The sequence below is a fragment of the Tympanuchus pallidicinctus genome, unplaced genomic scaffold, assembly GCF_026119805.1.
Source record: "Tympanuchus pallidicinctus isolate F22 unplaced genomic scaffold, pur_lepc_1.0 scaffold5, whole genome shotgun sequence".
Classification (NCBI taxonomy): domain Eukaryota; kingdom Metazoa; phylum Chordata; class Aves; order Galliformes; family Phasianidae; genus Tympanuchus; species Tympanuchus pallidicinctus.
This window is the reverse complement of record NW_026294769.1, coordinates 20,585,078-20,646,025: the sequence shown is the minus strand read 5'-3', so window position 1 is coordinate 20,646,025 and position 60,948 is coordinate 20,585,078. Positions and strand designations below refer to the sequence as shown.

Below are 60,948 nucleotides of genomic sequence, written 5' to 3'. Positions count from 1 at the left end.
TTCTGTAGGCTCATAATAAACACATGGACCATTTTTCACATACTTGGAGTCCAGAGAATTTTCGTCTAGCTACATGCCTCCAAATTCTTTCAGAAGCATTTGGAAAGAGAACAAACAGAACATATACAGGCAGTTGTATGAAGTTCTTATTCTATGAATGGAATAAATCATAGCTGTAGCTAAAATCTGAGGGATAATTTAGTATACATAACATTAGTACATTTATGCAATTCTTCATTCTCCCCAGTGAACTGAAACAGAAATCATTTTTGCACTAATCAGTATAATCTACATTATCCCAACTAATGATGATCAGTGCCACCTTACTCATTTTATGTGCAACTTTTTCTATTTTGTTAATTATCATAATTAAGAATTATAGACAGAAAAATCTTGTCACAAATAATAAATCTGCTCAGAAATCATAACTCCTAGAATTAGAACAGCAGTTTGAGACTAGAATTCTGCTTTGCACTGAATTGACAATGTTTTTTGCCTTGCTAAACAGGGAAAAGTCATCTTCAAGCAAACCTTCACTGCTGATACAAAGCAAGACATTTAACAAAAAAAAAAACAAAACACATCAAAGCTTTTGTAGGATTCAGAGCAATATGGGAGTGGGGCAATACTATTAGAACCATAAAGGATTTTTGAAAAATCATTCCCTCTTAAAAATGCTGAATAATCAACCCTCCTACATCAGGATGTCATAAGCCACCAACGAGGCAACAAAATGACAGATTATAACTACTTTTGAGAATACTCAGATGCCAGCAATATAGGCATTCTGGGCATGCTTTCCACCCATATATCCCAGAACACAGATAGACTGCAAAGAAAGAGTAAAACAAGATATTATCAACATTCAGTGCAAAATACAACAATATATCCACTATTCTCTTGGAGGTAACTTGCTAAATGAAGCTTCTTCAGAGCTAAAACCTTCCAAGAAGCAAAAACACAATATTTACTTAGGGCGGGGAAAAGATTATGAAGGATGCAGAGGAAGATACACTGCATTCACATACTGAAGAAAACAAAAATTGCACTAGTAACAGTCATTGTGATTAACAGCTGTTTATAAATATATATATATATTATATATATATATATACTCAAAACAGTTCTGTGCACTAAAGATATTCAACTGGGTCTACAAGGATGTTGTTCTACTTCCCCATGAAGAAATATCTACTACTGTGATCAATTCAAAGCCTTCAAATGCCACCAGCAGAAAAGAAAATGGAAAATTACAACTCAGCGTATATACCACAGACTCCAGTGCTTTTTCCAGCTTTGCATGTATAAAAAACAGCATTTGAAGCAAATCACATCACTCAAACACACGATTAAAAGCAACTCCATTAAGCATAGCAGACAGCGTACTATTTAGTGGTCAATCTACTTACAGCACACAGTAACCCCATGTTGTTACAGCCATACTGCTCTTTGAAACTGCCCAAGGATCTCAGAACGTCTTGTTTAATGCAGTTTCACTACCTATTTGAGACATCTTTTGTGTTCTGAAGCAACAGTGCACCACACAGTACTAAAAGGACTTAATTCAGACATCATTTTCCACTACACAATTAAAACACAGAAATGGTGAATAAAAGATAAAATACGCCTGTTGTGAAAAAGTAGAATGGAGTTATTCATGAGAAACCTCTAAATATAACTTTGCAAAGATTTTTAGATAGTCAAACACTGTCTTAGTTTCAGTTGGGATGGAATCGTTTCCTTCAGAGTGTCCGATATGATGCTATGTTTTAGTTCCAGGAGAAAAATAATGTTGATAATACCGATGTTGCTGCTCAGCAGTGCTGTACAGAGCCAAGGACATTTGCAGAAAAGGGCCTGAGGAGCTGGGAGGGAGCAGAATTAGGACAGCTGACTTGAACTGTCAAAGGGACAATCCATACTATATGGCATCATGTGGAAAGAGTTCTAAAGGGGGTGGGAGTTCATCTTTCCCTCTTTCGTTGCATGAGGGGCTAACTAGTTGGGCATCAGCAGGTAGTGAGCAATTGCTCGTGCAACACTTCGTATATACATTCATATATAAATATATGTATTTGTGATAATTAGTATCCTTTCCTTTTCTCTATCATAGAAAACGACTTTTTTCTTAACCCACAAGTTCAACTTTGTTGTTGGTTTTTTTTCATTCTCTCTCCCATCTCACTGGGAAGAGGGAAAGTGAGAGAACAACTGTGTGGTGCTGAGCCACCTGCCAAGTTAAATCACAACACACAGGCAGGAAACAGATCATTTGCATAAATAGAAACACTTACCCTGCAATATGGCATTCCTTAGGATGATGTTCTATCTTGCAAAGACCACTCTGGAGTATTTTTATTTTCTTTTACTAGTCCCAGCTTAAATAAAGGCAGATGAGGTAATAATATATTGATTTTTGTTTTCCGTCTTCGAAAGCTTGGTACTTGAGTAGCTCCAGACCATTACTTCATCATAAACAAAAGAAATGTGGTAGTTTTTTTCTAAAATGCTATTTGTAACGGTAGCCTTCTGCCTCTCTATAGGTGTGCCTGTTATATTTCCAATAGGAACCCCAAGTCAACATTTAGGTATAAGGGAAAGAAGGCCATCGCCTCCAAAACGAAGCACACAAAAAGCTGCTTTTACCTGGGATCTCTTTTAACAGCACCAATGTTAGTAAGATTTATGGCTTAGTTTTGCTGTTACAATTTTTGTTTATAGATACAATAAAGCAAAATCCATATTGAATACCACCCTTCATAAGGCAAAGCACAGCACACACTAACCTGCTTACATACATTTTGCCTTTGTACTTAAGCTTGTTTACCTCCACCAAATATTCCTGCTATGACTGTGATAAACCCATTCTCTTGAGATTGAAAAGGCAGCTGCCAGTTTTGAAGCAGCAATTCTTCACACTTAGCAACTAGGAAACCGTCCAAAGTCTCCTCTAATACACACAGTCACTTCTTTCCACATGAGATCTTAGCATATGCTGTATGTAGAGGGAGTTTTTGCTCATTGAGAGGATGCTAGCTAGGAACCCATTTCATGTGACTTTAAGGCCACATTTCAGCAGAGAACATGACAGCTAGTTTTAAACACATATTTCCCACCCAGAAATGGGCAATTCAGCACAAAACTCTAGCTCAAAATAACAGGTCGGAACAGTCTGTTATTTAAAATAACGGGCCAAACCAGCCTGTAAACCGTTGACACTTAAATAATGTATTTCAGACACTTTTTAAATCTTTTTGATTTGAAAGTCTTCAAGATTCATTCATGTCCTGCTCTTTAGCCTGCTTCCATCCCTACACAGGCACCTGGGGAAGTGGGATAAGGGAGGAAGAGCAGAAGCGAACAGCAACTTCAGATGCTGCAAGACACCATATGACAACACAGCCAGGTATTATTCCACCAAAGACTAATACAAACTATCTGATCTTCCAAGCCCTAGAATAAATAGATTGGTAGGATTACTTCCTAAGAACTTTGGGTCTTGAGGGTTTTGATTTGGTGAATTTTTTGGTAAAAAGAACACTTTCTGAATCTATCCAACTTTGTGCTGTACTAACAATTATGAGCAGTTCTATGGGAGCAACAGACAAAAACAGAATGATTGTAAATTGTTATGATGTCAAAGTCCAATCTGTACAAGCTGTTGAGTTTCAGCTTTTTGATCAAAGACCTGCTGGAATAAGAAACACTTAGAAGTAATCTGTTGCTTCAATTTACATGCATTACTATGTTTCAAGCACATAGATTAACTAAGAGAAGGTGAACCATAATCCAATTTTAATGCATACCTTAGCAGCAAAATCCAACTCTGACCCCACTTGACATTTCACAGCAGAACATCAGTGGCATTTCTATCCAAAGAAAGTAACTGTCTATACATTATAGAAATTTATGCTGCAAAATACAGAAAGGGGGGGGGGGGGAGGGGTGGACTGAGGCATAATGAAACATGGAGCCTGGAGCAGAATTCACCAGAGACTGGAACTGGTAGATGGCATCTAGAATGCTACTGAAAAAGTATTATTTAAAACACAATCTGCAGAAGCCCCAGGGTCACCAATGAGCGTGAGTTGGAACTGCACACACAGTAGCAAGATCTTCAATGCATGACTCCAGGGCAGTAATAAAAAAATTACATATAATCAAATAAATCTCAACCTACAAACTGAAGAGCGTTAATCTGCATAACCACACGTCGGGAGCAGTTAGTAGGAAGGGATATTTGCGTGACCATCCTTAGACTTACTGTCACAATTTCAAGATACGTTGGCTGGAAAGGGGAAAAAGGGATAGGACATGAACTTTATTCTGCACAGAAAGCCCAGTGGTACAGCTACTTTTAAAATTATTGTCAACGCTCTTAGTGGTTTGTCAGCCTTCATTCCTCAGTGCTTTTTGTTTGTTTGCTTTGATAGACATCACAAAATCTCATTTTCACAGCAACATCATTGTGGACACGCATTTTACCACATTACATGACTGCAGGAATAGTAATGCAGGAAAGACAAAGACTCTCCAGTGAGTACACTAGACAGGAATAAATCTTCTCATAAAGGCAGTGAGAAAAATGTGAATATAAAATGAGAAGCCTTAAGTTTTGTCACTTCAGAACTTACAACTATGTACTCCCATATTTAATCACTGTCACCCACACAAGATTTGTTGGGATCAATCCTTTTCCCACAGGTATGTTTTTATCAGTATTCTCACCACAAATAAACTGGGGCTATGACAGAAACAGGCAGTGACTTGATTCCCAAAAAACCAAACCAGATGTACACATAGACACATCAAATAGGATTCTGTAGCAGAAGGTACCATTCAAGCCACCAGTTAAAATTGAGTCAAAGAAATTAAACACAGCCTTCTTTCATTAAAAAGTAGTAAATGTTACCATATATATATCTCAAGGTGCCAGGGTACCCATTATCAGTCACATAACTGAGAAGCAGGTAATACAAACTGTTTGCATGTCAAAGCCCATTTCTCCCCACATTTAACTGAAGATTGTAACCAAGCTGCAGGTTTATGCTACTGCAGGAGTTTCTGAACAACGATGATGCCAAATTGCTGCATCATCTTTAGTGTCTCTAAAGGCAGCAAAGCTGAAAGGACATGACTGCTGAACTACTTGTGTATGTCTTGAGGCTTTTTTCCCAGGAGGAAGATGCTGACAAACTCTTTATGCCATCCATGCTGCACCATTCTTGATCTGCTCAGAACATTTCTCCCTAAAGGAAGCACTTAATTAAGTTAAATTAACTCAAAATGCAAACTAGGAAACGCACTGCCTATAATATCAACAGGAGGTTTCTAAAATCTAAATGAGTAAGATTTAACATTTTCAGTGCAAATTACAAAATTATTTTCAGTTTTAACTAACTCATTAAAATCCCTTACATGCTAACACTCTCCATGCGAAATGATTAATATGCAATTTCTTCAGTTAAATCCGTAAGCTGCAAAAAAGTTAAGCACAATATTTCCACAAAGGCATTTTCTTTTTTCCCCCTAATCTGTTTTACACCCAGAAAATTGTACTGACTAGGACAAATCTCAAATTTCTGCATGGCTTCTTCTTATTGCATATCACAAAGCTGCAAGAGCATGATGTGAAAATAAGCATTAGAGGAAGGGACAGGGAGAAATGCTGGCTTGTGATTTACATCCATTATAGAAAAGACAGCTGGAAAGTTCACCAAGTCCATGTTAGCAGCTCACATACATGTTAAAGACAAGCTTCAGTCCACATTTTCCTTGCAAATAGCTAAAACTTATTCTATATGCTGTCCTATTATGCCAGTAGAAAGCAAATGCTTCCTGAGAAACATATTCTGCATAAACATCACTCTTTGACAAGTTTACATTACAGCTGGATTCTTCTCTCCCTGTTGTTTTAGACACTGGAGTCAGTACAAGACAGCTACTGTTGTTTCCATCAAGGACATCAGGAACTGCCTCACACTGCTACAACTTATTCAGTTCTATGTTTCTGGAAAGAGATCAGACAAGATTTATTGCAAGCACTATGCAGCCAGATCATTCACCTGACACTAAGGAAGCTCTGAAAGGTTTGTGCAGCTCCCAGTAGCAAACCTGCCAAATATTCAGCTGATAAATGAGCAGAACGCATCCCCCAATCCCCTCACTTGATGCCATTTGGGATGGAAGAAGTCAGAGGCAGCCTCTGATGTAAGAACTGTGGGAAGAAACAGGTAAAGAAGAAAAAGCAATGGGAAGGGGAAAAAAAAGGCAGAGGTTGAAGCCTGAGGTATAGTACATTTTCTCACCCCTTCAGTTGCTCCCCTTGCTCATGTCATTATGTATAGAGGCCATTTTCTTGAAAACTTCTGCTGCACTTCCAAGAATTAGCTGCAGACATAATCAGTCACTGGCTACACTTGTGTTACCAACCTTCAGTTTTTCCCACAGCTCGTACAAACACCCTTATGAGAAATACATAGAGCAGGAAAAGAACAGATAAACAGAAGCAAGACAGATAGATTCCATGAAAACTGATTACAACGACAACCAGACTACCAGTTATATTGGTGCCTTGAGAAAAAGCAGCCTAAGAGCAGACAAAATGAATGCTTCACTGCAGGTGACCCTGCAGAGACTTCAGTTCCTACCCAGGTGAAGAACAGAGGGACCTATCATGGGCCATTCACTATAAACAAGATTTTGTGCAAAAGATTCTGTGCGATATTTTGTATATATGTATATCAGTATATATAACACTGAAATGGGATAGCTCTACATACGAGTGTCTGGAATGCCAAATGCACAAGGGTAGTAAAAGGTGGCGAGTGCTTCCATGGGACTAGGAAAAAAAGAAGGAAAAAAAAAAAAAACCCACAAAAAAACCCACACTCACTGCCTTTAAATCTTATTCTGAAACCTGGGTTCTTGGAATAAGATATAAGCTGCAGATTTAATGGAGGCAGCAGGTTATTCACAGCTAGAAAATGGATTGTGATTGGACGGAGCTATAAATAAGTTCACGCACCAAGATGGACACAGATTCTCTACCTGGGTAAGTATGCTCACATTACATTCTCATAAATGTAATTAAAACCCTGCAAACATCATTAATGAAGGACAAAAGGAGTAAATTGATAGCCTTATTCCTGTCTATGAAAGAGGAGAAATTACTGAATTTCAGAGGAACAAGTTGCTGCCAAATGGTATGCGCTATTTTCAGCAGATTAAGCAGGCAAATTTGGTACAGCCTGCTAATGCCTGAGAATACACATGGAAAACTAAAAAGAGCAAGAATCTAGGCTGCTTCTATGCCAATACCCAAGTTATCAGTTGTAAATGGAGTTATTTCCTTAAACTAGATTTTTAATAGTCAAGGAAAAAAAAGCTATCAACACAAATCAGGAAACAAATTTTTCTTTCTCTTACTGAATATAATCCTGGGCAGTTTCACTGCAAGATAATTCATTTCAGCAGAGATACAAGATTATAAAAGACATCTACACCAGAAACTCTTACTACTGAATTAATAGGAAAGCATAAAGAGCTGAGCTATCACACCAACTCCAATTTCAATAAATACTTGCATTAATGTGCTATGTAACTTTGACTTTCTATGTTTTATGTTGACTTTATATTTGTAGATGACTTTCTCTTTTCACCAAAATATTACTTTTACTCCAAACTTACCGCAGGTACAAGGCACAGTAGAAGTCTTAGAGTGCTCTGTGGCAGTAAATCAAAATTCCATATACAATTTTGTCCATCTTAATAATTTGAATGTAACACATTGAACCTAGTAAATGAGAGATCACGTTATATAGGTAAGTGTTATGTACTTAATCACTGTGGGGAGATGCCAGAAAACAAACCTTTGTGGCTCAAGAACTTTGTGGCACTGTTGAGTTTCCTTGTCTCCACGTTTTGTTTGCTGGGTAATAGGAGTTTTGGCAATACAATAGGAGTTGCTTAGGCAAGGTACAACTGCACTCAGCAGGAATCAATACATTTTTGCATTTGTGTTTTTGAGAAAGAATCCAATGTTTGCTGACTTTTAATGGAGTGGGCTACATAAAACAATGCAAACTTTTTCACATGGCACTAATGAAGAAAAGTTAACCAACTCTCCAATTCCTACGCAGAAGTCTCCAACTGCATAAAAATGGAGTCCAGGTTCTTAAGCTTTGGTCCTTTAGGAATACCAAATAAACTGGACCAAAGTCCCTGCAGTAACAAATTCCTAGAGATATGAAAAAGTTAGTGAAAAATGAAGTCCAAAACAGCTGCCTTCAGCTCATGCTTTATACATATCAAAGTCTGCTTATATTAATTTATCTGTGGAAAACTAACTACTGCTACGTCATTCCCCATCTTTTCCCTTATCTTGTTACATTTTCTTATACTATCTTAATCTCAAGCTTCACCCTCAGCGGTCTCAGACTAGTAACATGCATTATTTCCAATTGACTGAACCAACTATTTCGCATCAGATGAATCTTTACACTGCAAAGCATTTCAAATCATTTATTGGGCTTAGGACTGTGTGTATAATGTGTATAATTGGTTTGTTCTAGATAATATGGAGAAAAATGAAAGAGAAAATGGATTGTTAACACTGGAATGTCACCTGTTTAAGATCCACAGGGGGTAAAATTCAGATGTAAACGTGTTGATCCAAAAACAAAACACTGATCATATCCAGCATCTTAACAATATATCTGTGTAAGCACATCAGTTCCACCTTTTTTTTTTTTTTTTAAATGTATACATGACTTCAAACTGATATGCTGAGATTAAAAAAGATATGTCATTTGCTCCTACAGCTTACTAAAGATAATGTATTTTCAATTCAATATTCACCACATGTTCAACAGCATGTGAAAGCAGATTAAAAGTTTGAAATAAAAAATTTTTAAGTAATGGTATTATTGCATTTCTTATTCGTGAAATTTCTTTTTAGGATTGCACAAAATCAGTGTTACAGAGTATGAAGTTCCACTTTGCCTCACATGTGAACACACCACTCTTACAAAACTACTGTACAATGGTACTAAACCTGAAATTTTAGGATCCTTATATACTTGAAGAAAACTAGAATGAAACATGTTGGATATGTGGCGTAACTGCCATTGTTATTCTTCATTATAGCATCCTTTTACTTACTGCATCATACCAATACCAAACTTCGAAAAGAATAACTTAGTTTCAGAGTATGTTACCATCTTTCCTTTAAGGTTTAATTAAATATTTTCACTAGGTATATACAAACATGTCTTACTTTAAAAGAAACTAAAATCGCGGAAGCAGTAATTCAAGATGCTATAAAGAGATAACGAACAAAAAAACCCACCATGAATAATCATGAGACAGCACACCAAATTCACTCATTGCTCCTAGATTTTTCTGAAGAGCTTTGTTTATTTGTTTATTTTATCTTGGGTAGGAAGAAATATTGATGATACTGACACCTCTGATAAGATAAGCATTTGCTTCAGAGCTTCAAAGGTGTGGTGGTAATGGGGTTTCTGTTCAATAGTTAAATACTTCCTAATTTCTGAGGACTTAACTAACTTACGGTATTGCAGCGACTAAAAAGAACACTACACACCTACAGGACATTCTTCCCCATCTTGTTTATTTGTTTTGTTTTGTAAGATCTGACCAAGACAGCTGAATCTATCTTTGTGCATGACTAACACAGGATAGGAAAAATTAATAACTTGTATTGTAAGTGCCTGTATGTAGAAAAAAGTAATCTCTCCCACTAATACGTGTGATCAATATCTGACTCATAAGACCTTCAAAAGGTTCAGAGGACTAATACAGAGAACATGCTCCTAAGCAATAAACTTGAGCCTAGAAAGAGTAACTTTCCCATTTCTGTTTTCTTCAGAGTATTTTAAAGCCTTTCAATTTTCTAGGTTATAAAATTTCTACAACTTAAGTAGCATTAATACAGAGTGACGCTGCTCCTTTTTCACAGACATTCAAAAGAGACACAGCATGCAAATCCTATATATTTAAGCAAAATTTGACAGTAAAAACTGAGCAACTGATGCACTGGCAGTATCATAAACCTATCCTCTCCACATACAACTCACTAGTTATTCTTGTTGCCATCACACCCCATTTTGATTCATGGTGGATGAAAAAGGCAGGAGACAATGGAATTTAACTTTTCATAGTAATGTCTTTCCAATCCACCACACAGAGGAAGAGATTAAAACATGCTGTTCTCACTATAATTTGTAGAAACATTTATCTGTGCAGTTTCTAATACAGGCATATTTGAACTCAGATTCAGTTTCCACATCTTTGAGTGTCATTACATATTAGCTGAGCAGTACTAACATGTCAGACAGGCAGAAGATCAAATATTTTTCACCTAAATCTCACTCCACCTGTTTGTATGTGCTGAACTACCCGCTACGCTCATACAAGGTGAATTACTGCATAACTTGCTTGATTGTAACTCACTAAGATATGGTAACTTGATTACTTCTATAAATCCCTAATCTGAGCCAATATTCACCCAATTTAGCTCATGCTGAGCTCTACTCTACTTTTTCTCCTCTCTTAATATTATTTTTGTGTATGTGTTAATTATTCAACCACTAGCATCTGACAGGCATGTAATAGAATACAAAGAAATAGCCATTGTCTCAATGAAGTTGAGTGTTTGAGTTTCAATGAGAATGTGTTTCAATGAAATCGAGACCATACCATAAATAGCTAATGGATGAATTCTCATGAGACTCCATCTGGAGCATGGTGTTCAGCTCTGTGGCCTCCAGCACAAAGGAGGATGTGGACCTGTTGGAGTGGGTCCAGAGGAAGGCCAGAGTGGTGATCAGGGGGCTGGAGCACATCTCTATGAAGACAAGCTGAGCGTTGGGGTTTTTCAGTCTGGAGAAGGGAAGGCTCTGGAGGAGACCTCATTGCAGCCTTTCAGTACTAAAAAGGAGTCTACAGGAAAGCTGGAGAGGAACATTCCATCAAGGAATATAGTGACAGGATCAAGCACAATGATTTTAAACTAAAAAAGAGTAGATTTAGATTAGATACAAGGATGAAATTCTTCATTATGAGGGCAGTGAGGCGCTGGCACAGCTGCCCACAGAAGCTGTGGTACCCCATCCCTGGATGTGCTCAAGGCCAGATTGGATGGGGCCCTGGTCAGCTGAGCTGGTGGGGGGCAGCCCTGCCTACAGCACGGGGTGGGGCTGGGTGGGCTTTGGGGTCTCTTCCTGCCCAAACCGTTCTATGATTATATGAATGCAAATCAAAACCTTTCTGCTAAATAGAGAGAGACCAGGCAGGAAAAAATACGTATCTAGAGACTAGCCACCATACAGTTGTTTTATGTGCTAAAAAAACAAATGAGGAATAGGCATGTACTATGAAAGCAGAGCTGTTTTTTTCTAATAACGATTGCAAAAAGATGGGAAGAAAAAGCAAAACAACTGTAAGGCCAGTTTGAAGAAAAATACTGTAATAACTCCCCTTCTCCATAAATACCTGGGAAACATACAGTTGCTATTAGTTCCCCACTAGAGGAAAATGACCGCAGTAAAGGGCAACAACTCCAGAATGGCAGTGTTATAATTAAGGACAATTCTTCAGGTGATATAAAACAGCATAGTTGCAGCTTATATTAATGGAACATCATATAAAGTGCCCAGGAGTATTAATGAATTGTTCACTAAAAACACTTTCTATTACAAGTAATTCTTTCAAAAATAAAAAAAAATCAAGACCACAGAAGCGTTTCTGAATGCAGCAGATATCTGACAAAAGCAATGACAAACAGTAGGAATGACATTGTGATGTAGTTCTGTTAGGGAGAAAACTCCTCCACTCTTGAAGTAATCTCATAAAAACCCTTTCATTAAATCACTCTTTCATACTGATTCCTTTCCAATGCAATTTAAGCTCATTAACTTAAACGAGCACTATTACATATGCAATAAAATAAACACAAGCACTGTTTTTATGCTTCCCTACCAGGTAAATCACCCTCTTAAAGATATTATAGTTTTGTCTGTTGCGGAGTAGTTAAACACACACATTAAGAAGTTGATAGTGGTTGCCTTTTTTTTTTTTTATGTGAAGGGGTTGTTCTCTGTAGCACATGCAAACAAAATCTTCTAACTTTTTTCCCCTCACTTATGAGTACTTATACTTTCACAAAAATGGTCTTCAAATTTGGATAAATGACGCTAAAACAGCAAAATCCTGTCCTCACTATAAATCAACAAAATCATTAAAAGCAGCTGCAACAAATCCTGAAGCATTAGACAAAAATGTCACATTTCATACAGTGTGACCAGCAGCTGTATATTTGGATGATCCAATTTCAACTGATGCCCACCACTTCTCCTGTTTGAATAATTCTTTTATGGGATAAAAATGTTGCATTTGAGTAGGACATGCAATCTTTCTGCCATCTTTTGTTACATTTACATAAACTATTTTCTGAAAACCATTTTTGCATTTAACAAAATCTACCAAAACTTGTTACTTACCAGTAATGTTCCAATGAACAGGAAGAAAACAGCACACTAGTTATTTTACTAGTAGTAGGCTATATTATGCATAGGTGTCAAGGTTTTGGTAGCAGGGCTGGCTCTGTGAGCAGAACCCAGCTGTGGCCCGATGTCAGATCAAAGCCAGCCCCAGCTTGCTCCAAGAGGGCCCCATCACTGCCAGAACTGAGCTGGGTAATGCTGGGTGTGCTCTGGGAGAGCAGATGAAAGGAAGGGAAAACTGCTGAGCAAGACCAGCCAGGAGGAGAGAGGGAGTGAGAGAAAATGCAAGAGAGACATCCCTGCAACCACCAAGGTCATTGCAGAAGGACTGGAGGAGGTGCTGTGCAACAAAGCTCTTTTTTGCTTTTGCAATTTTATGTGTTCTTGCATAAGTTTTACTTACCATCTTTCTTTTCAACTTTGTTGAGACAGAAAAAAACATAGGAAAGCAATTCTAGTTCATCATCAGAATAGAGCAAGTGAAAAACAGAGCATTAATGATTTACCAGAATTCATTCTTTACATACTATCAGAGGTAAAACTGCTAGTATTCCTTTTTCATAGTAAAACAGGTGGTTAATCCCTTTTGACTTAGTCCACCTCTGGGACATCCAGTTCAAAATTTAGTATTTTGTACTAATCTCAGTTCAGAGAGCAGAAGGTCACAAAAGCAAACCCAAAATTAATTAAACAAAAAAAAGAACAGGATTCTTCATGTCGGGTTGTAATATAAATGTTGGTTGAAACCCTTCACTAGTACCAAAAATCATGGAGTCACAGAGAGCATCCAGAGAAGGGTTATGAAGATGGTGAAGGGTCTGGAGGACAAGATGTATGAGGAAAAGCTGATGTCCCTGTGTTGGCTCAGCACAGAGCAGAAGAGCTGAGGGGAGGCTTGATGACGGCTGCAGCTCTTCACAGGGAGCGGAGGAGCAGCGCTGAGCTCTGCTCTGTGTGACAGCGACAGCAAATGGCATGGAGCTGCGTCAGGGGAGGGCAGCTGGGGGTCAGGGAAAGGCTCTGCAGCACAGGGCGGCGGGCATGGAATGGGCTGCCCAAAGCAGTGGACACAGCACCAAGCATGCTGGGGCTCAGTTTGGACATTGCCCTCAGGCATAGGGTTTGAATTTTGGCTGGTGCTGTGTGGAGCCAGGAATTGGACTCAATGATCCTTTTGTGGGTCTCTTCCAACTTAGGATATTCCATGGTCCTGTGGTTCCAGGAGCACAGCCGAAACTCCCTGCCATTCAGGAGAGGCCCACAGTAGAGCAGGCTGTCCTCCTGCAGCCCACGGGCACTACTACACAAAGTAGATCTCCACAGGTAAGCCCATGGAGGAGCCCACAGTGTAGCAGTGAACAAGGCCTAAAGAAAGTAAAGCCCATGGAGAGCCTTCATTGGAACAGCACCAGGCCAGAGCTGCAGCCCATGGAGAAGAGCCCACAATGGGACAGGAGGACTAGGAAACTGCTGCCAACAGAGACCCATCTGAAACAGTGCTTGGAGAGCTGCAGCGTGGGGGAGGCCCATGCAGCATCAGTTCAGGAAGCATAGCATCCCATGGGATAGACCATACTTGGAGCAGGCATAGAGAGCAACCACAGAGGAGTGGCAGAGAAAGCACTACAGACTGACCACAGCCCCTCTTCTCTATTATCCTGTGTAGCATGAGGAGTAGAGGTAGAAGGAGCTGGTGTGGAGGGGGAAGGTGTTTTTAGTTTGCTTTTAGCTCTCACTGCTTTAGACTGCTAGTAGCGGAAAATAAATTACCCTCATCTCCCTATTCAGAGTCCTTTCTGCCCACAATAGTAACTGGTGAGTGATTTCTCTGTCCTTAACCCATGAGTTTCTTCAACAGAACGGGGGAAAAAAGAGGGAGTGAGAGAGTGGCATGGTGGAGCTTAACTGCCTATCAGTGTGAAACCACCGCGGAAGTTAACAGTGAATGCTCTCAAATCCCGTGCATCTTAAATAAGGTAGAGCTTCTTCACAGTATGGCTCTCACAAGAAGTAATTTATTAACTATACTCAAAGGTGTCTATAAAAAAAAATTATTCCTAAAAATATTTTTCAATGTGTACAGTACCAGCAACAGGCTAACAATGTGATGTTTAACAGGAAAAAAAAACCCACCATTTTATCAATGTCCCTCTTCAGTTTATCCAATGTCAATTAACAGATGTACACAATTTTACTTGTAAATGAAAAGTCAAAAGTGCAAAACTTGCAAATAGTATTACCCATTCACATTAAATTTTAAACATGAAATACACAGGGTTCACTTTATTATTATTATTTTAAAGCAAGGGAAGCAACAATATAATTATATCAGTACTTTGTTCCATACCAATTATTAACCTTTTCAGTGCTTATGTAAAGAACAAGACTGACTATGAAATACTCTTTGGTTTCTTCCAGCCACACCAACTCAGCACAGACTTTACCTTCTGAATCTGCATAGACTATGGTATAGATATGACCCATATAATCATAAAGGTCGGACACTTTGGAGGAGAGTTCCATGCAAACTGGGGCACTGAAACACCAGAAGGGTTTTTGAGTTTCATCCAAGACAGTAACATCCATCATGTAACAGTCCTACAAACAAAAGCAGAAGAGATTACTTTCCTACACCAAGGCACAGTAAACAGTTCTATCCCTGATTTTAGGGAGAAATAAAAGGTTTCAGTAGACAGCAAGTTTTGGAATGAAGGAAAAAAATTCAAAAATATAACTGATAATCTTTCATTGATTACCACAAACCAAGGTACTTACTTAGAGATTTCTTACAGAAATCAAATTTGCATCGTACAAGCATCAAAAAAACTCGAAGCATCAAAAAATTGCAAAACAGAAGGTAGCACTGCCACCCTAAAGCAGATGTTGTTTCTTGAAGACTTTTTAAGCCTTTAAAGTCTGAGGTTCAAAAAAAGAGATAATCCTTTCAATGTGAGAAATAAACTTAAGTTCAAACTAAAGTCTCAACTTCCATGAATGCAGCAATCCTTGCAAAAACACACGACAAAATCACCCTTCAGGCAGCCAACACAGACAGTTACTCTATTTGCCAGCTATAATGGAAAGGCGACTTTCTCTATGGCTGCAAGCATCAATTCCCAAAAAGGTATTATTTTAATACATTCTTCTGCCCTCCAAATAATTCCTCCTGTTAAAAATTTCTTGAAAAATATTTCCTTAGAACATTACACAGTTGCATCACTTTCTAAGGCAAAAATCAGGATGCCAATTCTGGGGCACTTGAAAAGTGAAGGTTTTATTTATGTGCCTGAAAAGCATGCAGCTTGCTTATTATTGTTACCATCAGTTGTTACCTATTCTCAGCAATTCTGAATCATTAAGTGAATCAGCCTGTCTTAATTACGTTGTAAATATGCATTATTTCCAGAAGCATCATTTGTTCCAAAAGCATAACCAACACAACATCGCACATTCCATGTCAAGAAATTATTTGGAATGCTTTATTTCTCAGTACTATATAGCTGTGTTTCTGTTGCTTTAACAATTTCTTCAGTGTTGTTGTACTTCAAACAAACAACACAGAGCAGATGGCAAAACCTTAAATGAGATACAGAGCTTCCTTAAGCTTGTTAATACAGACTACACTGAGAATATACAATTCAAACTAAATTTGATGATCATTTAATAACTTATATTAGGTATAATAACCACTTGACACACAGTAGTCTCAAGTGAATCCTAGGGAAAAATATGTACTGTAAGAGACCCACTCCCTACTGAGATGGTATCAGCGGCGTTCAAGTCACTGTCAGTGGACCGAGCTTCTGCTCTTACCTTTATAAAATCTGGTGGATATTTTACACAGTGGCTCTGTGTTTACAATTGCTACTGAGATAAAGGAGAAGGCTCAGAAGATGCAGTATATTCAGAGGACATGGCTTAGAGATGGGAATGGTAGGTCAGGTTGATCCTTGCACTTGATAATCTCAAAGGTTTTTTGCAACTGGATGGTTCTGCAATTCTAAGAATTACTATTTTCTAACCTGACACTTTACATTTCAAAGGCCAAATGTGAAAAGTAAAGCAGGGTGACCCTGACCATTGGTAGCTCTTCTTTCTCCATGTGTTCACGTAATTCAATAACTTGTTTTCAGAACAAATATCCAGAAATGACAAAGAAAGCTTTCTTTCTTTCTTAGAACATCAGATGAACTTCAAATAAATTCAAAATAGGGTCATACTCTGCTCTTGTCACTGATTTTATTTGGCCTTCACTTGTTTTAAGAATTTTAGAGTTTTATGTTAAAAGCTAAATTGAATTCTACCCACAGCTATGTGTCAACATGAGCAAGCTCTCAGCATAAAATGAGGTATTTAAAAAAAGACTGATATTTATTTTTTTCCTAAAAGCAAATATTCAGAATAACATATGTTGCAAATACAAAGGACAGAATTGTCTTAAGAAATATTTCCTTAGCTAGAATTCCTTCTACTATAACATACAGTATTCTTATTAACAGCAAGAGGAGAAGGATTTGTAGTTCTTTTGAAAACACCTAATTCAAAATAGTTTGGTACAAACTGAGGGAAAAATATGCAACTGAACATCACAGTCACCATGTAAACAAGGGAAAAAACTGCTACAAATAATTAGAAAGAAAAGACTGGATGGAAACTCTAATTCAAGCTCAATTCTAGTTAATCTTCTCAACAGATACACATTGGTTACTACATTTTAAGATAAAGTTTGTACTCTTCATTGCACAGGAAAGCTGCTTGACATAAACAGTGGTTTATGTTAATGCCTATGCACAAACCACTATGCTATCAAACAGTGCCTCATTCCACCTTTATGCAGGATTAGGAGAAGAGCAGTTTTATTAATTGCTTTACTCTTTTCAAAGTAAATGTCAAAACTGAAATAAAATGTTGAACAAAATTATTTTATAGTAGGACTCACAGGAATTTTGGTACTTCCGAGATTTCAAAGCAGCTGAAGTACATTTAGAAACATGCGCCTCCAGTGCTGCAAAGTCTACACAACTGCATTTGATCTTTCTTCAAAACCATGCTTTTAGGAATTTTATACAGGAAAACAAAAGAGAAGTCCTCTATAATACAGTTTTTTAATCCAGCTGATCCCCTTTGCATGACTCAAGAGCTAAATTCTGACTGAACGCAGGCTGTATTTTCTGACGGTGTGCACTGGTGTTTCAGTATTCTTCAGAAGTTTCTAACATTCATTGCACATACATGCTGCAACATAACAGTATTTCCCCAAGGTTCAAGATTTATTGCTTGCAAGGAGAAAGAAAGGCACTTGCACATCTGCAGAGCCTTGTTGGTCCAATGCTTCCAAGCAGTGCTAGTCAGACACAGCATGTTTGTTGTGTCAAAAGCATTGCAATCATCAGCAAACATGCATAAAGGGTCTATCATGCATTCTATTCTCTAAACCAAAATTTTTTTAATATCTTATTTAGAACATATATACATAATCCTATTTAGACATGAACGTTTCCAGAAATGAGAAGTATTTTTGACTGACCTTTACAATGCCTTTAAAGGCAGTTGTTTCCCAGGATAAGCCAACTGTCCCAATAAGAGGTATGTGCTTTGCGTTATCCTTTAAGCTTACAACTGTGAGCTTCAAATATCCATTTTCAATGTCACCTGAAAATATTAACACACATAACATTATACTTCCACAAATAAAACCAAATCAAACACACTGCAAATATTTTTTCTTCTCTCCCTACTTCCCTCTGTGTCTTTAGTTGCCACCTCCTCACCTATAAAGCAACTCAGACATACACCACCAGCTAACTACCCAGCACATCACAGAGAATTTAAGTCACAATTCAGAGCTTTGATGCCATGATCCAAAGCAGAAACAGCAGCTAAAAAAAATTTTGAGAATACAGATCTGATGGCTACCTAAAGGAGTTATGCAAGATGCAAGGAATACACTTCATGTTTAATGTCAGTCATGTGCAGCAAGTGCCTCCATCACTGCCTGCCCCAGAAGTCAAGGTTAACGTGTAATACATGAAATAAGTGATTAAATATCTTCCCTTCATTTTTGTTTACTATTATTATTTCTCTGCTTCCTGAAAAGCAGGAAACACGGCTACCAAACACAGCAGTCCATGTGTGGCCTCATTAGAGCAGAGAAGAGGGAAAGGGTCACTTCCCTCCACCTGCTGGCAGTGCTTTGATCAATGCAACCTAGGATACCATTAGCCTTCTTAGCAAGAAAGGCATATTGCTGCCTTATGTTCAGCTTGGTGCCCACAAGGACCCTCAGATTATTTTCTGCAAAACTGCTTGGTGGCATCCAGTAAGTACTGATGCCTGGAATCACGAGCAGAGCTTCACATGTCTTGAGTCTAAATGTCACGTGTTGAGGTTCTTCTGGATGGCAGCAAAACGATCTGTCACTCCGCCCTAGTTTTCTGCCATTAGCAAGCTTCTAAAGAAACACTAGATCATTTTTAAAGATATTAAATAAGACTGGAACCCATACTGATCACTGTGTTGCTCCACTACTGACTCCCAACTAGACTTTGTGCTGAGGACTACCATCCTGCGGGCCTGACTATTTAGCCAGCACATGTCTCCAGGCAAAATGCAGCACTCCTGGCAAGACACCCGTTATCCTTGTAGTGAAGTCCCATTAGAAAACCCAAAGAGGAAAAACAAGCAGAATTCCCATCCAGGTTCCAGTTCAAAATGGAAAAAAAAACCTGCTAAGTATACCTGGTACCTACCCAAGTGATTCAGTTCCCAACTTCAGTAAATCAAATCCAATGACAAGATTTCATTCAAGATAAATATTCAGGCTCTACAGAGTGAACATTAAAAGCCCGCACTTAAAGATGAGCTTTTATAAAGGAAATGTAAAGTAACATCAGTCAAAAAGCATTTGTTCAAAGGGCTATTCAGTTATCCACAATTCAGATTTGAACAGAAGCAGCCATTCTTCTCACTTATTCAAAACAAATGAAAATTTTAATGGAATAAAGACAGACTGAAAAAAATATACCACTAATAAATTAATGAAGCCCAGGATATCGCCACTGTTGCACAACATTTATAACCTGAAGTACTGCATAGGCCAATTGGTAAGGTGTAACTTAGTAATTCCCTGCTGCAGACACATCTCAACCACAAATCAAGATGGAAAGAGGCGGAACAGAACAGGAATCTGAAGGCTGACACAGATGGGTCATTTCATTCAATTTTATAACTTTTTTTTTTTTTTTTTAAGGTATAAAAGTTCCACCCCTATGCTCATAGCCATAAGAAAGCAAATGTACTATTAGAAGTTATCAAGTAGCCAAAGTGTTAAGTACATCACCTTCCTCATCCCAGTCAGATAAGAAAGGAAACAAAAGGCAGAGCAAGGAATATCAAACATATCCAGGGGAACATGGAGAAGATAAGTTGACAGCGCTCTCTTAAAACTGATCTATCATTTGTTTCATTGGCCCCCTCATAATAGTCATAGTTTAGTTTATGCAAGACAGGTATAGCAGCTGAGCAGTCTTTTAGTTAGTACAGGTTATAGGGCATAAGTATTTCCAAATCAAGGGAATACCAACATAGAGAACATGTGTCATGTAGTCAAACCTCAGGGAAAGAAAGAAATAACTCAATAGTTCATAGGCACTTATGAGTGCCTACGTGGCCAAGTAAGTTTGTTAAGCAGGTCTTAATTGTAAATGATGACTTAATGTTATTTTCATAGACAATGCTGTGTTTCACCAATTCTGGTGGCCACAACATGCCTTACAGTGCTGAAATAACTTAAATTCACAAATCAATCCTCAAGGTCAAGTGAAAAAATTCCAAACACACAACGCAATATTTTACAAACAAATCTTACAAGCATTCTAAACACACACACACAAAAAAAAAATCACCTTATTACATTTTCAAGGCACAACACATCAAGTGACAATGAGTATTAATAAACTACAAAACTGAAGCTTAGGCCACCATAGGGCTACAAAGCTATCCTTGAAGAGTTAAAGAGCTAGGTAAATACATTTCAAGAATGTTTATTTAAAAGCTAGATGCACTATTCATGATTTTTGCATCAGTCAGATGTAAAAATTTGTCACAGGTTTCTGAAAACAGGGAAAGTTTTCTAATACACTCAATTTGAAATCTTTTAGCATATTCCTCCTACAGTACCTGTCAACAGTAATGTGTTAGAGATTCTGTTTAAACATAAGGAAACAATATAAAACGGTAAACAACAGCCAAAACAGGGTGCTGAAAAAGCTAGCTACTGCAGCACAAGTATGAACTAAAAAAAAAAACAAAAAAAAAAAACTGAAATCACACTTAGTACATCCACATGGTTCATTGAAGTGCAATATAACTTTTTTAATTTAATGCTATGAACTTTGCAGAAAGAATTGAACACAGAGAAGCAAGAATGAACACAGCATTATTGGATACTAATGAAAAGCTGATAAATAAAGCAATTAGAACAAATAAAACTGTTATTCTGCAGTACCCAGAAGTTATTCTGCTGGTAACGCAGCAGTGTCTACAGCTTCACAATGTAAAAAAGGTAACTAAGTAAAACTTCAGACATCTGAAAAATGTTCTGTGCTTCAGGTTGTAAAAACTGCCTCTAGCACATCATATTCATAATTTTAAGATGTCTGGATGGGTAGAGAATTTTAAGATAACACAAGACTTCTCACTATGTTGGAATCCTCCATTCTTCAGAATCACTCCATGGAAATAGAAATGACTGTTGTTAAACAGAACCAAAAAACAAAGTTCAAACCATGAAATGCAGGCTTGGACTCACCTACACTTTCTGAAGCACCACCTTAACTAGAAAGAGCAAAAAGAAAGACAACAAATCACTGTGAAGCTATGTTACAGCAGAGAGCCATAAACTGCCTCACTACATTATTTTCAAACAGAAACTAAGGAGGAAACCAAGCATTTTCCAAAAGGAATTACTGTACAACTACAAGGAAGATGACAGATGAGCTTATTTGCCTGCAGAACCACAGCTTCAGCTGGCTGATATCCTCTGAGAGCAGAATGGAGTGACTTCCTCATGCATTTAAAGGACACAAAGTCAAAACAGACAAGAAAATACTAGTGATCATAAAACATTCTCTAACTATCAAAGTTAGACGGCATCAGAACTTCAGCTCCTTTCTTTATAGCTTCTTATAACTTCTAAGTAGCAAGAAAGTAATACCAATAAAGTAGATGTGCCACATATTGCTTTATTTTTTGCAGCTGGACAGCTAGGAGCCGCGGATTTTCATTTTAGACAATAAAACATGGCATTTACTTCAGAAACAAGCAGGGAAAAAAAAAAATAGAAAAACAGCCACCCACATTCCCTGGCCAATTCACACCAAAAAAAAAAAAAAAATCTTCTAAAGGTATAAAGAGGATTCCTGTAGCATCTCAGTAGAGATTTCTAATGCTACGTGGATAAAAATTCACTGAAGTTTAATCTCCCTCATGTTTCTTTATTTCAAGCTTGGACCTTTTAGGGAATCTGAAAATGTGTATGTTTCAAACGTTTCAAATTCAAAGGACTACAACAGTGCATGCTACACAAAAGCCTGCAGTCTACATTTGTGTTCTTCCAACACTGCAGAACAGTCAAGCCTGATAACAGTGCCCTCTGCTGTCTTCTTTAAACACAGTATTTTCAGAAATCAACAGAAGGCATGTTGGTATCCTTATTAGAAAAACAGTAAGAAGTAATAATTAATTCATGGTGTCTTATTCTTTAAGATCTGAGATTTATGAAAAACGATTTCAAGCTTGACTAAGTAATTATCTTCTGCATTTTAAACCAATACATTTGCTTTGTGGACTACGGAAAGGATGAGATTAGGCAGGACCTTCTATTTAAAAAGAAAAAAATGGCAGAAAAACAGAATTTTGTGCAACAAACGAGCGAGTATTTATATTTTCTGCAGTTTCACTGTTCATGCATTTGTCAATGGAGACTTCAGTGGGCATATTAAATTGTTAATGCTTAGCTTTAACAAGTTACAGTATTTACTTACAAACATGCATCTATAAAAATACTCAGTAGTAACTGTCTCCAAGAAAAACACATCTCTGGCCAGCTTCACAGAATCTGTTGGCATAGTTGTAAGTGAATAATATGCAGGATGAAAAAATAAACAGAAAGGGTTCTGTCACCAGATTAACTTATATTGTGAATGAAAGATGCCAGCAGAAGAGATCTTTGCTGATAAAGCTTACTCAGGAATGTAACAGTCACTCCAGGAGGATTCTTAGAGAACCACTTGTTCCCAGAGACTCCTGCTGCTGTCAAACAGTTGTGCAGCTGTAGGCAGGGCAGTGTTAAAGCCAAGCCAAAAGAAAGATTATCCATGTGGTTTTGCAAAACCTTAGTGAATTATTAATTTGGGTTGAATATAAACAACCCTATTAAAAGAAAAAAAAAAGAATTAAAAAATACAATATAGTTAAAAATAATCAAGGAAATTTTTTAATACACACACACACACACAAAAAAAAAGAATGGCAGAATGGGCAACCTTAAACTGACCTACATAAAAGCTGTAAATCTTTAAGTCTGAAGAATATCTTATAAATACATTTACATATGCATCCTTCCATGTACCTACAGTTTGCTTGAGAAGAATTCTACAGAAGCATGTCTCCAGACTGTCTGAGAAGAACCTCACTGTCACAGAATCACAGAATCATAGGGGTGCTCCAGAGATCGAGTCCAACCCCCGCTGCCAAAGCAGGTTCCCTACACCAGGTTGCACAAGTAGGTCCCTTATATTATAAGAGTAGGCAAGAACATCAACCTGAGCAAAAAGCTGTGCCACTGCACTGAACCAAATGAAAGCATCCTGATCATCTACAGAACGTACAGCTCAGGCCCAACATATGTTAATGTAATAGCAGACAGACTTCACACAGAGCAAGCTTACAAAACCTTATGAAACACCATGCAAATATAAAGAAATAATGCAACAAAAAATTACAGTTTGCTCTAAAAATTAATATCAGTTTCTTCCCTCACCAGAGATAAACTGAATATAAGAGGGAAAACATAGCAGTAGAGATAATTTTATAAACAGACATTACTGTTCTGTGAATTCAACCTTTTCTGCAGAAGAGACTCCTGAATGTTCCACACATATAAGTATGCTTTCCACCGTGCATATCAAGATGTAGGTCGTAGTCATGCAGTCCATATTCCGGGTCAATATCATCCAGCACAGGTTTATCAGGTTGAAGAACGTACTGACTTTTAAGTCATAAAAAAAAAAAAAAAAGCAACTGAGTTAAGCAACAGGGAAGAATTTAATACAAAGAGATACAATATATAGCCTACACTGAGAGGATAATTTTGGAGAAGTTATGAGAAAAAAAAAATTTGGAAGATACCCTATTCGCTTTTTTTTTTTGGCAATACTTTTGAAAGTCAAACATCTCCAGTTATCATGTTTCTCTAACAGCTTATTAGTAAACTGTCCAGTCCAGCCAAAGGCAGAAAATACAAGAGTCGACTTTAAGAGAGACATCTGTAACACTCCTAAATACAGACTTGTTCACATAAGAAGAAAAATGCATCGTTTTAGTTACAAATCTAAAAGCCAGTGAGAGATAGACTTCTCCAGAATATCAGTTATTGTCTGTGACTACTAAACTATTGCACACAAATGATCAGTAGAGCCCAAAGTCCAGAGCAAATCCTACATAGTGTCCTTTCGCTGTTCAGAGAGATCATATTAAGTCTTACCTTAAATGAAAAAAAAAAAAAAAAAAAGTCATACCAAGTTGTAGCAGGCATGCAGGACTACCACTAGCATGTACAACTCCGTCTGAGCCGCAAGTTGAGCAGGTGGGAGGAGGGGAGAATAAATCTCTAAAATAATCTGCTACAGCTAAAAATGTTCTTACCATTTCAAAACATTTCTAGATATTATTTACACAGGAAGAAAACACTTCATAGGAAATTCAGTCACCTTTACGACCAGACTGAATGGCACCTTACCAATATACTATACTTTAAAATTATTTTCCCACACCCTAAAATGTCTTCTTTTAGGTCTCCTTCTGAGAGGAGGAAATGAAAGGCCTGCATGTGAAAAGGGAGAAGGAATTTGGAGAAAGAGAATAATTCTAACTTTCTCAAAATAGCAAATACTTGTATGATTGAATTATCTCCTTAACAGCATAACAATGGCAACATTTCAGTAGAAAAATACTTCTGTACCTTTGTATATAGTTACCCTAACTTGTTTCTATTGAACAAGAATGGTCAATTACTGCCTAAATACAAACTCTTATCAGCAACCAATTCTAATTGGAAAACTAAAAGTTTTACTCATAAGGTTATCTTTATTGCCCACAAAGAAGGGGAAAAAGAAAACAAAAAAAACCAAACTTACACTGTTGCAGAACCCAAAGCACTTCTCTCAAGAAGTTGATGATAATGAAGACTCACCATAACAAAAGCAACTTCATTACTTTCCTGCAAAGATAATTAAAGTAGGTGCATTTTCATCTGGAAATACTCCTTTTTTACAAGGTCTTCCTGAGCATTAAAATTCATTGATAAATGCTGCTGCTTATTACCCTGCCTGTTATTGTAATAATGGCACCATTTAACGCATGAACAAATACTCCTATAACTGCTACTCTTTTCATAAGAGTACAGAATGTATGTAAAAGATCACTGCACTCCTGCTTCATGGGGAAAAGCAAGGAAACTAGCTATGCCAAGGCAAAACTTAGCATCAACAATTCGTGAATCTTACCTCTCTAGCACCTACTTACCACTTCAAAGAGGATACCTAAGAAGAATTAAATAGACCTTACTCTCAGCTACTGAATACCTAAGCATCAAGCTTTACATCCATAAGGAACTATTTGCAAAGAGGGTAAACATCAGTGTTTATGGAGCTATTCAACAGAAAAACTGAATTTCAAAGTAAAACCCTAGATGTCTTCACTAGATTGTATACTACTGGAAAAATGGTAAGACATACATTCTATAGGCCTGAATAGCTCAAAGAAAAATTAAAGCTTGTGTTGAGAACTAAACAGAGCCAAAGATATATATTTTACTTGCAGAATTAGAGAATACAAAGATTCTACCTCTCACTTTGTTAAGAAAAATGCATTTTTAAGTCACATATTTGCATACACATCAGTGGTAAAAGTGTTCATTGTCAGCATTCTATTATACTCCTAAAAAGCAGTCCACTATTGTTTTCATCTCTCTGGGTCACCAAATAGAAAATTACACCCCCAATCACAAATTTTTTTAGCTATACCCATACTTTTGCAGTGTAAAATTAAAACTATAGAAGATATAATGAGATAGATTCATTAGTCACGGCATCTCCCCATCTTCCTCTTTCCAAATACCAGAAAGCCCACATAACCTGTTTTTGGTAGTCAAGACAACTAGCATCAACCATTTCTGTTCTGTTGCCAAGCTATGTCTAAAAACCAAGATGTCAGGCATCTATGACTATTACATTAATCTACAACTAACTGTCTATGGTTACTCTGCCCACATAGTAAGCAAGAGCAGCTGCTCAAAGATTAAGCAGGAAAAATGTATTAGAACGTGACAATCAATCGTTAACACATTTGTGGAACTTATATCTAAACCATTTCCAGGTGCTGAAGTTCTTCTTCCAAGCACAGGAAGAGCTAACATATCAACACAACCGTAGGGACAACAACACAGGGACACCAATCTACTAATAACATCTGAATATCAAAGGAAATTATTGTTTAGTTATTTGAGCTTTTCAAAGATTGAGAAAGTCAGTATCAGGCTTGCAGATGTCACCCAGTCCCAAGATTTCTAGGAAACTGACTCCTTTAAGTAATAGTGAAGCATTCTTTCTGTGGTTTTAAACAGTACCTCTCTGGTAATTGTGTGTATTTGAGATAGCAAGAGTTCCCAGCTGAAAATAAAAATAGTTCTGAGTTACTGTTCATAGCCTCCCTGAGCAAAGCTCCTTGCCAGTGCTAAAGAGTATAATTAAATCTACCTCATAGCCATGGCAGGGGGAACAAGGAATGGCTGCCGCCCCTGAACTCAACCCAAGAGCAGAATGTTTGAACCAGACTTTCACAGAATCTTGCTTTAAACCACTTCAGGAAGACACCTGGGTCCCAACATATCTATCCAGTGCGAAGATGCAGATTCCTTCTAAGCAGATATCTGCTTTAGAAGTTTTACCCTGCTCTCTAAAAGATGTTCATCTCTACGTACAGCTCACGGAGACTAACCCCTTAATGTAGATACTTTAGTTAGACACTGAATATCACAGAGCATCCCCACAAGAGCACTACTTACAGCCTTATCACCGCTAAGAATAGGATACAATTACTTGGTGATGTAGACCAAGGGAAGCAATTGGCTTCCAAGGTGCTTTGTAGGAATGTATGGCTTTAAATTGAAAGGAACAGGTCAAGTAGTGAGTACAGGGGCTGCGAAGCACTGTCATCCTCAAAACTCTGCTATTTAAAATGTCTTTGAGTAATCAAAAATTGACATACAATGACTGCAAAATAAATACAACTGAACACAGAAATAATGTCTTTACAGTATCTAATACATTGATATAAAATAGATCTTAACTTAGAGGCGTTTTTGTTTGAGAAGTACAGATACACTTGTGACTGCTTTTTAGAGTACAGTAAATGATCAAATGATTGTTTCTACCTGTATTTTCCTGCTTTTAGTTTAGACAAGAGCTCTAAAATCCAAAATAAGTAAATAAATAAATAAACAGAAAAGATGCAATAAAACTAAAAAGCAAAATGTTTCCTTACCTTCCACAGTCCTACAACAAGTCCTGGATTCAAACTGAAGAGTTGGACAAGGTTATCAGACCCAACTGCTACACTGCTTTCAGTCAGGTGAGAGAGAGAATACTCAGCAATTAAGGAACGCCGACGAGGACTGTGATAAGAACACACAGAATATAGTAACAAGATTACAGACATAATACAGACAGACTTTCTAGGAAAGAAACAAATTAGGATTGCTCCTACAGCATCATTATCAACAAGTAACAACAATAAAAATGTCAAAAATCCTATGCTAAAACTCACCCATTCTTGCTGGAAGCTGCGCTTTGGCCAGGAAGCAGTGGTATAACTCCAAATAATTTTAGAGTTGACAGAACGTCTAAGCATGGCCAACCTGTACCATACCAAAATATACTAACAGACGTGTGCTTAAACGATAGGTGTGCCTTCTCCAGCACGTGTTCCTTTCCATTTTTGTCCTTTAGAACAATTATCCAACTCAAGCCAGCGGCTCTGTTATTCAGGGATTGAGAAAGAACAGGAGTGTTTAGAAAAACAAACAAAGCATCCACAAAGGTTCTCAAAGTAACTATGCTTACAATAATATTTCTAAATTTGAATTAATTGCTATTCATTTAAATCATTCATAGGCTATAGTTGTACCTTCACAACACAACGTGCATTTTATAGATCTATTTTCACATTTCCTCAGCTTTGCAAAGCCATTAACATTCTGTACATTTTTCTTGAGTAAACGTCTTTTGTGACAAGGCATTGCTTACTTTATAGCATTTTGGTTTTTACATGGAAGACCTGTACATGGATCTACAGGTTTAACAAGTTGCATTACTCTAGTTTTGACAGCAGCTATTTGTTTCAAGATGTATTCTTTCTTCCAGTATCCAGGCTTTCTATCCTCTACAACAGCACAGCTCGAAGGAACAGTTTCCATCCGTAAAAACTCATTTTTCCAGATTCTCTGTTTTGCTGGAAAACAACTGAAATAGATTTTCAGCCAGATTCCACTGGAAAAAAAAGAACACAGAGGAAGTTACTTAATTATAAGCAGTAACCATCAAGTCACTTCAGCAATACAATAGAAAGTCCATTTACACAGGCAGATCTTGGTTATCACTGAGCATAATGTTGGTAGAAAATATGAAGTCCCAGAGTATCAGCAAATCGGGCTTAATCTAAATCTAAGTTTAAAGAGGACATGAATGTGTAGCCTCCCATATACCGGTCATTGCAAAGGCACAGGTTTTACAGTTTTCCATATGATGATCTCTGAATAGCTCATATCAAGTGTAAACCTCGATGCTAAAAGATGGTAGATGTCAGTCAGCATGCCTTACAAGCTTATGAGGCCATCTCAGAGGATACAGACTCTTTGAATATACTTTTTCTTCTACAGTATAAGTGAGATCTACTTAGAACTTCCTGCTCTTCCACAGCAAAAAAAAAAAAGTTACCCAATACATCCATAAAATTTGCCAGCAAGGTTGATAAATATCACAAATACATTAAAAGAAAACATTAGGATAGTGCTCTAAAAAGTAGAATCTTTTTATCTTGGGAACTTTCCACTGTGCTTTGCCTTTTCAATAACACAATAGATAAGCGATTGTTAAGTCTTCCTTTGCTTTATACTGCTTTTTTCTTCCTTTACAGTCACTGAGCAGATATTAAAAAAAAAATAATACGTTCAGATTTGAGAAAAAGTTATCAACAGGAATGAAAGAAAAAAGTCTTGTCTGTCTTCCTGAGAAGGTAGAATCCAAAGACAACATAGGCATACCATGACTTAAATGAAAACTGTATAAGTGTAAGTAGTTGCTTTTGAAAATTCCACCCCCAAACAATGATGCATTCTCCTCAAAGAAAAATAACCAGTGAAAAAAAGTTACTGAAGAAATACAATCCAGACTGCTCAAAGCTTTTCACTTATATATGTTGGAAATACCAATGAAAAGTCAAACCCGTCTGCATTTTTTTTTCCCCAAGAGCTCTGGATACCAAGATCAAAGAATTACCCAAGAGGAATGACGGATTCACCTCTTTTCTGTTAGGAAAGGCAAGAGGATTTATTTCTCTCCCACCTCTCAATTATCTCTAGGGTAGTACAGAGATACTGAGTACAAGATGTTAGACGAACTCAAACAATAATCTGCAAATTACTGTTGCCAATTAGACTGCTAATTCTGAACTCACAAAGTCTACATAACTGCTAAAGAAAACTAACAGCAGAAATCAAATTCTCAAGAGAGAAATTCTCAGTGATTTATCTGCAACATTACCTTTGCCAAATCTCACTTAACCTCAGGACAAACTTACTATAATGTGCTTTGCAATGCACTTCTCCCTCCTTCAGGAATTATTAAAGCATTCAAGGACTGAATGTATTCCTCTACCTCCAACCCAAGAAAACCCTTCCAATTTTCCTAGCTGAGAATAAGCCTCAACATGCCTTTAATCAGACTCTGTTATTGATGAAGAAATATTCAGGAATTTCGCATAGACCTCACAGCTTCTCAACATAAGCTTCTGTGAATGGTAAAAGAAGGTTAACAGCCAGGTCAGGGAGAGAAAAAGCACTACTGAGAACAATCTCATTAAAAAAAAAGATTTCAGTATTGAAAACCAAAAATGACAAGACAAGAAGGCTGAGGTAATCAAATTTTTTGCCTTGATCTTCTCTGATAACTGCTTGTCACACAGCCCTCGAGTGAGAGATTTGGAAGGAGGGGGTTGGGGAAGCAACATCCCTCCTGTTGTGAACAAAGATCAGGTTCGTGATCACCTGAGGAACTTTAACATCCACATGTCTTTGGCTCCAGAGGACATGTATCCCAGAGATCACAGGGAACTGGCTGATGTAGTCAGCAAGACACTCTCAACCATACTTGAAAAAGTCATGGCAGTTAGATGAAGTCTCTGGCAACTGAAAAAAAAGGCAACATTATAACCATTCTTAAGAAGGGCAAAAAGGATGACCCCAGGAACTACCTACCCATCAGTCTCAGAAATCCTAAAGACATCCAACAAGGAAGCATGAATTTGCCTCTGACAGCAGATTACATGTGGCTTTTGCCTCATGGTGTTAAGTACAGTATTCACCTCAAGATCTCTGATCCGACACTATCACAATAAACCAACTCAATCTCTTCATGCTAACTCAAGCGCCAGAATCAGACACATGCTGTCATTCATCACTTGGCCACACTGGCAAAATGGTCTAGGCAAATCTGAAAGATCTTCTGGTGCTCTATCTTCTTAGATCATGTTATACAGTTACCTTCTACCAATGATCAAATATCACATGACAGAAAGGAAAGAGAACTACTACATGTTGAGCTTGGAGGTAGGGCAGAAAGAGGGAACAGAAACATTTCCCTGACTTCAATAGTTATATTGAAGACTTCGATTCCAAGGCATGGAGACGTTATGTGAAGAGCCCAAAAACAAAACACAGCACTGGGCATCACAGATGCACCATACTGAAAGACTGATAGCTCAGCTGTGTCAAGAGCCATTGAACCTGCTTAACAGTAAGTACATCCAGGACAGCAAAGCTATTCTCAAGAAGATACTCTGCCCAAGAAAAGACCAGATTCGTCACAGTTGAAATTTCTCTTAATACACCAAAAGATTCAGGGACTCAGGAAGACCCATAGAAATCCAACAGAACGAAGTGACCCAGTCTTACTGAACCAGACAGTCTCCTCAATAAAGAAAAGCAACTTATCCTCAAATCGTATTTTCATCCATATAGCAATCACTGCTGAGATTAGAAAATGGAAATGCTGAGATGGAAACAGACAAATTATAACAGTTTAATCCTGTTTTACTACTCTGAAGTTGAAAAAGCACATTAAGATACATTACTTGTGTTAACTATACAATTTTTACATGTATGCACATGCTGACAGCCTCAAAAAAAAGTAAATCTGGATTATGACCTTCACTTGAAATTCATAAGTTCTAAAGGTTAACTGACCAAATTTTGGCAAATAAGTGAAATACAGATGACTATTAGCTGTAGCAACTTACTGTATAGGAAGAGATGTTTCTCATTTAAATAATACTAATGCAGCAGAATCCTGGGGAAAAAAATGATTCCTAGGTATTCTATTTACCTGTACAAACAAAAGCTCTTGATCCCTTCATAAAGTCATGTTGAAATTAGCTCAGTATAAACAATAACAAGACAGTCACCAATACTTATGTCTGGCCTTTCATTTAAAAGTCACCAAAATTGGATAGACAGCAACAGATAAAGGCCACCAGTCAATCACTTGACTAAGCCAAATCCTCTGCAAACAGACCAAAAAAAAGAGCTAAAGAAGTTGGACTTCTACAGTTATAAAAGCTTAATTCCACAAAGCTACTGTCTATACTCCACTAAGGACTGCCTGAGCTAACGACCCAGTGCAGGTGCTTATGAATACAAACAGAAATAAATGCAAATTTTACAAAAAAATAACATTTCAAAGCATCATATTTAGGTTTTGCCTGATAATTCCCACTAAAGTTAATAGGGCACGCATAGCTAAAATTCCATACAACATATTGTACTGTGAGCGATGCAATACACTTTCAGCAGAGTAATTGCCAGTGGGTACCATTCATCAGTGCTCTGGCATCAGTGAAACTAGATTAGAAAGACTAGTAACTCAGGTAAACTCAACTAATGTACAAGTGAGACTAGCACACTTTCCTTACTTATCACTGGCCAGCTGATAGAAGCGCTTATTCACACAAGCAACGTGCATCAGGGATACAGCATCCAAATAGGAAAATACCTTTATCAGTATTTCTGATGGTATGCTGGAAAACAGAAGAAACAAACCCAGTTAGATTTGTCTGCAAGTACCAGAAATGGAAATAGCAAATAACTTTAACACTAAACTGGAGTAAAAGGGTAACAAAACTCCATCTTGAGCCCCAAGACCAAGCCTCACCTCAAGAATCAATATGCAGAGTTTGGGTTCCAATTCATCTTTGATCTAACATATTCACTTTCAACAGTTTCTAACAACCTAATAAAGTGGTATAAGACATTACATGAAGTTTTGGGTTTGCGTCTTCATTAAACTTTAACCCAGTTTGACACAAAACTACCTCATTCAGTTTCTCACTTCTAACAGTGATTTTACAATTTAATCCATGAACATCCACCACAACTGTGTATATCCACCCATCCCGACTGTGCTGGTAGGACGCACCTGCACAGAAATGTCCCAGTCCAACGGTGGGATCATGCTACATCTCATTAAAATATTCAAATCATGTGTGTTCTGAAGCCTCACACAACTCTAATTTATGCTAACAGAAAGATGTGAACTTCAAAATAAGTGCAAAAGCATAAAAACATTAGTTTTCCGTCAGGCAGCTTGCTGAGCTGCAGGTGCCAGCTGCAAAATTCCACATGCACTGGTTTTTCTGCAGTCTAAGTACAAATGAACACAGCCTGGAGATAGGACACTATGATTTTTTACTTTAACAGACAGAAACCCTGAACCCTTACCATAGCATCTGGTAACAGCACAGAGTTTATTAAATAAATTTTAAAAAGTATTTTATACTCCTACTTTTTAGAGCATGGCAGTATGATAGATAATATCAAAACCACAAAAAAAAAAAAAACAACAAAAAAAACCCAATCCTGTGAAATAAACACTTCAGCCATGTCTCTTTTTTTTTTCCAGTTGTATCATTTAAAACACCTGCTGATTTATAACATTTTATTCCATATATATGTATATGTATATATGCAGATTTCAAGCATATAGGTATAATAATGCCAGTACTCCACAGTGTGTATTAAAACTAAAAAATTTAGTTGTACTGAAAGAGAAGCAAGCATGACAAAACTTGCATGGTTATTTAAGTAAAAGGATTCAAACCGTGTCAATTCAAAACAGCTAATGCATTTATTCCAGAGAAAACTTAGAAATGATCTCTTGAAAAGCTACAAATTGTTTAAAGTAATATGTTTGATCTAGAGTTCTTAACAGTAGTTTCTACACCCACATTATTTTTCCTTTGAAGGAAGCTTTTTTCCTCACCTTTCATATCAAACTAATAACACTGTTCAAGGGAAGGGATTGAACTGGTTATACAATGAAAAACAGAAGAAAGGCTAACACAGAAGGCTGAAAAATACATGAAACAAAGGAACAAAGAAACAATCCTTCATGAAAAATATTCTTAGGTATTTTTGTAGAAACTTGAAAGATTTTCAAAAACAAAATAATTAATAAGTGCTCTTTCAGTGTCGAGTAAGGAGAGAAGCATTTACTTTGGAGCACAACTGCAGCAGCTATTTTCCTTTCCCTCACTCCACCATTTCGGCTCCCTACAAAAACTAGTAAGTATCAAAAAAAACATCAGAAGTTTTACTCCAAGTTGGCTTTTCTTTATGTAACACAGTAACACTTTTATTTTTAAGGATCATCACATTCCCTGATTTGCAAAGGATTTACTAAAGGCTTTGTATGACTTGGAAAGCGTGGCTTGATATCATTTAGAAGACCTACATACTTCATGGGAACTTAGGGATATGGAGTAGAATATCAGAATGTTAGCACAGAAGGTCAGGAAAGCAAATCTCTTCAACTCTGAACATCTGACATGTCCAATGCACAAACTTAATACATTTAAGATGGTTTATAGTCTGCAAGCACTCTACCTCTCTTAAACTGAAGATATACTTACTTTTCAATGCACACACTAGGTTTTGAATTTATGGGAGGTGTCCAACACAGACTGTTGACATTTACAGTTTCAGAATATTTCCTAGATCCAGCAGCAAAGCTCTGTGACATATTCCTATAAAATAAAAGCTCTTAGTCACATCATTATGCAATGAAGAAATACGCATATTGGGCACACACATCTCAGCTGAGGTAAAAAGGAATACACGGTAACTCATTATTATCAAATAATCTGAACAATTATCACCAAGTTAAAATGCCTAACATCAGGAAGACGGCAGATTCAAACTCAGGACTCTCTCCTGTGATTAATCTCTCATAGTAGTCAGATCTCCACCGAACCAAATTGCATTTGATGGCATGTTCCTATCTATTAGACAGCCACATCACTGTTGGCATCAGAATCAAGCTCCTAACAGGCCCCTACACTAAGTCAAACTCACTGCGTTAATCTTCTGGTTTGCAGCATTATTCTACAGACATTTCTGAACCATACAGCTTTACTAAAATAACAAATAGAACAATACTTAGAGATTTTCTCAACAGTTGTCAAGGCTCAAAAAGATTTCCCTTGACTGTAAAACAGAACCATATTTGAAACAAAGCTACACTCTCATTGCAGGTTTTCACCTATTAAAATACAAGCAACACTGCAGGCGATAGTTCAACAGAAGGTACTAGTGTTTTTATTGCTCAGTAATACAAATTAATTTGGACAGAAATTACTTCTTTTAATTAAAAAAAAAAAAAAAAGCAATTTTGCATACATCTAACACAAAACCTTACAAACAAACTGGCAACTCATTTTTCCTAGTTTTCTGGAATAACAAACTTCATAAGTCACAATCAGAATATCTTCAAATTACTTGCATGTTTTTGGATGGAATTGTTAGAAATATTACACAAAAACATACATATTTCAGTTTGGATGCCAAACTCTAACAGATTAGCAACGTTAATAGCAACAAAAAAGTAACCAGATGTCAAATACACCCTGAAGGTCAAGTAAATGTTCCACGGATGTGCGTTATTATTATCAAGTACATTTCAAAAACGAGATTAAGTACCACTGTGAATCAGTTTGTAACAAACTGCACTATTCAAGAGCCATTAAAAGGACTGAGAGCCAAATTCTGTTCAACAGCAGCTGAATTCCCTCTCTGCCAACGGAGAGGCTCTATCCTAGAGGCACAACAACCTCAACTGCTGTTCCGCTAGCTTTCAATTTGTAGAACTCAGTTTTGTATCAGTATTTTCACTTGTATACCCTGTAGTATTTGCAATGTGAACGTTGCCCTTTATTGTTTTGCAGCTGGCCAGGGAACAATCCTACTTCAGAAAACACAGAGGAAGCTGAGAGTAGTGACAGCACCTGTCTCCTTCTCCAAATGTAGCAGTATAGGTGTAGATAAACACCAATGACAGCAACACTCTGATTTCTGCTTTGCTCCTCAGCTAACAACTCCAAAGGCTTCTTGAAAGGCGGGCCCTTCTGTTTACAGGTTAAAATGGGGAGGAACGAACCAGCAACATGAACTACAGGGGAGGAATGAACTACACAACAGCGTTAGTAAAAATGTGTCTTCTCAACCCTGCTTCTGAATGTGGTGCCGTAGGCTTCAGTACAAACTCCACAGAGAAATCCTCCCATCTATTACATGACCTCCAACACGCACATCTGCCACAAAGCCCCCTAAGCATCTCACAGACCGTGTTTCCAAGGGGAAACAACGGAAAGGACAAAACCCACACCGCCGCAGACGATTGGAGAAGTGCCAGGGGCAGCCCTGGGGAACAGACAACCCTCGGCGGCCTCTTCTCAGACCGAGCAGGGAGGCCATTACCTGAGCACGGCGGCCCGGCCGGACCGAGAGACGGCAACCGAGGTAAAGGAACACAGCCGCCCGAGCCCGGCTGGAGCAGGGGCCGCACCGCGGCCGCATTGCAGCAGGGCCGAGCCGCGGGCTACCGCCATAGCAGCCGGTTTGCGCGGTGCGGCGTCGGGAGCGCCGCGCTCCAAGGCGGGGTAGGGCGGAGCTGCCAGCGGCTACACCTCGTGCAGAGTTGGTTTTGAATGGCAACGAGAGCTCGCAGGCTCGGGACACTGCGCTGTGTCGACCGCGGCGATCTGAGCGCCCAAAATGAGGACTGAAGGAAAGCGTAACGCCAGGCTCTCTGTGGGTCCGGTGTGTACTGGCACGGCAAATGCGCTGGGGTTATTAAACACTGTTGTTACAGTGCCTCTTACAGATGCTTCACAGAGCCGGAAAATGGGCTCTGAAGTCATAGAATCACATAATCATCATCATGGAAAATACTCTAAGACTGTGTAGTCCAAGCATCAGCCCATCCCAACTGACCACGTCCTTCAGTGCCACATCCACAAGGTTCTCAACACCTCCATGGATGGGGCATCCACCACCTCACTGGGCAGCCTGTGCCATTGCAGCACTGCTCCTTATGAGAAGGATTTCTTCCTAACATCTAACCTGAACATCCCCTGGCACAACTTGAAGCCATTTGCTCTTATCCTATCACTGTTATGTGCAAGGCCAACCTGCACCTTACTACAGCCTCCTTTCCCGTAGTTTCAGAGAGCAATAAGGTCTCCTCTGAGCCTCCTCTCCTCCAGACGGAACAAATATTTGAACTCAGTCACAGAATGGCCCAAGTTGGAAGGGACCTCAAGGATCATCAAGCTTCAACCCCCCTGCCATAGGCAGGACCACCAACCTCCCCATTTAATAGTAGACAAGGCTTCCCAGGGCCTCATCCAACCTGGTCTTGAACACCTCCAGGGACGTGGCATCCACAACCTCTCCAGGCAGCCTGTTCCAGCACCTCACCACTCTCACAGTAAAGAACTTCCCCCTGACATCCAACATAAATTTTCCCTCCCTCAACTTAAAATCATTTTCCCTTGACTTGCTATTAAATACCCTTTCAAAGAGTAGATTCCCTCAAGTTTGTAGGCTCCCTTTAGGTACTGAACGGCTGCAATGAGGTCACCCCGCAGCCTTCTTTTCTCCAGGCTGAACAAGCCCAGCTCCCTCAGCCTGTCTTCATAGGGGAGGTGCTCTAGTCCCCTGATCATCTTTGTGGCCCTCCTCTGGACCCTCTCCAACACCTCCCTATCTTTCTTGTACAGGGAGCTCCAGACCTGGATACTCCACATGGGGCCTCACAAGAGCAGAGCAGAGGGGGACAATCACCTCCCTGTCCCTGCTGGCCACCCCTCTTCTGATGGAGCCCAGGATACCATTTGCTTTCTGAGCTGCAAGGGCACACTGCTGGCTCATGTTAAGTTTTTCATCCATCAGGACCCCCAGGTCCTTCTCTGCAGGGCTGCTCTCAAGGACCGCTCCTTCCTGTCTGTGTAAATGTCTGGGATTCCTCCTGCCCAAGTGCAAAACCTTGTCCTTTGCTGTCTTTAACCTCATTAGGTTCACCCAGACTCACCTTTCAAGTCTGTTGAGGTCCCTCTGAATGGCTTCCCTTCTTTCCACCATGTCAACTCAGTCTTATAGAACAGCTTGACAAACTTCTATTTGCACCAGAAATTATTCTCATGCCCTGTATCAACAATACATTCCCTAGGAAGCAGGAGCGGAGATTTTTCTAGATATTCTGGAATTTGGCGATCCCATATATGTATACAGATATATATACATATATGTATACAGATGGAGAGAAGAGCTCAGTAAGAGCAGTCCTGTGGAGTGGGACTTGGGGGTCCTGGTGGACAGAAAGCTGGACATAAGCCAGCAGTGTGCGCGTGCAGCCTGGAGCACCAACTGTATCCTGGGCTGCATCAAAAGAAGGTTGGCAGCAGGAAGAGGGAGGGAATCATCCCCCTCTGTTCTGCCATCATGAGGCCCCATCTGGAGTACTGAGTCCAGGCCTGGGGCTTCCAGCACAGGAAGAGTGCAGAGCTGTTTGAGCAGGTCCAGAGGAGGGGTGCAATCAGAGTGCTGGAGCACCTCCTATGAAGAAAAGCTGAGGGAGTTCGGCTTGTTTAACTTGGAGAAGAGAAGGCTCTGGGGAGACCTCATTGTGGCTTTCCAATACTTGAGAGGAGCTTAAAGGCAGAAAGGGTACTGGCTTTTTACGAGGGTTAATAGTAACAGGATGAGGGGGAATCACTTTACAGTAAGAGAGCAGAGACTTACATGTTAGGAAGAAACTCTGCTCAGAGTGCGGGGAGGCGCTGGCACTGGTGCCCAGGGAAGCTCTGGTGCCCCATCCTGGAAGCGCTCAAGGCCAGGTTGGATGGGGTCCTGGGCAGCTGAGCTGGTGGGGCGCAGCCCTGCCCACGGCACGGGGTGGATTTGGGTGGGCTTTGAAAGCCCTTCCGATCCAAACCATTCTGTGACTCTGTTTACTGGCTGAAATACCAAATACATCGCTCCCACAAAAGCAAGATTCTCTGCTCCCTGTCTCGAGGGCGCTAACAGGGAAAAGAGAGAGCGCCGGAGGCCGGGCACACAAGCAGCACGCTGCCAACACACTGCAGACCACGGCGGCGGGGCGGCGGGCTCCGCCCCTGGGCGGGCAGGGCGCTGAGCATGGCGGGCGCTGTAGTTCCTTCCCGGCAGCCGTCTCCTGTGGCGTGCGTAGGAGGGAGGTTAGTTGAACTACAGCTCCCAGGGGCCGTGAAGACACACTCCGAGAGATTTCCGCAACAATGATGGCGGGGTGCAGCTGGTGGCGAACGAAGGGCAGTGGGAGCTCCTGAGAGGCGGGAGCGCTTCCCTCCCCCGCCTCTGTGTGTGCGTCCCGACGGGGAGCAGAGCCCCAGGAGAAGGGGTGCGGAGGCAACAGCCGCGGAGCATCCGGGCTCAGCATGTTCCCCGCCTCCCTGGTGCGGGGCTGCGGGCGGCTGCGGGCCCCGCTGGGGCGGTGGCTGCTGGCGGGGTCATGCGTCAGGTGGCGGCCGCAGCCGGGCGGCGGGCAGCGGGCTGTGAGCCCCGCTGGGCTCCGTCCGGGAGCTGCCATCTGCACGCGGGCGGGGGGGCTGAGAGCCGGGAAACCCGGCGGGGACGGCAAGCACGTGTCGGTGCGGACAGATCAGAAAGAAGAAACCCTTCTGTCCACTGTTGAGCGAGGTAAGGCCTGTGATCGCTGGAGGAGTGCCGCGCCAGTGTGTTTAAAGAGCCTGACACGGAGGACATCCCTGCTGCGGTTGAAGTTTTAGAGCCCCAGTATGCACCCCGCACTTGGGAAACTGTTTAAACCGCAACTTTAAAAACAGCAGCAGGTCTTTCTTTCACACTGCCATACTTTTCAGTGTACACATTGCACAAGCAGAACAGGAATGTTGCGACTTCTCCAAAACAGCTGGCTGATTTTACTGCTTATGTCACATCTATGCAAAGGATCGCTTTAGTAACTTCTCAGATCCCTTCTTAACCAGAAAAAGCCCTCGCATGCAGTCCATTTTGGTCCTGTTAAACCAAGTTGACTTCCAGTAAATTGGCAGCATGCTCTGTCTGACCTTTATGTCTTTATAGGCGGCTGTCATTGTGGTTCTTTGCGTTCATTTCAACAGGAAGTTGTTACTATGCAGCCTCTGAAATTCTAAATTAGAAAAATAATTGCAGAAAATATCCTCAACCGATAGGAACATTGCAAGAAAAATGTTTCCTAATGTTCCCTTGGTAATTTGCACTTTGCTAAAAGGCACACTTTGTCAAATCAGCAGTCTCCTCCTCAGTTTTTAAAGAACTGACATCTCGTGACTTTTTTCTTCAATATATACTAACTCTTGTACATTAGATCAAATTGCATTGTAAGTTGCAGGTGATGATCTCAATAATTGAAATATACACTTTGGTCTAACACTCTCCTTTTTATTATTCAGGAAAAAAAAGAAGTTGAATCTAGAGATATAAATATGTCCCGGAGAACCTTTTAGTGCTGAGGCATGATGGAAGCCATGGTTGGAATGTTTATTTCTACCATTGTGTTGTTGTTCGAACTGTAGACTAACAGAAGGGTCTTTATGTAATAAAAGTATTCACACTTCTACTTTCCATCCTGCTGACTCTCATGTTGTTTTGTGTCTGTTTCAGTGAAAGAAGCTGGAAGAGACTTTACCTACTTGATTGTGGTGCTTGTTGGAATTGGTGTTACAGGTTATTTTAAAAATTTTATTCCTTATCAGAAAATACTTTTCATAAATTCCATCTAGTTAGATTAGTTCTTACTCCATTTGTATTTGATTCTGTTACAGGTGGTTTGTTCTATGTGATTTTTAAAGAGCTATTCTCTTCTTCCAGTCCAAGTAAGATCTACGGAAATGCCTTAGAGAAATGCAGATCTCATCCTGAGGTGGGTTTTAGAACTCATTGCCTCTCTCCAAATCACAAATTTGCACCAGGAATCTTACAAGCAAACCTGCAGGAACATTGCCTTGGTGCTTAGTAAATGCCAACAAGATCTGCCAGAGTTGGGTCAGCTCTAAATGCAGACCTGCACTAACTGAAGTTAATACAAGCACCGAGCCTGAATGAATTAAACCTGCCAGAAGTCAAGGGAGTGTACAACAGCACAACAACAGATGCAATTGCAGTGTTTGCCACATCAGAGCATGTACTTACAGAGGGTATTCACAGATTTGCTGATCAGAGAGGCACCTGGTTCCACTTACAATTTATAGATTTGGATTAATGACTTTTTCCCTCAACATGATTATTCTACTGTGACACTTCAGTAGGATTCTGTTGTATGAAGCACTGCATTAGTAACCACAAATTTAAACTCTTCATTTGAAACAATGCTAAAGTTGCTGTGGTTAAGAGGAAAGGAGAAAGGGAATAGGCATCAATTACACAAGATATGTAGATATGAAAAAAAATAGAACAGTCCAAAACTAGATTCTAAAATATGCCTCAAAACAAGACAGAATAGCTTTCAAAGAAGTTGCCACATAGGCTATTGGGGATTAACCTAAAGTTGAAGTGACAAGCTGTTACTGGGAAAAATAAAAATACCACTGTAGAACAAGTTTGCAGAATTAAACTTCTCTCCAGTGCTTATAAAACTGCCCTTCCTTTCTAATCAACATTACATTTAAAGCTAGAAAAACTTGGTCTGGGTTTATAGATCTGGAAAAAAAAAATAAAGCTTGCATTTCTTAAGCAGTAGTGGTTTTTAAATCAGATGAAGGGGATCTCATTTGCATTTAAGATTAAAACAGTAAAATATTCTCTTGGAAGAGACATGAGCAAATATTTCATGCTTTTTTCTCCTTTTCACACAAAATGTCAGGAAAGTATAAAATACACAGTAAAAAAGAGAATGAAATGTCTTAATGTCAATAGATGATACAAGTGGGATGTATTGCTAGGATTTATTGTAGACATTTTATAAGCAATTGTAAAGAAATCATTGAAATAATTTACACTGCACTGTTTTCTTTCATAAACCCTTGCATTCATCAGGCTCCCAAGGGGCATTTTGTTGAGAGAAGATGTATTCATAGAAGGGATGTGAGCTGATGCTAGAGTATCCATCTGAATGTGATAGCTTCTGACAACGCAGACCTCTTTTGTCTTGTAGGTAATTGGTGTTTTTGGTGAACCCATTAAAGGTTATGGAGAGGCAACACGAAGAGGAAGACGACAGTTTGTCAGGTGCCATTTGGTGTTTGCTCCATACAGATTAAAGCTTTTGCACACAAAAGACATTCTGGATCACTTCATAGAAAGCTACAGCTAGGCTACTGAACTGTGTGTTTGTTCTTTGATTTTACTTTGGGTTTGTTTTTTTTTTTGCTATATGTCTTGTGTGGCACACACCCCTAAACACAGTGCACATAGAATATGAAATACCAATTCTTGTTCCTCAGAATAAGCAGTGGTCAGTGTGGTAAACATGGAGCAGCTCCCTATAAAATAAAAAAAAAACAAAACAACAAGACGAACTGAAGAGTGCAGTGTAGAGGCACAGACGTGTCTGGGGAGCAGAGGCAAGATTGAAGTCCATAGGCTGAAGTCCTCAAATAGTTGTTCTTTGAAAAAGTGGAGCTTTCCTTCTTATGAGATAACATTTCTGCACAGGAGAGACTTTTAGGAATCTAACTTACGCAGCCTAGCTTTAAACTGTATCTTGCTGTGCAGAGGCTGTAGTCACTGTAGAAACCATTGTCCTGAACTGACATGCAACACTAAGCAACCACTATTTGTATTACTTTCTGACACTTGAGTCGAGATCTTTGCTGTGTATTTAACAACTTATATAAAACATTTTTTTCTTGCCAAAAAATGGAAACATAGGAAACTATCTTGGTGCAGTTTAAACAAACCCGAAGTTGACAAGGCATTCATGACATGCTTGGAAAACTGAAAGTGCCAAAAAAAAAAAAAAAAAACCACAAACCCCAACCCTGATAGTCTTGGTGATCTGAGTGTTTGTTTCCTAAATGTCAGATTCTGAATCAGAGGGTTCTTTAGAACAAATCCAAAGAAATTTGAGAAACTTCAGCTGTTTTATTGCTGTAAAATTTTGAGGGGAGCACTACAGTGAAAACATTTAAGAACTTCATCTGTTAACCATCAACTGCTAAGTAGTTTTCTCTTCTCACTTTCCACTACACTTTATTGCCCACAGTAAAGCTTGGGAAGACAAGTCAAGAAAGAACCCATGATGGCATAAGGGCTGTATTAGAATGCACTTTCTCACAAAGTAATGAAGCAGCTCCTCTAAATAGGAAGATTAAATTTCAAGTTTGAATACTTATCCTTGCTGGCTGGGTTGTGCTTTTTTTTTTTAAGTTGTTTTGCTATTTTTAGTCACATTGAATACGTGAAGGATGGACTGAAACATATGCGCTTGAAGTTCTATATTGAGGGCTCTGAACCAGGAAAGCAGGGAACAGTCCATGTAGAAGTCAAAGAGGTATGTGTAATTGCTTGATACAGCTGACAAGGCTAATCTTAGATTTAAACCATCAAAGAAAAAAAACTGCTTGCAATTTTTTCCTCATTACAGAATCCCGAGAGAGGAAGATTTGATGTCCGTTACATATTTGTGGATGTTGATTCCTATCCTAGAAGAACCATTGTCATAGAAGACAACAGATAGCCAACGATCAAAGTTGCTGCCTCATCTTGTGAAGTATTTAATGATACTGGTGTAGCCAGTCTACACATGAATTGTTTAGTGTTCTCGATTATACCTTTGGGGCTTTCTATCTATGCAGCTTGGGGTTTTGTAACAGGAAGTAACCTCTCAGGGCCTCCATTAAAGTTCGTAACAGACCCAGCATTTGAGGATAAACCAATGAAAAACAGTGCAGCCATTTCTTAGCGAAATACTTATGACATAGGAAAATGTCTCTTAATAAACTGTTTAATGCTGGACAGTGTTTCTACACCCAATAACTGAGGGCTAGGTGGGGATTTTATCTTCCTTCGCTTGGATTTTCTACTAGCTCTACAATAAAGAAAGTTATATTTTAAGTGTAGAGAAACTCACTGTTTTCATTCTAGATACCTTTATAGGTAACTAGTTAAAATAAGAATGCGTGTTAGTGATTCAAAGGAGATCTAGCTCAAATGCATCTAATAATATGAATTGCGGAGACCTACAGCCATGGCAAATGACTGAACAAAGACTTCAGAGTTGGTATCTTCTAAATAAACAGCATCTGTACTATCTGCTCCTATCAAGGTCTGCCACTCTGTTTCACTATGTAATAATGGCAGTGATGTAGCTGATCAGCACTGCCAACAGTTTTTCCATTAACATCACTAATTTACATCTTCCAGGAATTTGACCCATGTAGTTTTATCCCAAATCAAGAACACAGATCATGACTAAATTTATCACTTGTGTTTCTTCATTAATGCCACATGGCAGTTACCAAGCATAATCTTCTGTATTAATCATAGAATGGCTTGAGTTGGAAGGGATCTCAAGGATCATCAGGCTCCAACTCCCCTACCTCCACCTCCATATCCAATACTAGACCAGGCTGCCCAGGGCCCCATCCAATCTGGCCTTGAACACCTCCAGGGACAGAGCATCCACAACCTCTCCAGGCAGCCTGTTCCAGCACCTCACTACTATCACAGTAAAGAACTTCCCCCTGATATCCATCCTAAATCTTCCCTCCCTCAACTTAAAACCATTTCCCTTTGTCCTGCCATTATTTAGCCTTGCAAAGAGTTGACTCCACTCTTGTTTGTAGGCTCCCTTTAGTACTGGAAGGCTGCAATGACTTCATGCCACAGCCTTCTCCAGGCTGAACAAGCCCAGCTCCCTCAGCCTCTTTTCATAGAGTAATGACCAGACCCACTTGTCCATCATGCAGCACCATCCAAAAGCCATTCAAAAACATCGAAGCCTTAGCTTCCTACAGCAATCACTTTTGAACACCAATTCCTGTTTTTAACATGCTCTGAGCTTTTCAGTTCACCAGTTATTTGTCAGTAAATATGCTGATGTTTAGTTATCAGCCCTTATAACTGGTTCTTTTAATGGTAGGTTTGGGGTGCTCTAAACTTCATACATTTCCTTATGCAATACCACAAATGTTGTATGTAATGCTTTACCGCCTCCTGTTCATCAGACTCCCAGTAAACTTGTCTGCACAGTCCAAACACATAATGCTTTATATCTGGATAGTTTTGTTTTTTATTAAGCAAAACTGAGATGAGTAAAGCAGGATAGCACATATAGCAAAGCAGCTACCAATGTCAGTCTGCAGTAAAGTGTGAGGTATTTTGGAATTGCTACATTGTATAGAATATAACTGACTTCCATCATTCCAGCCAAAGGGGTTTTTACAAAACTTAAAGCATTAGTTGAGATAGGCCAAAGTGATTCTGTATCTGTCAGTTTTGGCAGAGTAATAAATTTCTGATTTCTTTTATCTATTAATGGATACTTATCAAGACTAACAAGTTCACTACTTTACTCACTCACTTTAGTCAAAGGCTATTGAAGTCAGCACGGCTCTCCCAACTGTAACAAGGAGAAATCATTGTGATACCTTTTAAGAAGTAGCTCTAACAAACTTTATTCTTACCTACAGTCACAGGCAACATTAATGTCAATTTGGAAAGGTATCTAAATAATGAAAGCAACTCTCATATTATTTTCATGAAAGCAATAGTTAATAAACCCACCTGGTGTTTCTTATTCTACCCAATTCTCAGCATTGCACTCTACCAAAACTTTTCAAACCAACTTGATTTACAGAAAAAGAATAAAATTGCTGCATTGCAAGCTGCTGCAGTGCTGACTGCAATGTTTACATCCAGTTTCTATAAGCATGTGTATGCAATATACAGCAGTTACTGAAAACTACCTGTGCAGGAGCTTTGTCAGTGGTGCAAGACAGCAAGTTGGAACATAGCAGAAATACTGAAAGCTGTGTAATTTTATAATCCAATACTAAGCTCAGTAACCATAAGCCTCTATTATACCTCAATAAAAAATGTAATAATTCTTCACTTTTTATGAAACAAGACTGTCAAAAAACACACAGATTGGACTAGAAAATGATATTTTTGCCCACTCCTATGAGTTTCTTCCTTCTCAAGCTGTCTGAAAGCCACTGTAAATTTCCTTGTCAACAATGGAATTGGCAAGCTAGATTGTCGTGTACCCGTGTTCCAGTTTTGCTCTCTCATTAATCTGACTATAGCTTGCTTTCTTCACAACAATTTCTTCCTACATTTCTGAGGAAATATAAAAAAATTTTTAGAGTAAATGCTATGGTAAAAACAATGTGTTAAATCCAGTCCATGAGGGGGAAAAAAAAAAAAAAAAAAAATCAGGCCTGCCTCAAAAGAAAGATATTAAGATTAAAAACACTAAGAATAGGCCAGCTGTTAGGTTTACTTTTGTTTTAGAGCTTTGTTTGCACTGAATAAATAAACTGTCAGGACTAGAAGCTTTCTGGGAAAGAAAAGATGCTGATCTGACATTACAATGTTTTTCCAACAGTGGAGGTACGTGAAATACCAGGATTAGGTAAAGCAGCAAAGATGAGCCATTGGGACTAATGTCCACATTTAACTGCAGCCAGGGAAAATGCACTCCAAGCTTATTTGCAAACAGATTTCTGTATAGTTTTTTTTGAATAGCAATGAATTCCTAACCTACACAAAAATATAGATAGTTCAAGGGTTATGTGAAAGAACTGTCTGAGAATGAGACCCCTGTTTGTCTGGTCACTGTGAGACATCAGAACAGAAGAAAGTTGTTTATGAAGGACTTCATTCACTTGTCATCCTTCAGCATTTGTGTCAAATACCAATATTGTGCTTCCTGGCTGGGAATAAATGCTACAGTTACAGATTTCAGAAAAATTCTTTGCAAAGTCAAGATAATGCTGCCATTCGGCACTTTGGCAACCACTCCAAACCCATATGAGAGAAATGGAGACAGAACATTAAAAAGAATGTCAAAAGATGAGACAAGTATTGTTCAAAAGACACAGGTGGAGGTAGAGATTTACTATGCAGCTGACCTTCATTTAAATGCAGTGTGCAAACCTTTACTTCATGCACTGCATTTCAAGAAACTGGAGAATCAAGTCAGGTCATTACTTTCAAGCCAATTTTTGTTTAGGATGTCCCCAATACCACTAAGAAAATGTTTTTGTTTTTTTTCCTCCTGTATTTATAGGGAACTGTTATCATTTTTCACAACTCATCCTTCTCCTGTGAAGTTACAGGAAAGCAGGTGGCTGAGCACATTTACTCAAGCTGCAGGATACACAGCCATACTGGCACCCTCCATATATTTAGTAACTAGCAAAACACCTCTCACAGGACAGAAAGAAACCGCAGAGGAGGAATACATAAAGCATCTTTGTTTATTATTCTGCTTTGTAAATAGCAGAACACTAGAGAAGCAGGGTAGTGTTTTTCTTCAAAGACAGCCCTCTCAAGGTACCTTCAGTCACATGCAACTGGAGTTAAGGTTGCATTTCACACCCTACTGTGCTTAAGTCTGATAGTTATTCACAGACCTTTAATAGCAGTTGTGAACCTATACCTGCCATATTTCCTCCTGGATGCCATCCTCAGAATCATCTCTCTAGGAGAGAAAAAGAGAGGAAGACCTTATCTGTAATGAGCCTCTGGCGTTTGCATATTTGTAATCAGTGAAGTTGGTTGTGTCCCAGAACAAACTGTGTCGCAAGTGGTACCACCCAAGTTTGCAAAACATACTTTGCTCTGCACTGTCACATTTAAACAATGCAGATAACAGTGCAGAAATGCAGACACACTTATTTCTGTAGTGACAAGGCACACCTAGAGAAAATCGCTTCTGCTTGTGAAAGGTCTGAGAAAATTAAGGCAATATAAAAGAAATAACAGAAGAAATCCATCTTTACATAGGCTGTAGATAGATTGTCATTCTAAACTCAAAGGACAAACATGTAGATAAAAAAAGTTTCCAATCTCATTGAAGAAATGCTTTTGAGAACCCTTTTTACAGTAAAATCTCTTCAGTGAAGGAAAAGGAATTTTATAGCTTAAGATAATTTCCTTCCAACTAGCTACATGTCACCACTGAGAGATTATTTAAGCTCCATAAGATTTCAAGGGTATTAAGGTAATTAAAAATTTATAATTAAGTTTAGCTGCAAAAATTAGTTAGCTTCTTGATAAAATAGAAGTCTTCAAGAACTAGTTATTTCCTGACTTGTCTAAATGGAGAATGTTGACTGGGAGGTTCAGTCTTTTTATTCCAGACATGATGAGTTGCACCTACACAAGTAATAAATATTTCAGTGTTTCTTTTTTAAAGCTCCTTCCTCTTCTTCTCTAGGGAAGCACAAAATTATAATGTATGCCAGTCATTTTCTGATGCAAAATTGTCATGTTATTGTGGAAAAAAAAAAAATCACTGCCAGGAAGTCAGAGCCAAAACAATATATTTGATTTCTGTGAAAACGTCATTAAGTTTTGATTGTTGCAGAGTAAGTAAAAATAGATATGCTCAAAACCTTTTTCTACTTTAGGAAATGGAAATGTCACTCACAAGTTATATGGTGTTCTTTTCCAGAAATTGTATGTCATACTATGCAAAATTTATTTGAAGCAGGTGTATGGCTTGGTCTTAACATTTCATCTCTCATCTTTGTGTATATATGTGGGCAACCAACACTCTCCATGGTAAGAGTAAAGTTACACTATTATCTGCATGGTCTCTGGGTCTAGGGTTCACATTTGTGTACGTGCTGGATTGGGACAAAAAGAAATACACTTCTAGGAAATTAATTTTGTTACAACTTTAAGAAAAAATGACTGGCCACTGCTAAATTAGGCTTCAGTAAAAATAAGTTCATACAAAGGAAACCAGAATTTTAGTTGGCATAGAAAGATGTTGTGCATCAGTGCTGGAAATAATGTACTAATGCACCTTGCACAGCAGCTCTGCCCTACCAAATGAGGGCTTTTTTCACTTCTGTAAGCTCAAGACATAACCCAAAATTACTTTCCAGCTGCACACACAAATAACTGGCTGAAATTTAAACACCTTGGAGACCTGGCTGCTGCACACTGCTCAAGATGGTGTTGCTGCAGGTCAGCCATGCACGTGGAAGTGCAGATCATTATCTATCCCTTCTCAGCAGTAGTTCAGTAACATCTGACCAGTTTGATGCCTCCTCCTGCTCCAAAGCACATACGCCTCTGCCACCACATCTTAAAACCTCCTGGTACTGCTCAGGGAAACCTTTGCAGAGTTATCATGTTCATCCAGCTCCATTTAATTACAATTCTTCTTTATCTGAATCATAATTAGGTTCTCTAGCATGAATTGCCTTCTTGTATTACTCACCATAATAAACTCTATTAACCTTCATTTATCCGAGTGCAATTTCACTTTATATAGTAACAGGATTGTTTTGCAATTTCAATCCTAGTTCATTTTCCCTCTAAAAACATAATAAAGAAACAATGTCTTATTATGGCTGTTTTACACACATACTCAATACAAGGCTATATTCCTCGATATCTGATTTGCTTCATTAGTATTACAACAGGCATATGGGAGCTGGAAGAGAATTGCTCTTTCATATGCTGTCTAAGGCTGTCCATTTCACTACACCTAATAATAATAATAATAACCCAGGGAAGAATCACAGATTGTCAGAATGCCACTCACTCTTTATCCTGATGTTTAGCAAGTTGTGCATCCACAAAGTTACTATTCAGCTGTGTTACACTGAAAATGATGAAAGTGGCAGAGAAAAACACCTGAGGCATCTCAGGACTTGCACCAGAACATAGCCCTCCATGAACCTCTTGAGCATAAATGCCAATAAGCCACAACTATTTTTCCTTGAAAACATCCATGAAAAATGTTGTACTCTGGTAATTTTTCGTATTCTTCCAACTTCTTTTCACAGAAGTTCTATTTAAACACTTCAAGAGTCCTGCCAGTTTTTATATATATTCCATATATTGCTCTTTTTCTTCACAATATTATGCCTAACTTCCACGTCTATGTTTCTCTCTTTTACCTATATTTTACTTAGCAAAACAAAAACTGAAGAAGAAATAGAATTTCCATTTTCAAGGTTTACAAACTGGAAACTTTTCTCTTGTGACTTTCTCCAATTCTTCCATCATGTTGATTCATTTAAAAGGTACTCTGAATTCTTATATCTAGCATCGCATCCAAATCTCAAACCACTGACATCTAGAAAAGCTCCAGATGAGCCTCAGTGGCAAATGCTTGAAGGAGAATTAAAAAGAAGTCAAATAAACACTACCATTATTTGATTCATAAGACCAGAGCCAGTCAATGCTAATATTTTCTCCTGCATTAAGTAAATGATGACTGCAGTTTCTCACAGACAATCCCTCACTCCATCCTGAATTATAATAAAGACTGGAAAAATACTGCTGCAGTTGCCAGCCTGCAGGATGGAATGCCAGCATGAAAAGTATTTAAGTTTGTGTTTCAGGTTGTTTTGTTGTTTTTTTGTTTGTTTGTTTGTTTTTTCCTCCTATCTGGAAAGTACCAGTTCTAAACCAGGTTACAAGAAGTCAGCCTAGTTTACATACAGGCTAGCCATCATGCCTTGCCACCCATATGAATGTGACATTGTGAATTTTCATAAAGGAATGACGTTGCGTCTACTGAGTTCCCAGTTCCCAAAGAAAAGCTAGTACTCTTAAAAATGAAGTCACCACAATGTCAATAAAACAAATAGGTATTCTGCAGAGTACATCTTTGAATGCTGTCTGGCAGCGCTATAATCAGTGAGCAATCTTCCTGTGTGAGCATTAAATACCTCCACTGTATTCCCAATCTTACAGTTCCACCGCTGCACCGCGAGTAGATTTCAGGAGAAACCAGCACACATACCCATGCTGAGATCACCATGATGAGCTATAAATTGCTTGGCTGCTATACCTATTAGCATATCATCCATGAAAGTCACCACCTTCAAAATGGCAGGTATCTGATGGTGTACAATTAACAAAAGTACAGTTAGAAGACTAGTATGGTTAGGATGGTATTTTACAGTTTATAGTTAGAAAGATTATCATGGCGGAAAGAGAATCAAAAACAAAACGCTCACCCACATCCTAGGCTCACAGTAGAAAACTACAAAAGGAGAGATCTCTAGACAGAGATCCTTCCCCAGTGGCAGTCAGTCCCTAAATGGGGTCTAGGTGAGCTGCAGCCAGTCTCCACCTATTCTGGTTACACAGCTGAATTGCCTTCACCTGTGCTCCCAGGGCTGACTCAGTCCTTGCCTCAGGCAATGAATCAGTATTTCAGGCTGTGACGCAAAGTTCCCGCACAGATGGCTTCTGAAACCCATGCGTTATTCAGATTTGGAGCCTTGGTGAAGCTTTCCTGTCTCTAACTCAAGGGTCATTCATTTATTTTCTGTGAATAAGAGTTAGTTTGCTGGAGGCCGGCTGCAGGCTGCTCCTTCAGATCTCTGTGTGCTGTTCAGGTTCCTCAGGTCACACTCTTTGCAGCTCTCACTGGGATTTTAAAGACAAGAAAGGGCACACATTTTAGGAACTGTCTATAAATCAGTGTTACAGTATATAGACTTACATGAGAACTGCACTTCACACTGAAATAACTTACTCAGTAGAAACAAGGACTTGTCAGTAATGACACAGATATTTCCTGCGCCCCAAAAAATCAGTAATGAGCACAGGGCTGGGATTCAGGAAACACTGATTCTAAGCTAAATTCTGCGAGTCATCAATTCTGTGGGCCTGAAATTAGTAATTTTGTCTTTCTCTTTGCTACAATACTACAATAATCACCTGCCCCAAATGAGTTCAGCAAGAGTCAGTTAATGAATTCAGGCTCCATGAAGCCTGAACAGGTATACAAGGCCTTTGAGACAAAACAGCCTCCTCAGAAGCCCAGAGGGACCAGTTTTCAGAAACTCTTCAGCATCCTTATTAGACACATTTCAAGTTAAATACTCAAGAGCATTTTTCCAGAAAGAAAATATCATTGCTTCTGGCTATTAAAGTGATAAGTAATGAATAATGAAGTAATATGTGTCCTGACATGGTAAAAAAAAAAAAACCATGGTGGTATCAACTTATTTTCTTCTATCATACATGACTAAATGCATGATTACATTTCACAGAAATTTCACAGAAAACAGATAGTGTTAGTTCTGATGATGAAAGGCTCAAGTGTCTTGTTTTATCCCGGATATACTGTGTCCCTGCACAGCAGTTAATCTCCAGTTTTAATGACATCCTCTTTGGAACTGGAAAAGACTGTGACAAGCAGCAGAAACTTTTAAACTCAGATTAAAACACAGAACAATCCAAAGAGTTTTATGCATAACAAAACTAAACCCATTGCTCCAGGGAAGTAGGGATTTCTTTATGCATATACAGATACATTCTCTGGGCTGGGTGCAGCTTTCTACTGATGAGAAGAGGCTTAGCATTGCAAACCATGAGTAGGAGCACACACATCATTCCAGAATATAATGAGCTGCACAAATAATTACAATTAAAAGTTATGGAATTGCCATCTGCTGCAAATGATAACACTGTGATTTTCAAAATGTGGTACTGGATTGTGTTAGGTCTAACCATCACATGAAACCACAGGGTTTCCTCTTTGCCCCTCTATAGTGTATAACAGCTCAGAAACTTTTCTTCCAGTAACCCGGCTTCTCACCTCCACTCAGGGACAGCATGGAATTGGTGAGCAGGAGCTCCTTACAAACATTCAGCTGGAAACAGGATCTACTTGAATGTGAGCATATTATCCTTCAACACAAGTGCTTTAAATGGTAGACTGTGGGAAATTTTGTTCCCTTATCTAAATTCAGTGGATATTATGAAGCATTTGCAAACAGAAATTTGTAGGTGCATGTCTTGAACATGCAGCTCAAGACTTTAATCTACAGCTTGTTTGGCACCAGGATTACACAGGTGCTCCCTGCAGTCTGTGCACTTGAATTGAATGGCACCTTGCAGCAAACAGCAGGGGAGCTATCCTCAAACACAAGCATGAGGGCAGTGAGTAATGTAAGCATGAGCAAGTATGTGGGAACAATAAAGTAATAATCTGCCCATCTGTAGTTCACAAGCAATAACCAATAATCTATTCACTGCAAATAGCAGGTCCAGCCACATCACACCTGGCTCTCACTTAATATTTGCTTAAAAGCTGGAGGAAGGAAATGGGAACACTTGTTTTCAAAAAAATATTTTAGCCCATATTTTAAAGTTTTACATGATCCCATTTCCATACACATTAAGCTTCTTAAAGGGATTTTATAATAGTCTTAAAGGTCATGAAAAAAAAAGCCACAAAGTTGAGAGCAGATCTGAATTCTGAGGTTGATCCTGCAATCCCTCTGCAATCTCTCCAGATTTCAGGGAACCATAATCAACATCAGTAAGTCTCTCTATCCATAGTGTACACTCCCTCAGCTTTTACCATCATTTGTAGTTTAGCACCACCTTCCTAGGCTTCAAAGAATGACAGCTTTGCACTGCTATATCTTTTGGCAAAATATATGCAGAACTCTCAAAAAGAGGTGGCTTTGTCCTGACCTGCTCTAAGTACCAGCCGTGTTCAATAAGGAGATAGAGCTACCTTTCCTCAGCAATTTTTAGACACTGTCTCATTAACACTCCCCGTAGCTCTTCAGGTACAACAGCCTGCACAATCAATGAATATACAGATGATACAGTATATCTGAGAGCTTAGCTTAGGTACACCAGAGCAGGAAAAAAAGGACACTCACCCTATTCTGGGCCCACACAGTAAACTCCTGTCAAGTGGATCTCCAGAAGAGATCCTTCCCCACTGGCAGTCAGCTCTTAAATGGGTCTAGGAGAGGTGCAGCCAGGCTCCATCCCTTCCGGCAGCACAGCTGAATTGCCTTCACCTGTGCTCCTATGGCTGACTCATTGCTTGCCTCAGGTCAATCAGAAGTTCAGGCCGTGATTCAGCAGCCCCATACACTCCACCCCTTTACGGCATGAATCAATGATTAGGTTGACTAAGGGGTGAGCTTTTCCTAATAAACAGATCCGATATACCGGGATGCTTATACAATTTTCATCGTGACACATGTTGGTAAGATTCAAGACGAGTGATGATCAGTGGATGTTCATATTCTTTTATGGGCCAGTGCTCGATGATGTGACTGGAGGCATGAGGTCCTGAGGTGCAGGTCCGTTCTATGTTCCATCAGTCCCATGCAGACCATCACTGGGTGTTGTACGTGATCTGACAGCAACACTGGAACGCTTGATGGCATTTTGTTCCTTCCGGTGGTCCTGAAGGCTCACAGTCTCACAAGGAGTAATATAGATATTTCAGAGGTACCAGGAGGAGAAGGTCTGCTCTCCAGGGCAAGATACAGGCCGTATTTCTATCCTGGGTCAACACTTCCACCTGTACTGGGGCACGTCCTGGCCGCCTGTACCACACCTTCTGGCCGGATATCTGCGGCTGCATAACGATATCAGGCACCAAAGGAGGTGTCCTGATCTGCCACAGGGACACGATGGGGGTCCCTTTAGCGATAAAGATCGGAGTGTTGACCACGATATCAGTAGGCCATGTACCTATTACTGGAGGGACTACTGAGCCTCCCACCTCCAATAGTCTCCCCCAAGGTGCAAGTAGGCCACACCATTTGGGTCCTACCTGCACGTTCCAAGGCCATTTTATTCTATGGATGCCAGGATCTAAATTCTCAGAGGCAGGGAGCAGAATATTATTTTTGTTACCAATCTGGGGTTTTACCTGATGATCAGTGCCCATAATTTGGATCCTAAGCAGGGTGGCCCATGTTGTCTGCAACATTCTTAGGGCACTGGGTGTGCCGTCTCGGGGTCTTTCATTCAGGTCCCGCAAGGTTTCATACAGTCTTTTTGTCTCATCTTAGAGCAAGTGTTTTTTAAAACATGTTCTTTGGCATGTTTCCCAGCTTGCCCTCACTTGTTTGGGGCATGTCTAGGATCAGCTAACCAAGAATATGCCTAATTACAAAGTTACCTTACATTCACCCCCTACAAAATCTACTTCTAGGCTGAGCTCCTTATCTCATGACCCCCCCGTGACGTGATTGCTTTAATGGATGTCTCATTTGCTGTTTCTTCAAAAACAAAACGAAACAAAACCCACAAAGAGGTGAGTAGACCCCTTTTCTTGGCTGAGTCCTTCACTTTGATGCAGCATCAGATACTCATAGGCAGTGCTATCCCAGGTAGAGGTCACAAAACTCTGGGTGACATTGTGGCAGTTGTGCTTGCATTTCAAAGGACAGCCCGGTGGCTAATCCACTTACTGCAACGCTGGATGCTGAAGCTTCATTCCTCTTAAACCTTTGCTTCCCTCTCTGGTTGTGAAATTGTTTTCTCCCCAATAAATGCTTTTTCTATGGGAGAAATGTCTTAAGTGTTTTGTGGCTTAGTTTCTTTGCCTATGTGACTACTAGAGAACGAGCTGATGTTGAATATAAAGCAGCCCCTCGTGTTTGTCTCTTCTGGGAATGAAAAAAGGTATGCATACAAAGCAGCCATCACGTATATCCCTGCCAGGTCTCCATCCTTCTATCACATATCTTCATTTCCTAAAATGCCAACTGACAATGGCTTCAGTAATGACAGTAAGCTTTGGAGTGAGGACACATTTACATCTGTCAAAAACGTCTGATCAGAGCAAAGCAATGACAGGTGTCATTTAAAATACATGTGAATAAGCGTACCCTTTCTGGAGGCACTCTCAAGAAAATGAATGTAAATGAGTCTTCTAAGGTGAATTACTTTAATTTCTCTGCACTTTGGTGTCGATATTCTCATTAAGAGTTCAAAAATTTAAATGATCTTAATTTAATTTACTTCCTTTCCAAGGAGAACAAAAGCAGACAGAATTAAAGCTGCTGTAATTCAAACAGCATCCACATAATTCTGTGTGATGCAGTTTAAGTCATATATTTTCAGTTCTCATTTTATTTTTTTTGGATTGCATTTTCAGTGTGTCCCTGAGAAGGCAAAAACCAAATGCACTATAGTTTGAAGGGTATCTAGATAGCATGTAGTGCTAAACAGATATATATTTTTTTCTTGTCCTAATTAACGGAGCATAGAAATATTGCCAGAGACATTTCTACTCAATAGAGAAACTGCATAAGTAGATCTGGCACATATATTTGATGCTTCTATTAAAATTTGAATTTGATTTTTATTGCATCTGGAGTTTGCATTGAAAAAGTATTGTATCAGAAGAGTTCTTTTAACTGCATGTGGTATTTACAGGCACAGAAATTACACTGAGCATGTTTGCATGAAAACAGAAACAAATTAATTCCTGCTGGCAAGGCAGACCATTTTTAGATGAATGTACTCCCATTGGCTCTTCAGACCTTCTCAAACACCAATTCCTGTCTATAAAGCCCCTTTCAGATTCCACAGCATCAGATTGAAACCATTGGCATGTGGGATAGGCAGCTCCATTTGGAAAGCCATGGAGAAGCATCATGATGTTTTCCAGTCATAATGTCAATATCCCTCGTTCATGAAATTGATTTGGACAGGCTCTGACCTCACTTTGCAAAGTATTAGTGCTACAGATGAGACAGTGGCTGTCTCAGGGTTGTTATCACTGAAGAGCATGCCCTTGAGAACTCTGGCCTGCCAAAAGCCACAGGCAAATCACGCTGGTTTACCTGGGCAGGCAGCGATTCTCCACCTCCCTCCATCTTGAGCTGTATCCTAAAAAGCAGGTAGTTTATGCACAATCCTCAGCACTGCTGATCACAGAAAGCAACCACGAACTTTTGGGCCTCTTGAAAGGGGCATAGAGTAGTGTCCGAGGGCTGCTTGGGAGAAATCAATGCTAGATTGAAGCAGAAAGGTAATAAAATGGGATCTGTGGTCTCAGTCACTTCAGTGCAATGCTTTTCTTCAGTGTGATCCACCTTCCTTTATGAGTGACTGATAACTAAGTCAAAGTATTGTGGGCAATAAGAGATTTCTACCACAAACACACCCTTGTTTGCCAAGCATTTTCCATCTTTCAGGCAATCAAACTTCAAAGCCAGCTCCTTGAACGCAGCATATGTGTGAGAACTGTGCCACTGGCAATGTTCTCTTTGTGTTTCAGCTTCTACACTTCAAATTTGTTGGTATTAGAAATCTGAACAGAATGAAAAGCATCCAGAGAGAGCAGAAGGCTCAGTGTATTAGCAATTACTGTTTGATTATACAAAGTGACAGCACCAACTCTAAAAGGTAGAAAATCAGTTTACAGTTGTTTAACAACTTGGAATTATTTTTTGCATGATGAGCATCATTCAGCCATTTTTTCCCCACATTCCTTCAAGAAAATTTCAGTCAAGAAAGTTTGCCTGTTTCTGGGGCTAAAGCTGAACAAAAAGCTCTCCTCTGCCTGATGTGAAATACAAAGACATTCTTCTAGCAGCTTAAATAACCTCCAGTCTGAAGCAGAGATCAGTGGTGGGGCTAACTGTGGCTGTGGGGCCACAGTCCCATGGCCAGACCCAATGTAGGCACCATGGCGAGCCGGTACCCAGGCCTCAGCGCCAAGATGCAGGCACCCAGGAGATGGCTACTAGATTAACACAGAACTGTGAGGTCATGTTGGAGAAGAATATCAGTAAATATTTTACTTAGACTTTCAGAAGTAGATTCCAGTGTGGAGTTGTCTTTTTGTATCCTTCTATACCTTGAGAGCCGCAACCAGGACTGCAGATTTGGTTTAATCCCCACAGTTCACATCACACTGGGGATGGGCAGCTCCTTCAGCTGCCCCGATGTGGATACATCCATACAGACTTGGGATTTCCCTATCACCTGGGGAATACTAATAAGCACAGGCTGGAGCAGAGGCCTGTAGCAATAGGAAAGCATGTTTTTCCCAAGGTATTTAGCAACAGCTCTTACTAAATGTATGGGAAAAGCCCCATACGCTGGGGACAGTTGAAAAAAATTGAAAGAACCATCACCTCATTCCTTGATACACTTGGGTCAGGAAGGGATTTATTTCAATGGCCTAACAAGTGGAAATCCTTAGTTTTAAGCTCAGCTTAGACTCACTAATTCTGCTCCAAAGCTTTTAAGAAGTCTCTTTTTCTGTTTCAGAGTCCCCATTGTACCAACTAGATTAATCAGTGTTTACATAGGGCTTTGCTATAATGTGTTCTGTAGATTTAGCACTGTTAGGACTAAAGACTGGAAAAAAATGCACTAAGAAGTTATTTAAGAATCCACATTAGGCAAAATACTTCAGATCATGTTTAAAATGGAATTCCAGAGTAATAATCCCATTGATTTTAAACCTAACTTTATTAATTTCTTAGGAAAAATGAGCAATTGGTATGCATGCCAGTTTTCAATATATATATATATTTTTAAGGCATAAGCAATGCACTTTTTCTTTACTCATTCGTAAATCATACTGAATATTTATGGGTTATTTCACGTAAATAATTTGTAGAAGGATATTGGGAGACTTTAAACGTTTGGAGGCAGATGCCTCTTCTAAATCCCTGAAGAAAAAATGAGAATAAAAGCATTTTTAATTGCTTAGAGCAGATGGTAGGGTAATAAAAGTGCTGAATAGCTATAAAACAAACATCAGGAAATGACATCCATCAGAAAAGAGCCAGTAGAAGTGAGATATGCAAACACAGATGTTAGAGAGAAGTGATTTTAGAGTAAAGACTCAAACTTTGTATCCCATGCATGATGCTCTGTTGCCCTCCCAGCCTTTTGGTCCTTCTGATTCCAGTTTGCAACTGAGCAATGATGAACAAAACATACCAGGAATTGCTTTCTTATGAGAAGGAGCAGCCATATTCAGTAATTATCAGTAATTCCGTGGCCTATTTTGAAAGGAAAATGGTTTCAGGATCTCTCATGATGTGGTATATTTTTATATCTTAATAGAATTCTTAGCTCTAGTATCAGCTGTTCCCAAAATCATTGTGTCCCTGTAGGACTGGTGTCTCTTGATGTATCTTTGGCTTGTGCACAAGGCACACAGAAAATCTTATTGTTTTGTTTTGTTGCCGTACTGAAAACTCTGGGAAAGAAGAACCTCCAGAGGGAACTAATATTATGATTTAGAGAATAAATCTATATTTGTTAAACTTAGAATTTAAAACTCTGGGTGGAAAAAAAAAAAAAAAAAAAGCAACTTAAAAATTGAGTTTTATCAATGCTGATATGAAGCTGTGGTATGAAGCTGTGTTTAATGGTATGGAGCTGCATCAAGGGAGGGTCAAGCTGGGTGTTATGAAAAAAGTTCCTTCACCTGAGTGTGGTGGGCAGGGAACAGGCTCCCAGGGCAGTGGTCATGCCCCCAAGCTGCCTAAGTTCAAGTTCAAGGAGCATTTGGACAGTGCTCTCAGTCATAGTGTTTGATTTGTTGGTGGTCCTGTATGGAGCCAGGAGTTGGGCTTGATGATCCCTGTAGGTTCCTTCTAACTCGGGATATTCTGTAATTCTAAAATATGATTTTTAAAAATGGTTATTTTGTTATGTCACAAACCATAATGCTAATACTGTCTTGAATACACAAATCGTGATTCAAGCCTCTTGAAAAGCATTTTATTTACTTTATCTCCTTACGTTTTGAATTATGCTTCAATATGCTCTGATTTTTATCACTGTCAGACTCTACAAACTAGTAAACAGAGAATCTCAGTTAAATTACTTGAATACTCAAACAGATTTATGGTTATGTCTTCAAAAAAGACTAGCCCTGCTCTAAACCCACAAAAATTAAAATTAACTGTAAAGGAGAAGTCTACAATCAGAGGAGAAATAAAAAGTTCATTTTTATTAAACAGAATCATAGAATATATCAAGTTGGAAGTGACCTATAAGGATCACAAGGTCCAATTCCTGGTTTCACATAGGACCACACGATAATCAGACCATACGGCTGCAAGCACTGTCCATACGCTGCTTGAACTTGCAAGGCCAGTGCCATGACCACTTCTCTGGGAAGGCAGTTGCAGTGCTCAACCACATCCTCTTGGTGAAGAACCTTTTGCAGATATCCAACCTGAACTTCCCATGTCACAGCTTCATGCCGTTCCCTTGGGTTCTACCACTGATCATCAGACAGAGGAGATTATTACCCAAGTTTAACCAAACTCAAAGAGTAAACAAGGAAATAAAGTAGGAAAAATAGGTTAGATAGTTTCAGATTTTCATTTTTATATCAGGTAGCCAAGATAAGGGATATCTATATCTGAAAGTTTGGTTGCTTAATCTTCATTGGTTTGGTTCAGTGAGAGTACAATTGGCCATAGCACGTGGGTGAACATGTGGCAGTTTCTAAGGAAGTAGAGCTTGGCTTTCTGCTTTCTTGCAGAAGTACAGAAAATTTCTAAGCTCATTTCCTCCCTGGAAATGGAAAATCTTGTTTCCTTTTGTGGTTTCTTTAGAATTCAGGATGTGCAGAAGAAGGCCTGAGGTCTGCTCAGAGCAGGAGGGTTCACATCAACAGGCTGCAGGGTGCACACTGACACCTGCTGCCTCAGCTCCACTCGTGCTCCATTTTCTTTGGGATTCCTCACCGCATAAAATTTTAGACCTGTGAATTATGTCTGTGCTTTGAAACCACTTCCTGGTTATCTGATGTTTCACGCTACCTGGCAGCACTGCAGTGACAGGCACTTTATCCTGAATGAAAAATAGATGAGGTAGCTGAAAATACAATTTCTGTGGTTGTTTTTCTGAACCAGCAATATTTTGTTTCTGTTCATGACCCAACTTGTTTGGCTGATCTTTACAGAAAGCAGATATAACATTTCATAGTGCTTTTGTCTATCATGCATCACTTTTTACATTCCTAGTTACAGACTCCAAAATGGGAAAACAGCTTCCAAATAAGGCTGACGAGGCTATAAGATATGCAGGGCCCTTCCCAGGACATGTATCCCCTTCCCCTGCAGTATCACCTTTCTTCTGCCCTGCAGGCACCAGTTCCTCTCAGATAAATGAGACTTCTCAGTCTCTTCACCACAGCTTTTCCTCCACATGCATTTATTTAGGTCTGCACATGTGAAAACACAATTCAGTTGTTTACAAAGGGAGTGTATGTTGCAGAGAGCTGCTGTACACACGTACAGGATTTCAGCTTCAGCTGTACTACAGAACTGCAAACTCTGCTATTAGGTCCAATATGTTACTGGGGAGACAGACAGACTTCTATGGAAATAGTCTGAAGTTCACACATCCCAGACTGAGAGCCAGCACTACCAATAGCCAGACAAATGGTAGAAGAAAACAAATGAAATGGAAACTAAGGAGAAAATAATTTACGATTAAAATATCTGCAGCATGTTTGTGAACAATAACAAGGGACTTTCCAGAAATTTAAAGCAGGAAGATCTTTTTTCCTTGAGAAACCACTAAATAAGGGTAGGAAAAAAT

General features: G+C 39.2%; 2 protein-coding genes across 3 annotated transcripts; one reads left to right on the top strand and one right to left on the bottom strand.

The window, feature by feature from the left end:
- Positions 1–14,526: 14,526 nt before the first annotated feature.
- Positions 14,527–36,141, bottom strand: FBXO15 (F-box protein 15). Of its 2 annotated transcripts, none has more exons than XM_052704207.1 (10): positions 35,890–36,141; positions 34,047–34,160; positions 32,052–32,156; positions 28,112–28,354; positions 27,633–27,842; positions 27,351–27,480; positions 24,944–25,026; positions 23,651–23,796; positions 18,055–18,179; positions 14,527–15,125 (listed from the first exon to the last, which is right to left on the bottom strand). In XM_052704207.1, the coding sequence occupies exons 1-10, from the start codon at positions 36,018–36,020 to the stop codon at positions 14,856–14,858; spliced, it is 1,557 nt and encodes a 518-aa protein (XP_052560167.1). In that variant the 5' UTR covers positions 36,021–36,141; the 3' UTR covers positions 14,527–14,855. The 2 variants fall into 2 exon arrangements, with proteins under 2 accessions (XP_052560167.1, XP_052560168.1); XM_052704208.1 differs by lacking the exon at positions 35,890–36,141 and adding an exon at positions 35,418–35,811.
- A 2,557-nt stretch (positions 36,142–38,698) lies between these two features.
- Positions 38,699–43,712, top strand: TIMM21 (translocase of inner mitochondrial membrane 21). The gene is made up of 6 exons (XM_052704212.1): positions 38,699–39,150; positions 40,117–40,179; positions 40,278–40,375; positions 41,606–41,679; positions 42,838–42,943; positions 43,037–43,712. The coding sequence occupies exons 1-6, from the start codon at positions 38,889–38,891 to the stop codon at positions 43,127–43,129; spliced, it is 696 nt and encodes a 231-aa protein (XP_052560172.1). The 5' UTR covers positions 38,699–38,888; the 3' UTR covers positions 43,130–43,712.
- The last annotated feature ends 17,236 nt before the right edge of the window (positions 43,713–60,948 follow it).

What these genes read in the sequence shown, in the direction of transcription:
- TIMM21 (XM_052704212.1), top strand. Translation starts at nt 38,889, where the DNA reads ATGTTCCCCGCCTCCCTGGTGCGGGGCTGCGGGCGGCTGCGGGCCCCG. An exon ending in TCTGTCCACTGTTGAGCGAG is followed by an intron (nt 39,151 to 40,116) that starts GTAAGGCCTGTG and finishes TGTCTGTTTCAG; the next exon opens with TGAAAGAAGCTGGAAGAGAC. An exon ending in TCCATGTAGAAGTCAAAGAG is followed by an intron (nt 42,944 to 43,036) that starts GTATGTGTAATT and finishes TCCTCATTACAG; the next exon opens with AATCCCGAGAGAGGAAGATT.
- FBXO15 (XM_052704207.1), bottom strand. Translation starts at nt 36,020, where the DNA reads ATGGCGGTAGCCCGCGGCTCGGCCCTGCTGCAATGCGGCCGCGGTGCG. An exon ending in GGCCGGGCCGCCGTGCTCAG is followed by an intron (nt 34,161 to 35,889) that starts GTAATGGCCTCC and finishes TTTATTTTATAG; the next exon opens with GAATATGTCACAGAGCTTTG. An exon ending in CCTAGTGTGTGCATTGAAAA is followed by an intron (nt 32,157 to 34,046) that starts GTAAGTATATCT and finishes TCTGTTTTCCAG; the next exon opens with CATACCATCAGAAATACTGA.